The 52,176-nt window shown below is 54.5% G+C and overlaps 1 protein-coding gene and 1 pseudogene across 1 annotated transcript; both read right to left on the reverse strand.

Moving 5' to 3' along the window:
* Nucleotides 1–661: 661 nt before the first annotated feature.
* On the reverse strand, nucleotides 662–31,696 carry TTLL1 (TTL family tubulin polyglutamylase complex subunit L1). The gene is made up of 13 exons (XM_047067234.1): nucleotides 31,628–31,696; nucleotides 28,542–28,573; nucleotides 26,202–26,272; nucleotides 23,865–24,023; nucleotides 22,719–22,835; nucleotides 16,886–17,094; nucleotides 16,036–16,216; nucleotides 15,274–15,408; nucleotides 14,572–14,680; nucleotides 9,481–9,624; nucleotides 7,448–7,534; nucleotides 5,583–5,746; nucleotides 662–912 (listed from the first exon to the last, which is right to left on the reverse strand). Exons 5-13 carry the CDS (start codon nucleotides 22,829–22,831, stop codon nucleotides 783–785), a joined length of 1,272 nt encoding a protein of 423 aa, XP_046923190.1. The 5' UTR covers nucleotides 22,832–22,835; nucleotides 23,865–24,023; nucleotides 26,202–26,272; nucleotides 28,542–28,573; nucleotides 31,628–31,696; the 3' UTR covers nucleotides 662–782.
* A 13,346-nt stretch (nucleotides 31,697–45,042) lies between these two features.
* Nucleotides 45,043–45,521, reverse strand: LOC124501104 (60S ribosomal protein L23a-like; annotated as a pseudogene).
* Between the last annotated feature and the right edge of the window lie 6,655 nt (nucleotides 45,522–52,176).

Below are 52,176 nucleotides of genomic sequence, written 5' to 3' on the forward strand. Positions count from 1 at the left end.
GTTTTAAATGTTTATTCATTTTTGAGAGGGGGGGGCAGGGGAGGGGCAGGGAGAGAGGGAGACCCAGAATCGGAAGCAGGTTCCAGGCTCTGAGCTGTCAGCACAGAGCCTGACACAGGGCTCGGGCTCAAGAACCGTGAGATCATGACCTGAGCCGAGGTCGGACGCTTCACCGAATGAGCCACCCAGGCGCCCCTGGAAGTCCTTTTGGAGGCCTCCCTTTGGCCTTCCCTCACCTCCCCTAACTCTGTGGTATAGAACCAGTCACGCCTCACGACCCCAGTGCAGCTTTCTGCCCAGGGTCCTGTCCACGTGCTTTAACAGAATCACCTTTTCGCACCAAAGACGTCTCAAGAATTCTTTCTTGGCCGTGGGCCCCGGACCCCGACCGTCACTTCAAAAGCGCATCAGTGGGGGCGCGGGAGGGGCCGTCTCGCGGGACGTGGGCCCTTCACCCGTGGGATCCGACGCCATCTCCAGGCAGATGGTGTCAGAATTGAGTTAAATCGTGGGACACCCAGCACCAGCCGGAGACGCGCAGAATCGCTTGGGGTGGGAAAAACCCCCCCTGTCTGGGGCCCGCGGTACCGTGCGAGAGTGACGGAGAAGCAGGGCCCCTCTCCCTCGCGAGACACTCCTTAACCTTTCAAAGAAGTGCCTTTATTTATTTACAGGGCTTACGAAAGGAAAAAAAGCTCTAGAAAAAAGGAAATTTCAAAATAGGCCCAGGTGCGGGGAGCATTTGGGAGGGTCGGGCTGCGGTCTTCTGCGCCTCCTGGTGGTCACTTCCAGGTTGTGAGGACGGTTCTCCCCGAGTCTCTCGATCGGCCCCCTCTGGGACCCAGCGACTGGCCCTGACGACTTCTCAGCTCCCGGTCGGCCCCGTCGCCCTGCGCCAGCTCTTCATCATAGCTGCAAACAGAGGGACATCTTCAGGGTCCAGCAGCAGCAATGCCACGCACGGCCACTGCTGAGCGGCGGCGTGGCGAATCCCGCAGCAGCCAGGGAAGTGGCCCGGCCCCCACCCTGCGCTCCCCCAGCCCACCAAACCCTGCCCGAGGCCACAGAGCGCAGGCGTGCTGCCTTGTTAAACTGTTTTCGGGAACAGCTGACATCTTATAAAAGGCTACCAGATGGAACGGCGCAATGACCCCAAGGGACACATGAGTGAGACACCAGGGTGGTGAGGGAGAAAGCTGACGTCCGGAAATATTTTTACGCACAGCATCTGGGGGCAGGTTATGACTGACCCCGGTTGAGATCGGGAACGGGGTGTGAATGACCCACCCGGGAGGAGGGGGCCAGGACAGGGAGAGGTTCACAAGAAAGCAGGGCCCTCCCAAGAAAGGCTAGATCCCGCCTCCACCAGCCTCGACTTACCTGCCCCTCTCCATTAACATGCGCGCACCAGGCCTGTGTAGGAAAGCGCATGATCTGTGTAGGAAACAGAGCCTGGGCTTTCGCCTTGGAAAGAACTGAGCTGGGACCCTGGACGCTCCCGCCCGATGATGACATCTATCGGGGCAGTCCCTGGCCCCTCTCGCCACGATGAGCCCCTCTTACGGGGTCCGTGAGGGTGGAGAAACCCCACTGCACCACTTGCCGGCCCTGGCAGGTGCAGGCTCTGGCGAACGAGGTCTCCTATCCCCACCGTGACTTCACATCACCCTCCTGACTCAGAACAGCGGGCCTTATGATCCCCACTTTCTGTATGCTGTGAAACCTCATTCACGGGGGTCATTTGGTGGCCACGCCCTGACTGAGGACCCTCTGTGATAAGCAGACATTCATGCCAAATGCGACAGGGACTAAGATGCTGAGTTATGTCGCGTTGGCTGAATTTTGCTCACTTTGGGCAAAGGGTATATTTCTGTTAAATGTTTATTCCCAGAATCGGAATCTGCACGTCGAGTGTGGTGTGGGACAGAAGCTTCTCAAGCGGCAGAACACAGTCTCTGCATCGTGCTTCTGGTGGCAAACTGGGGGCTGAGAAGGAAGGGCAAGGAGGGGGAAGGCCAGTTTGTTGGGCTTCTCTCTGTCGGGATGGGGATCAGGGCAACAACGGGGGACCCCCGTCTCCCCCGTCTCCCTAAGGAGAGATGATGCCGAAGGGAGGACTCCCCAGGGACGCTGGAGGGTCCGCCTGTGGGGGGTCCTCCCAGGAAGCCTCCCGGGCCCCTCTCCACCCCAGGGACTGCTAGAGCCCCTGGACGCCCCGTTCGCATGTCAGCACCCACCCGTTGGCACCTGCTGCCGGTTCTGTGCCTGTGCTGCTGACCTAAAGGCCGGAGTGACCCCATCCATCTGGCTCGCAGTTGCCCCAGCACCTCTCTCTGGGGCGGGTGTGCAATGAGAATGTACTGAATGATGGGGGGGGGGGGAGACCCACACAGGGATTACCAGTGTCACTGTGCATTTGTGCTGGTGTGTGCAGCTTGCAAACATGACAGAAACAAGCATTTGGCAAGCAGCTGGCATCTGGGACGAGTTGTTCCCAGGGGCGGGATGGCCCCCGATGGAGCTAATGTGGAGGAGAATCAGGCAGGAGGGTTTTCAAGGGCCCCCTCCCATTCTAGCAGGCTTTCCTCCTGGCTTTTTTTTTTTTTTTTTTAGTTGACTTATTTTGAGAGAGGGAGAGAGACTGAGAGAGCTCGCACAGCACGGGGGAGGGACAGCGGGAGAAGGAAAGAGAAAATCCCAAGCGGTCTCTGTGCCGTCAGCTTGGAGCCCAATGCAGGGCTCGATCCCACGAACTGCAAAATCGTGACCTGATATGAAATCCAGAGTTGGTTGCCCAACCGACTGAGCCACCCAGGCGCCCCTCCCCCTGGCTTTTTGACAAGTGGATGGCAGTCATCGGCAGGGTTCAGGCAGTGTTTTAAAGCCTGTACGAGTATACCCAGCACCTTCAGACCTGGGCCTGGAGGCCGCAGGTACAGAGGGCGGGGCCTCATGGCTTGAAGGCCAGGACGGCAATCAGGGCGACGAGAGCGCCTATTTCTGGGGGCCGGCGGCAGCAGCAGCCCTGTGACCTTGGGCAGTTAACTGGCACCCCGGCTTCCTCCTCCTCCTGCCGGCACCCCCACCCCCGGAGGACGGCTGGGAACAACACTCCAGGAAGGCAGAGCACCTAGCTGGGCAGGAAGCCGGGGCCCGCCCTCCTGCTGCGGGAGGGAGGCCGAGGCTGTAAGCCACAAACAGGATTCCTGCCTATGAGGTCATGTGAAGCACAGGGAGCAGTCCTGAATAGAAGCGTCTGGAACTATCAGCTCGGTGCTGGAGCCTTCCTTACGTATGGGGTGGGGTGAGGGCAGCTGAGTGGGTTGGTGGGGGGAGGGGGGTCGCCTCTCTGTCTCTTCACCTAATCGCAGGGAGGCTCTGACCTCCGCATCTTCAACGGGGAGCGGAGTGCCGCCCTCCCCGCGGGCTCCCGGCAGCCCCGCCACCCGCCACCCCGGGCTGGGAGCTCGCGGATCCACCCGCCACCCCGGGCTGGGAGCTCGCGGATCTGGATCCGGATCCGGGTCCCTCACGCTGCCCTGCCGGCGAGAGGCAAGACTCCTCCCCACGCTCTGCCCCCACCTGTCTCAGAGGCTGTCGGGGCTCAGCCCCCGTCTCCTCCATGTCACCCTCCTGCACGTCCCTCGCTGCCACCCCCAGAGGCCCCGCACACGCTCCAGTCTGACCCCCCCCCCACAAACTCTTCCTTCGCGCCCTCAGATCTCCGTCGCCAGCAAACCCGAGTCCTCGGCCTCATCCTGGAAACGTCCCCTGCACCTTCCCGTGCTAAAACCTGGCTCTCCCTGAAGACGTTGCTCCCCTGCAGCCCCGCCCGTGGGGGTGCTCTCTCTCCCACCCACCATTCCCCTGGGCCTGCAGCGAGCCCACCCTCCTTGCGCGGTGACCCAGAACCCTCCACGGCGCTGCCCCTAACTGCTTAAGGCTCGGGCTCCTGGCTCACAACCCCGGCGACCGCAATGACCAAACAGAGGAGACCCCAGTTCCCTGACGCTGCGCCCCCTCCCCCCACGACCTTGTCCTCCCCCAGCTCAGACCATTCCCGCGGCACCTGACCTTGTCCCGTTCAGCAACCGCCATTCCTGCAAAACCCGGACCGCAGACGCTCACCCTGACCTCTCCTCTCCCGCTCGCTTCCCGGGCGTCCCCACCCCAGCAACTCCAACCACCGGGATCTCGGATCACCTCCCACCCCTCCCACTGTCCTCCTCTCTCGCCATCCTCCTTGCCTGACAAGCCCCCAGAGCGGCTCACTTCCCACCCTCTGCTCACCCTGCACTCGGACCAGGCAGCTGACCGGGGCTGGAGAAAACGGTCAAGGGCACCGAGCGCTCGCGCTTGAAGCTCCCCTCCGCCGCCCTTGGAGGCTCCACGCTCCTCTCTGCGGAGCTGACCTTCCACCCTCCCCTGTACCGCTCGCCCATCATCAACACCACTCAGGGCAGAGGCTCTGCGGTCCAAGCCCCCGCGCCCGCAGCGCCTCCAACTGGGGGCCTGGGACCTTGTGCTGCGAGAAGTTCACTACAAATTTCTTCCCTTGTTTTCTTGAAACATTAAACACCCGTTTTTACTTTCACAGAAATACATAACGTGAACCTGACACACGGGCCCCTTCCAGTTGGGGACACTATCTCCCTTTTCTCTCCGGCTCCCTTCCACACCTCACGGCCCGTGGCGGCAACATCCGTGTGGACAAGCTGATGCGCGGCCCTCCACGTTTCCGGGCTCGCCCACGCTCACGGAGGCAGCTCGACACACAGACGTATGTCCACCCTGGGGGGGGGGGGCTGAGGCCACTGCCCGTTTAACAAGGATTCTGGGATGCGCTTTCCTCCCTCAGCGTCCCCGGCCCCACGGCAGAGCTCCTGGGCCACGTTTCAGTGGCCACCCACCACCCCGTGGTACGAACGAGTGGTACTTCACGTATCCACTGCCCTCCTGACGCTGCTCCCACTTTTTGTCACTGCCGATGGGCCACACCACCTCTCTAAACCTTTGTTTCCGCATGCCTAAGGTGCAGCTAATGACGACACTGACCTCGGGAGGGTGCTGGGGGAACGAAGCATGGGAACACGTGAGTAAAGCCCTTGGCAGTTTCTGGCATGTGGTCAGCCCTCAACTGCCTGCTACTATTGTTACCACTTCTTGTCCTTCCCTCTGTACAACAGCCCCACTCAAAAGGCGCACAAACTGAGGCTCAAAGAGTTGCAGAGTTCCTCAATGTCATCCAGCTCCAAGTGGCGGGGCCTGGGTGCGAGCTGGGCCCGGGGGGGGGGGGCGGGGGGTGGAGGTAAGCCACAGAGATCTCCTGTTCCCACCTTACAAGGTGCCCAGCGTGTGGCAAATGCTTCATGAATAATTATCAAACAAAAGGCCTAGGCAAACACCTAGTTTAATATCCGTTTTTTCGCTACCACGTGATCTATCCCGGAACACCGTTAGTAAAAGAAATGCTCGGCCCAAACAAGGCAAGTCCACACACAACCAGAAAATCCAGGCTGGGCCTTGCCACCCCTCCATCTGACACACACGAGGACGGCTGCCCGGTCTGCACGCCAACTTACAGAATTTCATAATTGCCAAGGACTTCCTTCGGGGGTGATTTGTTCCATTTACAGTCTGGAATCTCGCCATTAGGGACTGCGATATTGAGGGTGTCATTGATCAGGTTATACTTAAGGATTCGGTCGTTGGCGGTGCTGGAGGTGAGAGACGGGGACGCGTTCACCTACGAAAGGAAAGGAATCACTCTTCACGTGGATCACTGGCCCCTTTGGCATGACAACACACACTGCAGAGGAAAACGCTGGCTACCGCGCCTTTTAGGCAAAATTGTCAAGTCGTCCCGTTAACGTATAGTATCATCTTCAGGCACCTTGTATAGGAAGCGTTTTAGGATCCTACTTTCATCAGCTGTTAGACGAAATATAAAAAGTCAGACACAGGTTGGGATTACGACCTACAAATCGCTCAGCGCACAGATAAAAATGTTAAGCGAACGCAGATCATAAACCTAACCTCCGTGTCTACCTGTGTAGACACTCTACCCCAAGTATTGGAAGCCACTCAGAGCTTTGCTAGAATCAGCAAACCCAATTACCCTAAGTAGCATCGTGGGGTTGGAGTAAAAAGTCATGTGTCCCCGGGGCGCCTGGGTGGCTCAGTTGGTTAAGCGTCCGACTTCGGCTCGGGTCATGATCTCACGGTTCGTGGATTCAAGCCCCACGTCGGGCTCTGTGCTACCAGCTGGGAGCCTGGAGCCTGCCTCTGATTCTGTCTCCCTCTCTCTCTGCCCCTCCCCTGCTCATTCTCTCTCTCTCTCTCTCTCTCTCTCTCTCTCTCTATCTCTCAAAAATAAATAATAAAGATTAAAAAAAAATTAAAAAAAAAAAAAAAAAGGAATGCGTCCTCTCCGCTCCGCCTTTTAAGCAATCTCTACACCCAACGTGGGGCTCGAACTCACAACCCCAAGATCAAGAGTCGCGTGTTCCACCGAATGGGCCAGTCGGGCGTCCCCAGTGGGCCCCTTTTTGGCGAAGAGAGTAATACCTCACCAATAAAGCAATATTCTGACAAATGGAACCCATCTGATAAACGGAAGGTTAGTCCCCTAAGGCCTCTGAGGAGCTAAGCAACGTCAGGAGTCCTCAGGTTAAAATGCACGGACTGTGTGGAGAGTCCCGCAGGCCCTCAGTCACCAGCTATTTACTCCACTTCAGGCACAGCTGTAATGACCTTGGTTAGCTGCTTCCTCAGGCCACGGCAGAGTGGAGGCAAAAACCTGCAAGTTACTCGGGTTTTTCCCAAACAGTCAGGCTGTGTCTTCGTGCTGCTGGTAGGGTATCCAACGTACACAGTCAAAGGGGCTGCATGAACCTCAGGCGCCCTTGAAATTACCACTGTAGCATATCATCATGCCCTGATTATCATAAATAGGCTACAATTAAGGTCTGTTATGTTAGAAGGAGTATTCGTCATATTCACAATTAAGGTCCTGGCTCATCAAGGAAAGCTTGACTGCCATTCAAGTGAGTCGCTTTAAAATGGAAGAAAAGGGCTCTGTAGCGCAATGGCTAGCGCACTGAACTTCTGAAATGGAAAAACAGAGCACGTAAATATTTTACACACGCGTCTGTCGATCTCTCTACATATCTGTGTATGTCTCTGCACACGCGGGTTGGGCAGCGGAAGAAGTAACCCGGGAAGAGCTATTTTGGAAGTTTGCTCTCTGATAACCTGACTTTTCCGGCAGCTTCCCGCAGGGGCGGCTCCCACTGTCCACCATCAGCAAACTTGTCCGACCTGCCCGTCTGTCCCCGTCACCTTCCAGAGCCTCACGTGCCCCGGCCCTGCCGCCTGGCCTGAGAGACGGGGCAGCGGCAGCCGGGAAGGCGACCGGCCACACGCGCTCCTGCGGGCGGTTGGTTACCTCAATCAGCCAGGGCTTCAGCTTGTCGTCGATGATGATGTCATAGCCATAGCACTCGAAGCAGTGTTTGTCGTTGTTCATCACCGGCTGTAAGACAGGAACTAGCGTCTTGTACAGCCAGCCTCGGGAGGGCCCGGCTGGGACCACCGCCCCGGGCACACGGCAGGTCACGGGGCAGGACCTCCTCGCGGTCCCGACGTGACGTGCGGGGTCTCACCACCGAGATCAGCGCTCCCCACCTCCACCCCCAGTGCCGCCTCCCATCCTTCCCCGGCTCCTCCCACAGGGCCCAGACCCGGAAACCTCCCTCGGCCTCTGAGGGCACTTCCTGAAGCGATTACCGGTGTCTCCGGGTCTCACTCATCAGAGGCTTGATCAAAGCAACCGTGTGTCTGCTGGCATGGGACTGTCCTCAGAGTGGACAGAAGCCCAGCTCCAGAGTCCAGGCCTGTGCAACTTCGTCACAGGCCCTTCTCAGGTCCTTAGGGATGCGGGGAGCCAGGCTACGAACCTCTGTTCTCTTTGACAAGCCAATCCGTTTACTAAAAATTTGGGGATTTTCTTTTTAATTTTTTTTGTTCCGTTTTTATTTTAAAAACTTTTAAATGTTTATTTATTTTTGAGAGAGAGAGAGACAGAGCATGAGCGGGGAGGGGCAGAGAGAGGGAGACACAGGATCCCAAGCAGGCTCCAGGCTCTGAGCCGTCAGCACAGAGCCCGACGAGGGGCTCGAACCTACAAACCGTGAGATCTTGATCTGAGCTGAAGTCCAACGCTTAACCCACTGAGCCACCCGGGTGCCCCTCTTTTTAACTTTCAATTCCACTTTATAAACCGTTCTCCAGGTACATAAAAAACCCTGCCAGCCGCTCGCTTACAATGCAGGTCCCCAGGCCCCACCGAGGCTGCGTGGATGAAAACCTGTGGGAAGGCCTAGCAAGCAGCCATGTCACATACACCTGGGACCCTGCTGTCCCCCACAGTGAGTAAAGCCCACAGACACAGCAGTGAGGCCTTCTCACACATTAGCGGGCGTGTGGACTCTACTTCAAACACTGGATCTAGAACCAAAAACTCCTGAGGGGGAGACAGGCCAGTCCAGCCTCACTCACTGGAGGAAAACTAGGCTGGGGGGACAGAGGCTGTTTTCCCAGGGGAGTCAGTGGGCCCGCATCTCGCCGGGGAGTGGTCCTACCCCGGCCACTGCCCACACCACCGTCCCAGCAGCCTGTGCAGGACAGGAGGTTGCTAGCTCCCCCGGCCCCCACCCCACTGTCTCCCGGTTTCCCAGAGACGGCCTCCGAGGCTCAGAGGGGCTGGAGCACCCTCCACGGGACGTGTCGCCTACTCTCCGGGCCGGGCCGAGCGCCCTCGGGTGTCACACCCACTGGGCCTGTCTGTTGGGAGCCCCCTCGGCAGGCCTGGGCCCCAACGCCTGTCCCCGCGCTTCCCCACTCCGGGGCCGGGCCTCCGTTTTGCTTCTGAGTCACGGGGTGATGAGCATCTGGGAGCCCACATGTGAAGCTCGGGGCACAGCCGCCCGCGCACCGGTGGCCTGCTGTTCGTTCCTTCCCGTTCCCTCGAAACCAGCCGCACACCTGCTTCGGGGACTGCGAGCCAGCCAACGAGGAGCACGCTTGGGGCGACAGGGAGGTGGGTTTCTAGCACCCCGACGTCCATGACCCCACAGAGCGGGAGGCCCAAACTCGAGGAGGCCACCGCGAGTCCACCTCTGACCAGCAGCTTACGCCAAAACACGCCCCCTCGATCCGATGGCACGGACGGGCTGCAGGGGACACCGGCAGGACTCGCCTGGGCCGGCGGCTGCCGCGGAAGGCCCGGCAGCCGGTACGCCCTGGGCGGCACCCGGCCAGAAGCCGGCCCCTCTCCCTCCGCCAAGCTGCCCCGGCCTCTGGCAGACGTGTGGCCATGCGAGAGGTGGGCCCGTAAAGGCGAGTCTCCGTAGCCAAAGAACCAGCAGCCCTCCCCGCCCCACTCGGTGGCTCCCAGGCCCGACCCCGCCCTTCTCTCACCGCCACGGCCTTCAGCGACTGCACGATGATCCAGTGGATCTCGTCGAACAGCTTGCCGGTCACCTCCTTGCCTCGGGTGCTCTCCAGGTACAGCCGCAGGTTGTTCACCGTCCACTTGCCCCCGTGGATGTGGTTGTAGTCCTCCTGGCGATGGGAAAGGACACGGGGCCCCAGGCAATGCACCCTGAGGACCCCAACACTTGCTCTCTCACCCTAGAACGGTGCTGGGTGCTCCTGCCCCGTGAGGACCTGGACCTCCTATGCGGCGCTTGGTTTAAAATACCCACCTATGGGCGCCTGGGGGGCTCAGTCGGCTAAGTGCCAGACTTTGGCTCAGGCCGTGATCTCACAGTTCATGAGTTCAAGCCCTGCGTCGGGCTCTGTGCTGATGGCTCGGAGCCTGGAGCCTGCTTGGGATTCTGTGTCTCCCTTGCTCTCTGCCCCTCCCCCGCTCATGCTCTCTCTCAAAAATTAAAAAAAAAAAAAAAAATTAAAAAAAATAAAATACCCATCTCTGGGCGCCTGGGGGGCTCAGTCGGTTAAGTGCCCGACTCTTGGTTTCGGCTCAGGTCACGATCTCAGGATTCACGAGTTCGAGCCCCACATCAAGTTCTGTGCCAACAGTGCAGAACCTACTTGGGATTCCCTCTCCTTTCTCTCTGCCCCATCCCACTCGTGCTCTCTCTCAAAATAAACTTTAAAAAAAAAATTAAAAAAAAAAGAAACACCACCTCTGTAGTTCACTCATAATTAGCAATTCATACCCTGCAATGAGGGTGGAGTATGTCACCCAGACCCCCCTTCAAGATCACGACACTCACTCTTCTGGCGGAGACCCTTGCTGGGAGCTGCCCTTGGCTAAGGGGAGCAGGACAGTCCAAGGTCACGCCCGCCCCAGCGGCCCATAGTCCGTGACGGGCTGATGCCAGGGAATCTCGGTCCCTGCTGCAGCTGCGCCCCAGCTCGACCCTCCCTCTGCCCTGTCCTCACCCCCCTTCCCTCCCCATGTTGCCCCAGCAAACCCCCCATGCACTCATCTCTGCCTCTGAGTCTGCTTCCGGAGAACCCAACCTGAGACAGGCCGGTGCCAGGCACCGTGGTCCAAGAGCACCCCACAACTGGTCACAACATCCCGTCTGCGCGTAAGAGGGCTCGGGCTCGGGGAGGTTACCTGACCTGCCCAGGGTTCCACGCAGGCTGTGAGGGAGCTGGGACCCGAGCCTGGCTTTCCCACCCCCCATCCAGAGCGCTCTCTATTTCTCTGACTCTAAACACGAAATCTCTACCCCACTCCTCTTTTTTTGGAGGCAAAAAGCTAAAAATCCCGAAGTACATCTGGAGGTTGTGAGGCTAGGTTTCACTCTCCTAAATAAAAAGTTGAGAACTTTTGAAAAGAAATGAAAAGAAAACCAGCCTAAGAAAGGACAAACACCACCGACTCAAAACGGACTTGGTTTTCATAGAAAAACAGAATTAACCACATTAAAAAAAAATACCTTTTGAGGTCAGAGACACATTTACACATCAGTTTCACTTAGATACCTTAAAAGACGAGCTACGCAAGCATGTTCACCTCAAATGGTCTCTCTAATAACTCAGTGTCTGTACCCCCAAAACAGGGACTCGGAGAAGTTACAGGGAAGCCAGGCTACCTGCCCACCCACACCTTTCTTTTTCCAGTTACAGATTCTCACTAGCAAGGAAAGTTTACTTAAAAGATAAAGTTTGAGGGGCGCCTGGGTGACTTAGTCGGTTAAGTGTCCGACTTCAGCTCAGGTCGTGATCTCGCGGTCCGTGAGTTCGAGTCCTGCGTCGGGCTCTGTGCTGACGGCTCAGAGCCTGGAGCCTGCTTCGGATTCTGTGTCTCCCTCTCTCTTTGCCTCCCCTCCCGCCCCCACTCGCCCTCAAAAAAAATAAATAAACAGGGGTGCCTGGGTGGCTGAGTCGGTTAAGCGGCCGACTTCAGCTCAGGTCATGATCTTGTGGTCCGTGAGTTCGAGCCCCGCGTCAGGCTCTGTGCTGACAGCTCAGAGCCTGGAGCCTGTTTCAGATTCTGTGTCTCCCTCTCTCTGACCCTCCCCTGTTCATGCTCTGTCTCTCTCTGTCTCAAAAATAAATAAAAACATTAAAAAAAATTTTTTTAATAAATAAATAAACATTAAAAAAAGAAATTAAAAAAAAAGATAAAAGTTCTAGACATACAAAGTATACACAGCAAAACACGGTCTTCCACAAGCACAGACCTAAAAAGCGAGGAAATGTGTCCTGCTGTTAGGACTGTAGCAACACTAGTTTATCAGATTTACTCCAGGACACTATATCAAATCAATCTGCAAACACTGCCCATGTCGGGATGCACCCCTGATCTTTCCATCCCCTTCTCTGCCTGCTGGATTGGTCCCGCCTCCCGGTGCCCCCCGCCCCATACTCCTGCACCCCCTCCGCAGCCCTGCAGCCTCCCTTATCATCAGCCTTCTGTGATCTGCCTCCCCTGCTGGTCTCTGAGCCTCCTGAGGGCAGGCTGTCCAAGGGCATCTCTGTCCCGGGTGTCGGGCTATGCTCTGCACCCAGGGACACTCGGGAGATGCAGCCGTAGACTGCTTGACGTGTCCGCGTCCCGTGTAACATCTGTCCTTCATGCGATTCTGAATCGGAGCCACGTGAGGCTACCAGCAAGCAGCCTCCTCAGAGGAAGGGCTTCCTCACGTTAAAAAGCTAAGCATTTACCAACAGAACCGACAGGGATGCACAGAGGCTTCTGGAACACTGCAACGATGCCAAGCTAAGGTCTTGCCTTCTGCTCTCTCCTTCCACAGGTTAAAAAAAAGTGACTTCTGTTTCTTATTGATGCAGCAGTGACTCAGCTGACTGGTGTCCTGAGAAGGCCCATCAAACGGAGCCCTCCCAATGTCAGTGTGGCCCTGCAATCCAAGGGGGGGTTGGGGCAGGCCAACATATTCTGCACTGTCCTCAGAGAAACCAAGAGGACTGGAGGCCTGTCACTGGCCACACCCACACCCACTGGCCACACCCACACCCAGGCCTCGCTAACTTGGCTACAAAGGGCCTGATGTCATTGCTCAGCTTTCTCCAAACGGCTGCGTCCCCTGAAAACTCATTTTCCCAATTCATTTTTTTTCAAGATTTTATTTTTTACATTTTTTTGATGTTTATTTATTTTTTGAGAGAGAGAGAGACTCAGAGTGTGAGCGGGAGAGGGGCAGAGAGAGAGGGAGACACAGAATCCCAAGCAGGCTCCAGGCTCCGGCTGTCAGCACAGAGCCCGACACGGGGCTCGAACCCACGAACCGTGAGATCATGACCTGAGCCGAAGTCGGACGCTTAACCGACTGAGCCACCCAGGCACTCCAAGATTTTATTAAGTAATCTCTACACCCAACGTGGGGCTCGGACTTACAACCCGGAGATCAAGAGTCTCACACTCCACTTACTGAGCCGGCCAGGCGTCTCCGTTGTTCCAATTCTTCTGAATAAAGTTCTGGCCAAGCCATCCTTTCTCCTCTAATCTTGACCATGTAACAGTGATGCTCAGAAGTTTGCTCTCAGGGAAACCCGAGGGACAGTGAACCAGGGTTGGCCTCACACAGAAGACCGTCAAGGCCCTCAGTAAATGGTGGCCATTGTCATTTCATTACCAGCAAGGTAATACCAGGGCTCTGTTTGCAGATGAGGAGGCCCAGGGAGGCCGTGTGACTTGCCCAAGTCACACAGAGAGAAGTGATAGACAGGGGACTGAGACCATGCTGCTCTGAACAAACCCTTCAGTAGGTGACTCAGAAAAGCTTGGTTTGGGGGCGTCTAGCCGGCTCAGTCGGAAGAGCATGCCACCCTTTTTTTAATATATTGTTTTTGATGTTTATTTTTGTAGGAGAGAGACAGAGCCTGAGTGGGGAGGCCCAGAGACAGAGACGGAGACACAGAATCCAAAGCAAGCTCCAGGTTCCAAGCTGTCAGCACAGAGACTGACCCGGGGCTCAAACCCACAAACTGCAAGATCGTGACCAAGCCAAAGTTGAATGCTTAACCAACTGAGCCACCCAGGTGCCCCAAGAGCCTACAACTATTAATCTTGGGGTCATGTGAGCCCCACAGTGGGCATAGAGATTACTAAAACAATAAACTTAAAAAAAAAAAAAAAAAGAAAAAGCTTGTTTTCTATCAATGCTTACCCTCTTTCCACTCAAATTATACAAAAAGGACCGGGATACTCAAGGCCTCCAATCAAGCAAGATCCAAACAGAAGAGTCTTTCATAAAATGAGACCTTCAGAACATTTTTGTTAGGACCACATTAAAGCCCCAAAGCCCACACAGAACCGACAAGGTCCTGGGGCCCGGCCTCGCTGGCCTCACCAGGTACCTCTAACTCCACCACCCTCGGTCTGGGGGCTCCAGCCACCCTGGCCGTCTCTCAGCTCGTGCAACGCTCCTCCTGCCAAGGGATCCCGGCACAGGCTGTACCCTCTGCTAGAACGTTCCCTCCCCACCTCCACCCGGGTAACCCCCGCTTATACTTCAGGTCTCTGCTTCAGCATTTCTGCACACGGAAGCCTTCTCCGGCCACCTGGACCAGGGACTTCATTCCATGCTCTTCCGGATCTGCGTCCCCTAGCTTGAGAGCACGCGGCTCAGTTTGTGATGACACATTCACCAGTGTGATTACTTGACGGCCGTCTTCCCCTACGGGCCAGGCTCCGTGAGCGGGGACCATCAACGTAGCCCTGGCACTCAGCACGAGACCAACCCAGACAGGTGCTCAGGGAGACTTTGCTGAACGAATGGCCACGCAGGAGCCCTCTCGTGAATCCTTCCGCCACCCCCATGAGGGGGTAACAGGATCTCCTTTCACAAATGGAGAAACCGAGGCTCCGAGAGTTCCAACGGACGTGCCCACGGCCACGGAACCAGAAGGGCTGATGTGCCAGATCCTTAAAGCTCCCACTCCTCACGAGTGCAAGGGCACCTGGAATCCGGCTCCCGGACCCGCTTCGCCCGCGCACGCGAAAAGAAGGAGAGAGAAACCCACAAAAGCAGCCCATTTCCGTAAGCTCCAGGGAAGGGACGCACTCACCCCGTGCTTCTGGATGGCGACGTTGGTGAGATGAACAAACATGTTGTCCAGCTCGCTGGTGCTTGGGGTGTACTTCACCGTGCAGAAGCGGCAGAATCCAAGTTTATACCTGCGTGGGAATTCAGACCGCGTCAGCACACTGAGGAGAAGCACAGATGAGACCGAACACTTTGCTCTCTTCCCAGAGCCGCTGTTTGCAGCATCTGGGGGACTCAGCCGGTCAGGCGTCCGACCTCAGCTCAGGTCACGGTCTCACGGTTCGCGGCTTCGAGCCCCGCGTCGGGCTCTGTGCTGACCGCTCGGAGTCTGGAGCCTGCTTCGGGTTCTGTGTCTCCCTGCTCTCTCTGACCCTCCCCTGCTCACACTCTCTCTTTCTCTCATAAATAAACATTAAAAAAAAAAAATAATAATAGAAAGACCTGCTTTTTGATTCAGGCCGTTAAAAGAGCTGCTTTTTCATTTTTTACGGTTCTTTTCTTCGAACGGTCACGCTAAGGTACAATTCCTAGGCCACAGGACTCCCCCACCTAAAGCGTATGACGCAGTGGTTCTCGGTATACTGAGATTTGTGGGGCCACTACCACGATCGAGAAACCCTGTGACCGCCAGCCGTCACCCCCCACGCCGCTAATCTACTTTGTCTCTGAAGGGCTGCGTCTCGTGAGCTGCCGACCAACAAGACAAAACCCCAGCGACTCTCACATGTAACAGCGCAGTGGGCGGTACGTAGACACCAGCACGTACAAGCGCAGGTCAAACTTCCTCCCGCCGATCAGCAGCGGGTTGTTAATATACAGGGAGATCACGTAGGCCTCCTTGGTGGACTGGGTCACAAACCTAAGGGCGGCGGAGACGGTCAAAATTAGATGGCAGAGTCCAAAGGCCCCCGTCGCGTTGGGGGAGAAGACAGCGGTGAGCTGGCATCCACGCGGGAGCCCCCAAGCCTGAGACCCCGCCCCAGAAGACAGTGCCAGCAGCCCCCCCGCCCTGGGAACCCACCAGGGAAGTGCTCCCTGGGCCTGACCCACCTGGGGGCCGGCAACGTGCACTCAAACTTCAATGCTCCGCACAGGAAGGTGACCCTGCCACGCCCGGGAACGGTGAGCCACCAGCCCTCCGGGAGAGAACCACCTCCAGCATCTCTGTACAGTTTAGGACCCGCAGAGGCAGGGTGGGCCCCAGACAAAACTGCCTGGCCTGGTATCTCCGTTCTGGGGAGCCCTCGAACACTGGGCAGAGACCTGACCTGACGCGGCCTCGCGCTACCCCTGCTACTGATCACAGACACTCCCGTGTTCGCCTGTCCCATCCCCGTCTTGCCCCCGTGATGGTGCTGCTACTGTCCCCAGTTTACCCAGGTGAAGCATGCAAGCGTCCACAAAACAAAAAGTCCTCAGACGGTAAGTGTAGACAGGGATTCAGACCCACACACCCTGGGCCCTGATCTTAAGCAGGTGCACTCACGAAGATGTTTTGCTGTCCCGGGACCACTTTTTGATCTGTGAGAGCTTGTTGATCAAAAAGATGCCCTTTCCCTGGGCTTTGCCACAAGGTTTCATGATCCAGGTGCTGGAGGGGCTTTTCCTGAACTCCTCCACGAACAGGTTGTAGTCTGCGGGCAGCATGTAGGTGACCGGAACAAAGTCTGCAAGGTGAAAAAGAGGACGACGGCGGGTGAGCTAGCCCAACAGTGGCCACGGACGGAAACACACTGCCACGGCCTTTCCGGAGGCTGCTTCATGCCCTCTGCCCCAAGCCAGCGTCTGAAGATCAAGGCCCTGTGCCGTTCACTTCCTGTACAATAACCTCATCGCCCGTGTGCTAAGCACTTTACAAACCTGTAATGCCCACAGCAACCTGTTGTCATTCCCATTTATCAGATGAGGAAACGCAGGCCCAGAGAGATTGGTTATATAATTCTTCCCAGGTAGGTAAAAGGATTCTGGAACTATCCGGCAGGCCAGCCCACCAGATGGAACAGGGACACGCCGTTCCGCCTGGGAACTGCCAGGTGCGGTAGTGACCGTGAATTCCAAAATGCAGCTTGCAGCTCACGCCGTTTCCCTCCATCCACACACCGGGGACACTCTCTCCCTCGCATGCACCACATTCCCTGGGCACCCATGGAAACTCAGATCCCAACGTGAGCGCCAGCCTGCCCATTCCAGGCACACGTGGAATCAGAGAGGCGCCTGTCACAGCTGGCACGAACATGTTCAGCCACCAAAGCCAGCGGCCACCGTCCCGGTAGCTCGTGGGACTAAGGCACTCTAGGATTCATTTAACACACGAGCCCAGTGAAAAAGGCACAAACCCAGGTAGAGGTATTTCCCGTTTTCATCTTTTTCTGCCAGAGGACTCCCTTCTTTCTCCAGCTCCTTCCTGTATCTTTTAATATTCTTCACCATCAGATCCTTCCGGGTCAGTTCATAGTGGTTCGGAAAATGGTTGACTATTTGATCGTCTGAGAGCCGATAGCCAGTTTCGACACTAAAAACGTTTCGGATGGTTTGCACACTCATCCTAAAAGAGAAGCACAGAAGGGACGTGCAGGGCGAAGGCTCAGAGGAGATCCCCGTGGTGGCAGTTCTCATGAAAGCTCGCGACCAGAAGGGCTGGCCTGCTCCCCGAGTCCCAGCACCCAGACCCGGAGATGCCCGGGCCACAGCGGCACAGCGTTGGGTCTGGTGACCGGCTGTGACCTGAACCTGAACTGAGGCAGGAGCAATTCTGAGTCCGTCTTACAGTGGGTGGTGTCATTGCCCAGCACAGAGGAGATACTCGATAAATGCTTACTGATGGGTCAATGACACCGTTGACTGCTGATTACAAACTAATGAAAAATGGCCTCCTTCAGACTCTGAAATCAGGAAAACCATTTACACAGTATTTGCACCCAAAGTCAAGAAGCACCCGGACCACTTTAAACCAAAATCACAGGGCAGGGGCGCCTAGGTGGTGGCTCAGTCGGTTAAGCGTCGGACTCCTGGTTTTGGCTCAGGTCATGATCTCACGGTTCGTGGGTTTGAGCCCTGCTCTGGGCTGACAGTGCAGAGTCAGCTTGGGATTCTCTGTCCCTCTCTCTCTGCCCTTATCCCGGTTGCGTTGTCTCATCTCAAAACAAATAAATAAACTTAAAAAGAAAATCACAGGGTGATTTAAGGGCTCTGGGTCATATTCTTGTAGAAACCGATGACAGGCCAGCACCCGAGTAAATGAGGACGGTTGAAAAAGAAATTGATTCCCTCTGATCCTCTAAGAAACCCAGCCTCCCGGACACACCCCTCCACCCTACCAGCCCCTCAGAGAGGCAGGGAGGGAGGGAGGGGGCAGGAAGGACTGGACTGGCACTCACAAGGGAGCCACAGGCAAGGCAGGCTGGCATGGCTTCTTGCTCTAGGCCCCCACCCCACCCCACCCCACCCCGGGCACCAACCTACAGAGGGCCCCAAGCACCCAAAGGGTCTCTTCTGAGTCTATGATCATTAGAACGATGGGGGAGTTTTCAAACTTTTCATTATGAAAGAGCTCAACCACAAGCAAAAGCAGAGAGGAAAGTGTAAGAGAATCCATTGCTCACTTTAGGGGCTGCAACCAGGCACCCGGTCTTGTCTTGATTGTACCCCACCTGTGCCCCACGGCACTGGCTTATTTGGAAGCAATTCCCAGACACGAGATTCCAACCAAAATGCTCCTGTAAGAATGTCTAACAGTTACGGACTTCTTAATACATGATATCCTACTGGGGCGCCTGGGTGGCTCAGTCGGTTGAGCATCCGACTTCAGCTCAGGTCATGACCTCGTGGTTCATGAGTTCGAGCCCCACGTTGGGCTCTGTGCTGATGGCTCAGAGCTTGGAACCTGCTTCGGATTCCGTGTCTCTTTCTCTCTGCTCCTCCCCCACTTGTGCTCTGTCTCTCAAAAATAAATAAATGTTAAAAAAAATTTTTAAAGATAGATACGATATCCTACTTCGTACTGCTGTCACAACTAAAAACAAGCAGCAGTGATTTCTGGATATCATCAAATATTAATCAGTGTTCATATTTCCCAAATCATCTGATAAGTATTTTTAGAGCTTGTACAGATAAGGGTCAGGCCTTCTGATGAGTTGTTCTCTCTCTCCCGACTCGTTTAACCTACGGTCTCCCTGCTTTTTCCCTAGGCCATCTGTTTCTGGAGGACCCTGGGCCACTTGCCTTCTACGTCCTCACACGCTTCTTCCTCAGCCCAGTGCCCTGGCTCCCATGCCACCTGTCAATCAGGAGTCAGACCGCAAGGCCTGGGGAGCTGCAGGTCCATTTGGGGCACACCTACAACTGGGCCCGCCACGTCGAAGTGCTCGTCAGCCCTGAGCTCAGCGGCTCCCATACTGGGCGGGCCTAGACCCTTAGGTCATTAGAGGAGACGAGACGGTGGACCCTCTGCTTTCATTTCTTCTTCATGTGTTAGCAGGAATATTTCTACAAGGAGAAATGTCCCTTCATCAACAATCTGGATACCCCAAAACATAGCTCATAGAGGAAAGACTAACTAAATGCTTGATTCTTGCCCTTTATTTATCGGTTTTCAAGATAATGAGCTGCTTCCCTACCACTCTCGGGTATGTGATGATGTATTCTGGGTACCTCTTACTGCAAAGCAAGGTGCCTGGTGTTAGCAACTTAAGACAACAACCATTGGATCAGATCTTGTGGTTTTGTGGACCAAAACATTTTTTTAAAATTTTTAATCTATTTATTGAAAGACAGAGAGAGAGAAAATGCGTAAGCTAGGAAAAGACAAAGAGAAAGGGAACGAGAGAGAGAATCCCAAGCAGGCTCTGAGCTGTCAGCGCAGAGCCTGACGTGGGCCTCGAGCCCACAAACCGCGAGATCATGACATGAGCCGAAGTTGGATGCTCAACCCACTGAACCACCCAGGTGTCCCTGTGGACCAAAATTTTGGGTAGGGCTCAGGCAAGCCTGCCTCTGCTCCATGTGGCACGGACCGAGGCCACTCGGTGGTATTCAGCCAGCGGATGACCCCATTTGGAGGGTCCAAGAAGGCGTCGTTCGTATGTTTGGCACCTTGGTGGGCACGGCTGGAAGGCCAGGAGTGGCTGTAACTATCACACACAACACAGCTCCCCCAGCCAGAGAGGCCCCACCTGGCAGCTTGGGGCTCCCGCAGACAGTTCCCATAAAGGAAGGGGAAGCTGCTAGTTTCTTAAGGCCTGGGCCCAGACCCGTCTCACCTTGGCTCTGCTTTGGCCAAAAAAGAGGCAGGAGCGATGGCATGTCGCTTCTGAGACTAGCGCCGAGAGGCCTTGAGAGCTTCCTCCCTCCCTCCTGGACCCCAGCCGCCCCAGGAGGGCAAGCCCAAGCCAGCTGGCTGGAGGGCCACGAGAGATCTGTGGTGAGAAGCCACTGTGGTCCTGGCCAATGGCATCCAAGACCAGACAAGCCCCAGCTGGACCCCCCAGGTGACAGCAGGGGAAGCCCAGGCAGGATCAGCTAAGTCCTGCTGGACCAAAGGAACCGACCAGCCAAACCGATAAATGCGCGTGCTGTGCAAATGGTTGTTCCAAGCCTTAAGTTCTGTGGTGTTTGTCACACGCCATCAATCTGGCAATCGGTGATTAATGCATCTCCCTAGCACAGCCCTGACTCTCATGTTTCACGTGCTCCTACTTCCTGCCCTATACTCAAGCTGTGATCAGAACACAGATACAGTTTCATAATATGTTTTTCTTCAGATTTTTTGTTATACGATTTTCCAAATTGCTTTATAATTGTCCTAATTATTTTCATGGCTGCACCGTAATCCACTCGGTTAACTTGGTTACCTTTTCCTAACCATTTGACATTTAGTTGTTTCCGGTATTTTACCCTAACCAATTTTTTTTTTAACGTTTTTTTTTTTTTTTTTTTTTTTTTTTTTTTTTTTTTTTTTTGAGACAGGGAGAGACAGAGCATGAACAGGGGAGGGTCAGAGAGAGACACACACAGAATCCAAAACAGGCTCCAGGCTCTGAGCTGTCAGCACAGAGCCTGACGCGGGGCTCAAACTCACAGACTGCAAGATTACGACCTGAGCAGAAGTCGGCCGCTTAATCGACTGAGCCACTCAGGCGCCCCTACCCTAACCAATTTTTAAGACTCGACAGTACACAGAGTGCTTAGGACAGGAGCTCTTAAGGCACCAAAGAGCCAAAGTTACACAGTTCCGCTCTTTTCTCTCTCTGTCTTGTGAAGACTGGCTCCAAGATGCTTCTTCCGTGGTAGGAAGCAGGGAGTCGCCCGACACCCTCCCCAGCGCCGATTAATTACCCAGAGAAGCCAAAAGGGCTCGCTGAGAACTGGCTAAGCCCATGGCACAGAGCCGTGGGACGCAGAGCGTAAGTACCAAACTCTCTTCTTTCAGAGCTCCCATGAAGCAGGGCTCTGGCTACATTATTTCTCTCTACCTTCGAGGACGTGAACCAAAGCCCACACAGGGGCTGCACTTCTCTACCAGCCTCTCCCCGTCTGCATTCCATGCTCCCCCCGGGGAAACTGGATCGTGGTTTAAAGCACAGGTATCCTCAGCTGCCAGGGGAGCAGAGAAAGGGTCATCCCTGCAGTGGCTGCTGGAGATGGAAGCGGGCTGCCAGTCTACACCGCACCTGGGCCAGGGCCGGGCTCTGGGAGGCTGGGACCAGCCAGACAAGGTCCTCACTGTCATCGGGTTCACAGCAGCGCAGAAAGACGGGACAGGCGGGGAAATCCCAAATCCTGGCACGCGGCACTTGCTGCACAGCACTGAGGGGAGCCGTCTGCGAGGCTGGAGGGGCACAGGTGGCTTCTAGGGCAGGAGGCTCGAGGAGTGGTGTGCGAAGGCCAGCAACCGCTGGCCGCTATCACATGCCACACGCTCTGTGCTTTACTGACTCATTCAGGCTTCCGACAGCTGCGTTTGAAGGGAAAGGTCAAGTCCTCTGCTAAGGGCCACACAGGCAGCAGCGGGGGAGCCAGGGTGTAAAGCCAGGCTCGACGTGCCTCCAGCGTCTGGACGTCTAACCGCCGGATGCGTGGCGTCCCCGAAGGATGGGCTGAGGAGGCAGAGAGCACCGCCCGTCTTAGCGGGTCGGCAGGGGAAAGCGTGCCGGCGGCTGCACTGGGGCGTGGGGGAGAAGGAAGTGGCTGGAACAGCAGGGAGTGGGTCTCAGGGAGTGGGGGACGCATAGGGTAAAAAGGCCTCCGGAGACCCACCAGCTCCCCTCCCTCAAAGGTTCGCTCAGGGCTCTGGGCCCGGGAGCTGCGGAGGATGGGGCCCGGCGAGATGACCACGGATCTGTGTTCGGGCGCACGACCCTGCCAGAGGGTGGAGGCCGGCCTGCGGCGGGGAGCACACCAGGCCCGGACAAGTGAGGACACGGGACCTCAGCCCACGAGGAGGGGGAGGCGGGGCGGGGGCAGGAGGCGAGGACAGCTCCCAGCTTTCTGGCTGGAAGGAGCACCACCGGGGAGTCAACACAATTGCTCTCCCGTTCGTGCGTCTCCCTCGCTTTTCGGTTGTCGTTACCCAGTGCAGCCAGCGCCCTCTGCCCTGCGAGAGGAAGCAAGGGAGGCACAGGCCCCTCCCCCGCGGTCCCCTTCCCCAGCGCCGGGCAATAAGGCACTGACTGGCACCACCGGGAGGGGCCTCTGGCTTCTCACCCGACCCCCCACGGGACTCGCCAGGCCGAGTTGTGCAGAACCGTCCTGGGACTTCTGACGCCAGGCTGGTAAACGGGACTGTGAGGGCACCCTGCAACGCATGCTCCCAAAGAGCTTGGGATGAAAGATGTGTCGGGGGGGGGGGACGCCCCTCTGAGAACACAGCCTGTGCCTGGGCTACCGCCATTCACAAGACTGGTAAGAAGCCTTCAGGGGCGCCTGCGCGGCTGAGTCAGTTGAGCGACTCTTGATTTCCGCTCAGGTCATGATCTCGTGGTTTGTGAGACCGAGCCCTAGGGTCGGGCTCCGTGCTGACAGCGCACAGCCGGCTTGGGATTCTCTCTCTCCCTCTGTCTCTCCCCCGCGCGCACCTGTGCACGCTCTCTCTCAAAAATAAATGAAAATAAATGTTAAAAAAGAAAAAAGCAGGCTTCGGAAAAACAACCAAATCCTGCTTTTCGTACTTACCAGTAGAAGTTCCAGTCCTCGTTTTCTGTCACTTGGACCCATCCTCTCTTTTCAAAGTTATTTATCAGCACCGACTTCTCGATATCAGTGACCCATTTCACTTTCCCTGCCATAATCCTGGAAGAAGTCAACTTGTTAGAGTTTTGAAACGGCAGTGGCTACAAGCTTCCCCTTCGCACACCCCAAGTTCGACCTGCTGGGCAGTGGTTCTCAGCCAGGGGCCACTCTGGCCCCCAGGGGACATCTGGCTGCGTCTTTTTTTTTTTTTTTTTTAAGTTTATCTATTGATTTTGAGAGAGAGAGCAGGGGAGGGGCAGAGAGAGAGTGAGAGAGAGAGAATCCCAAGCAGGCTCCACACTGTCAGTGCAGAGCCCGATGCGGGGCTCAAACCCACGAACCTCAAGATCTTGACCTGAACTGACATCAAGAGTTGGATGCTTAACCGAGTGAGCCAGCCAGGCGCCCCTGGCCTCGTCTTTTGTTGTCACAACTGGGGGCAGGGAGGCTTCTGGTATCTAGTGAGTAGAGGCCAGGATGTTGCCCAATACCCTGCAGTGGACAGGACGCCCCTCCCCCCTCCCCCCCCCCCCCCGCCCCAAAGCAAGTCCCCCAGGCCAAAATGTCAACTGGGCCAAGACTAAGAGATCCTGGCCTAAGCGGGGGAGAAAGACAGCAATCGGATAATCGCCACCCAGTGTACATCACGAGGCACGAGGCAGGGACAGCACTGGGGCTGTGAGAGCCACGGCAGGAGCTGCCCATCAGGGTGGCTGGGGAGAACCACCCTGAGCAGGAGGCCCTGGAGCTGACTTCCAAAGGGTGGGAGAGAGCGCCTAACCCAGCGTGAGCACCCCCAGCGCTCCCTGCGCCCTCCCCTGCCCCGCTCCAATTCACTCTCTGTAAGTGCCGGTGACGCTTACGTGTTTATCTGACCCCGTCACTCCCGTCTACCAGTCTCCGTGGCTCCCCAGTGAGCTTAAGATACGCAGACCCCTGCCCCTCACCCGCTTCTCCTTCCCCTGCTGTGTTCTCACCACACTGGACTGCTCTGCCCACACTCCACCCCGGGACCTTGGCACATGCTGGTTGTCTCTGCCTGCAGCACTCTCCCTCCCTCCCTGCCTGGCTAAGCTGCTGCCCACTCACCTGCCAGCATTAGTGAATGTCACCTCCTCCACAAGGCCTCCCGGACACCAGGTACACAGGCACACAGCCCCTCAGCACTCCCGCAGTTCCGTCCCAGCTAGAGGGCAAGGGGGCCGGCCTTCTTCCTCGCTGCTTCGTGCCCAGGGCCTAGCACTGTGCCTGGGATGTGGTGGATGCTCCATTCAGACTGACCGACCATGGCCCCAGGCCTGTCAGTACCACGGTGTGACTTGGACAAAGTTAAAAGGTGGGCACCCAGGTCTGTGCTTGCTTTCGGAGAGGGAAAGAGAAGGCACTCCCGTGGGGCTCTCACACGAAATCAGCCCACTGCCTCACCCGCCGGCAATGGCGGTGTCAGAGGAGGGACTGTGGTAAGAGCGCGGGCTCTAGGGCTTGAGTCTGAGGCCCAGTTCTGACACTCACTTGCTGTGTGACTCTGGACAAGTTACTTAACCTCTCTGAACTTGTTTCCTTAGGCGTAAAATAAGAGGAACGGCAGCAACCACCCATCTCACGGGGTTATAGTAAGGATTAACTGAACGAACACGTTAAGGCACTGAGAACAGGGCGCTCAAGAAATATCTGGTGTTATGACTGTCATCGTCCCCCTTATGGGTAAGGAAGCTGCAGCTCAAAGATTAAGAACCTGTATGAGAATCAGACTGAACGCTGGGGCGCCCGGGTGGCTCAGTCGGTTTAGCGTCTGACTCTGGCTCAGGTCATGATCTCACGGTTCGTGGGTTCGAGCCCCACGTCGGGCCCTGTGCTGACAGCTCAGAGCCTGGAGCCTGCTTCGGATTCTGTGTCCCCCTCTCTCTCCGCACCCCGCCCCTGCTTGCACTCTTTCTCCCTCAAAAATGAATAAACATTAAAAAAAATTGAGGGGCGCCTGAGTGGCTGAGTCGGTTAAGTGTCCAACTTTGGCTCAGGTTGTGATCTCATGGTTCATGGGTTTGAGCCCCGCGTCGGGCTCTGTGCTGACAGCTCAAAGTCTGGAGCCTGCTTCGGATTCTGTGTCTCCCTCTCTCTGCCCTTCCCCTCACTCGCACTCTGTCTCTCTCTGTCTCTCAAAAATGAATAAACATTAAAAAATTAAAAAAAAAAAAAAAGGAATCAGACTGAACGGGGCGCCTGCGTGGCTCAGTCAGTTAAGCATCTGACTCTTCATTTCGGCTCAGGCCATGATCTCATGGTTCGTGAGATCGAGCCAGCACAGAGCCAGCTTGAGGTGCTCTCTCTGCCCCTCCCCCGCTCGTGCCTGTGGGTGCCCATGCTCGCTCTCACATGCTCTTTCAAAATAAATAAATAAACATTAAAAAAAAAAACCATACTGAAGGGACCCATGGTGCCCTGATTTGAAGTGAGGGTGACCCGACTCTGAAGCACCACTTCTTTTCACACAGTCCTCTGCCTCCCTGGCCTTCATTAGGATGATGCCAGTGGCCATGGGGTCAAGGTAATCGTCCTCTGTGAGCCATAAGGTGCCATATGACAACGTAAGGCTGTTAACGTGGAGAGTCAGCAGTCACCGCACAGAAACGACGGTAGGGGCAGCACGGGAGCCAGATCCCCACGGCCGTTACCCCGCACCCCTCACCGAGCAAACTCCCCACAGTGTCAAGACCCACAGTGGAGCCCGGGAGCCCGGTTCCCCACTTGAGTGCGGCCTCTAAGAGCCTGTATCCCTGCCCGATCCGGCTCCAGCTCTGCTCTGCCCCCTCCAGTACGACTGCAGTCTCCAGGCCAGAAACGCCCACATCACCAGCACCACCAGCAGGGGCGAAGTCCTACATCTCAGCGTGCCCCTGCCCCCTGGCACAGGTGCTGACCCACCCCGGGTGACCCAGCACAGTGCCTGATACCTGCCCTGTGCTTTAACAGTCAGAAAATACTTCCGGGGGGCCGGGGCGGGGGGAAGGGGGGAGTTGTCCTGGGTGGCTTAGTCGGTTAAACATCCGACTCTTGATTTCCGCTCAGATCACGATCTCGCAGTTAGTGAGATCGAGCCCCACGTCGGGCTCGGTGCTGACAGTGCAGAGCCTGCTTGGGATTCTCTCTCCCTGTCTCCCTCTGCCCCTCCCCTGCTCATGCTCTCTCTCTCTCATACTCTCTCAAAAATAGTAAGTAAACATTTAAAGAAAATGCTTCCCAGGCACGATCCCCAAAACCAGTAAGGCAGACAGGACAGATATTCTCATCCTCACTTTACTGAGCAAGGACACGGAGCCTTCAAGGGGAGGTTTTCTTGGTGCGCCCCCGCCCCCCGCCCCCGGCTCCCCCTTTCCATCGTGTGGACAATGGGTGCTAAGGAAAACCAATTGCTCAGGCCGGACCCACCATAGGTACTTATGGAGCCAACAGGAACGTCCAATTTCTCTCCTTCAGTGACTCGTGCTGCGGGTTCTTACCTAAAACAAAACGAACACGCAGACGAAATGTACACAGCACAAGACCGAGAGACAGAGAACACCGCAAGCCCGCGCCTCGCCACGGTATCCGGGACATACGTCTTCTGCCGAACAAGGGCACGCCGCCAGATGCTTCGGGGCCTCACTGTGCTAAGTATCTCTGAATTCTATTACTTTCTGGCTCCCGCGGCCTCGTTGAGCTGCCGTGACACTCCTTCATTTCGCGCGCCCCTGCTTGGGCGAAACACCACCACCTCCCCGCTGCTGCTCCGGATCCAGCTCTGCCAATCACACAAGGCGCGGTTCAAAGGCCGCCTCCCCCAGGGAGCCGCTCTGGTCACCTTTTCCCTCCGCCGAACCTCCTGTATCCCTCTCCCGGGATAGTCGGCACACAGAACTTCCTGGCTTGTGTTTTAGTTCTCTGCGTACGTTCCTTCTAGAAGTGTGCGAGGTGAGGGCTCTCTCAGTCACCTGTTTCCTTCTCATCCCACCGATTCTTTCTAGGTTCAGGTGGGAGCATTTGCAACAGAGATCACAGTCCCTTCGGCCGGCCCCATTATCTCCAGATGGCGGGCTCAGTTGGTGAAACACGCGACTCTTAATCTCCAGCTTATGAGTTCAAGCCCCACACTGCATGTAGAGACTACTTAAAAAAAAAAAAAAAAAAAAAGGAGGAGGAGGAGGAAGAGGAGGAGGGGCGCCTGGGTGGCCCAGTCAGTCAAGGGTCTGACTCTTGGTTTCAGCTCAGGTCACGATCTCACAGTTTGCGAGTTCGAGCCCCACGTCGGGCCCGGTGCTGACAGTGCAGAGCCTGCTTGGGATTCTCTCTCTCCCCCTCTCTCTGCCACCACCCTGCTCACTCTCTCGGTCTCTCTCTCTCAAAAACAAATAAACTTAAAAAAAATTAACAGCAACAAAAAAGGAGATCTGGACACAGACACAGGCAGAGAACGCCATGTGACGACACAGGGTCGTACAGACACACGGGGAAGACGGTCACGGGAACATGAAGGCAGAGATCACAGCGATGGTGCCACAAGCCAAGAAAAGTCTGGGTCCGCCAGAGGCTGGAAGAGGCGAGGAACCCGCCCCAGATTCTTCAGAGAGACCGTGGCTCCACCGACACCTTGATTTCAGACTTCTCGCCTCCCTGAGCCACCCACTTCGTGGCCCTTTGGCAGTACGGCCCTCGGAAACTTACGCAAAATAGAACCGTCCCAGACACGAGGAGACGAAGAAGAAACTTCCACCCATAAAGGGCTTTAAATACGCATGTGGGAGCGAGAGCACAGCACAGTGATGGGCGACAGGGCAGACCAGTTATTGACGGTTAAAAAAGAAGAAAAAGAAACGAACTCAGGCCACCTCTCCTTTAAAGACACACAGGACTTCTTTTCAGAAATGCACCGAACCAGCACGGTCACCACCACGTAGAACCAACGACGAGGCAGCCTGGGAGGGGCCAGAGGACCGGATGGCAGGTTCCTCTGCACCTGAACCCTGGAGACGGTTCGTTTCCGGTGCTCGCACGCCCACGGGTGCTCACTAGTTCTCTTGGGGCCTCGGCACTACCCCCCCAAAACGGGAATGAAAGCCACAGGTCCTTCATGGTATTGTGGGGGTCACGGCACGGTCGGCAGGTGTGGGCCTGGCACACCACAGGGACTCCGGTTCACTGGGTTGGAAACGAGTGCCTCGGCTCTCCCTGATTCGGCCCTGCACACTCCTCCACTCCGCCCCACCTGCAGTGGGCCCACCGGGCCCTTGGCTGGGTACTGGCGACCCTCCCCACCCTCTCGGGGTCGGTAACTGCATTTGTATGCTATCACTAGAAACAACGGCTACCATTCACGGAACACCAGGACCCACGGGGCACAGAGCTGGGCAGTTTGCACCCGCTCTTCTCTACCACGGGTACCGTTCTGGCTCCCGGGCTGCCGGGGGGCAGGTGTTCTCCCCATTTATAAGATGGGGACAGTGGGGCTCCGAGAGTAACGGGCAGAGCACAGATAGCAGCCTGAGGACACCCACACTCGCCTCCCTCCCACAGTGTCGACTGTCAGTTCACCTACAGGGCCGGGGGTGGGCTGATTCGTCTGTCCCCCCAGCACCCAGCCGGGGCCAGGCACAGTGAAGGGGGCTCGAAATGGTCTGCGGAACAGGCGAAGGAGCCAGCTGGCCAATCCGCCCCCCGCACAGAAGCTGGGGCTGCCTCCTTCCCAACCCTAAGAAATACTAAGCCCTGTGCCTTAGAAAAATCAAGAAATACCTGACGTCAGATGGTCTTCCTGTTACTTCCTCCTAGATGAGGAAAAAAAAAAAAAAAAAAAAAAAGCTAGGTTAACGGTAGCCTGCAATGAACTTGATAGGTCACCTCTCTAGTGGTTCCCAGGAACTGCGCGTTAAAGCCATTCGGTCTGCTGCTTTTCAAACTGAACAGCAGAAAACCTAACCCAGAAAAACAGTCAGTTGTGTGCTGATCTCTACGCTGACCGTGCTCGAAATCATAGCGGACTGCTGTCACCTCCTAAGGTACGTCAGCCAGGCAAAGGCATTCGGAAACCAGGCAGTTGGCAATTTTCAGAACACGACGTGGGACCCACTCCTGGGGCCGGTGGGTGGGACCTTCGTAAGCGTGAGGACAGGCTGGCACAGGGATGGCCCTGGGGTCTGTGCTTCGACAGCCTAGTTTCTTTCTCACCCACCCCCTCAGCACCGACAGCCGCTCTGTGCCGGGTCCGTGACGGGAGCCACAGAGCTGCCTGGGACGAGGTGCCCGTGGACGGTGTTGATCCAGGGAGGCAAGAAACACACCCCATCTGCTGAGGGCCCCAGCGGCAAAGTACGTCGGCGCCCCAACAAAGCTCAACTGTGGTCCTGAGGGGGAAGTGGCTACTAATTCATCCAGCAGCAAATGGTGCCAGCTCTGCTCCAGAAGATTCCAGATCTGTCTATGTCTCTCCCCAGCGTCCCCGTAATCCCGGATGACCATGGCAGGCTCCCACTGGCTTCCCTAGTGCCGGCCGCACCCCAACGCACCCATTCTCCGCCCGGCAGCAGACTGACCCCTTTCACACGCACCAAGCAAATCGCGTCACCCTGCCCCTAAGCCCCCAGGGGCTTCCAGAACAAAGCACCCAGAATAAAGCTGTCAGTCTGCCGATGACTTGCAAGGCGGACCCCGTGAAATCTAGGCTTCCCGTCACCTCTCGGGCCTCGTCTCCAGCACCCTCCCCACGCACCAGCTCTCTTCAGCTGCTCACACCCACCAAGCCGCATCCTGTATTGAGGCTTTGCTCTTCCCCCTGCATCTGGCCCCTTCGCAAAGGTCAACCTTTCCGAGTGGCCTTCCCAATTCCCAACCACTCACCACGCTGTCGCTTTGCTTCCCGGTGGCACCCCGGCTGTGCCCAATCGTTCGGTCCAGGGCCAACTCAAAGCATGGCCCGTGAACCTGCAGCAGCCGCACCACCAGGAGCTTGTTAGAAAGACACATTCCTGAGCTTCCCCCAACCCCTACACCGAGGCACACGCTCAGACTCTCTGGGGGTGGGGCCCAGGAATCTGTATCTTAATAACCTCTCAGGTGAGATGCCTACCCCTGCCCAAGTTTGAAAAGAACTGGTCTAGGGGCGCCTGATGGCTCAGTCGGTTGAGTGTCTGACTTCGGCTCAGGTCGTGATCTCATGGTGTGTGGGTTTGAGCCCCGCGTCAGGCTCTCCGCACTGTCAGCACAGAGCCTGCTTCTGAACCTCTGTCCCTCTCTCCCTGCCCCTCCCCTGCTGGTTCTCTCTCTCCAAACTTACCCAGTAAACATTTTACAAGAATCTTCAAAAAGAACTGGTCTAGTTCATGAACTCGGTGACTCCCTATCTTTGACATACACATCTCCCACCAGGAGAGCAGACATGTTGTTCCGCATTATTGCCTCCTGAATCCCCTGCGTCCAGAATAGTGTCTAAAAACAGCAGGTGCTCAATCAATATTTGACAAATTAACTAAAATAAGGATGGGAATTCCCTCCGCACACCATCAAACAAGTGCTGTCTGCGCCAAGTAGAGAACGAGGCACGGCCCAGCCCCACAGGGGCCGTCAGCCCTGCAGGGCACAGAAAACCAGTAAAAGCACCCACAGATTCCACAGCTTTTCCAGGGGCCTGAAGCAGACCTGGAGTTGGGCGGATTTCTGCTGAGCGAGAGAACATCTCGGGGAATAGCTGGACCTACAACCCCAGGAGGACAGAACTTTGCCAAAAGGCCTTTCACATCCCGGAGTTATGACTACATCCAGTTACAGCCAGGACAGCCATTCAGGAGAAAAAGCAGACAGAGGGAAGAACTTCCATTCATAGAGTCACTGCACTTTTCTGGGTCCAGCCATAAAAAAAAAAATAACAACAAAAACCGAAGCCCTCTCTGTCTCCATCCCCACTACCCCCCCCCCCAAACACTCTGGTCAGTATCACTTTCAACAAAGTCCCAACGAGCCCAGGATTCTAAGGGCATTTCGATTCCTTTCCGGCCAGTCTTCCTTGAGAAGGAAAAAAAAAAAAAAAATGCCACCCTTAAAGAAAACAATAGCTCATAGTGAAAAACAAGGACTTTCCGCACCGCTGTATGGCCACCATCCATGTCCACACCCCACCGGGAGGCAGTGCCAGCCTCCACAGCAACTACTCAGCACTATTGGTAATCCCCCGGGGAACAGAGCAAGACCAACCTTTCAGCGCTGCCACAAGCCAGCACTGAAATGTGCTCATTAAATGTTTTCGTGAACAAAGAACCTCTCTGCAAACCGTAAACTGCTTACAATAGGATACTTTTACTTCTCGAACGAATGCCCTGTAATGCCCCAGCTACTCTACGGGGTGCATGGCTACCTACCCACTCACTCCCACTCCCTTTGAGTGATGAGGGCACGGGGAGGGGCAGTGCCTAGGTCCCATCCCTCAGAGAAGGGCGAGCAGGGCGGAGGACACGAATCTGTCTCCAGACCACAGCTGCCGCCACAGGTACACCGCGCCCTGCAAAAGATGCCGAGAGAAACAATACAGACTGCAAATGAATGGGAAAAGCCCAGGAACGATGAAATGCGGGGATAACCCATATGAAGAAGAATGCAATTACAACGAGCGGGCAGCACAAGGAAAGTCACAGGAACTCGGAGGAAAAACAGGGGCACAGTGATCGGCGCAGGCTTCCCGGGGGCCGCGGGTCCGGCAAACAGCATCTAAACCACACGGTCGCGGCCGCGTAGACCCGGGCGCCCACGCTCGCTCGCGCATGCGCACCCGCCCACCAGGAGCGGCCACACCCTCGTCCGGGGAGGCGGCGGCCTCGGCGGCGGGACCTCACCTGCGGGACCTCACCGGGCAGGGCGGCCCCGCGCCGGGCCCCGGCCCCGCCTCCAGCCCCACTCCGGCGCCGGCAGCAGGACGCCGCTCGCCGCCCCGCGGACCGGCCCGCCGCGCGCCGCGCTCTACTTCCGGGGCGGCGCTCTGGCAACCGAAGACGCGGCCGCTGGCGCCGCGACTGCTTCCGGGGTCACATTTTCCCGGCCGCTCCCTAGGCCCCCCGCCCGCCGCGCGCTCGGCGGAGATCCTAGAAGAGCCGGCCCTCCATCCCCGGGAACCTCGCAGCCTTCAGGACCCAGGAATGAGCTTGAGAAGGGTCGGGACGCGAGGTGGAGCCTGACAGTGGGAGGCAGAGCCGTGGGGTGATTAGGGCCCGGGGTCCGGTCCCCTCGGCTGCTCAGCTAACGTGTGTGTGCGCTTGGCGCTGTCGGTAGTGCCTCCCTTGGCGGGTGCGTTGTCCTTAGGTGACATGTTGTGCTCGGCACGTAATAATCAGTACGGGGCCTTCTCAAAGGTCACCTCATTTGTGAAATATCCCCTGAGCGTGGCGCAGGTCTAGTTTCTCTAACTGTATTTTGTAAACTCTATCAGGAAGAGGCAGCTTGGCCCAGTGAGAAATTTAAAACCAGAGCCAGACCTGGATTGAGCCCTCGCTCCAAAGTCCACTAGCTTATGTGGCTTTCGGCAGGTCACTTCCCTTATCTGACCTTCAGTTTTCCTGTCTATAGTCGGAAAGAAGAGAAGCAGAATTTTACATCCCTGCTCTGATACATTCTAGCTGTTTGGGCACAGGCACCTCCGATCCTCTCCGTTACAATTTCTCCCCAGAGAAATCTCCGTCTCTCGGGGGTGGAAGAGATTTTAAATTCCTGGTGCATGGCACCTAGGAAGTCGCATCACTTGGCTTCCCACATCCTCCTGCCTTATGCAGCATACGTGCCATTCCAGATGCATCACCAGCAGCCAAATAGTAGAAGGCTTGGCGACAGCCAATGGAAGGAGACCAACATCACAGGGAAGAGCAAATAGTAAAAAAATAAATAAATAAATAAATAAAAATAAAAAAGTTGTGGCCAATATGAAAAATTAACTGGGAGCTAGGTGATCCCAGAGGGAAAAGACAAACTGAGATCATGTAAACGTAGTTTAAAAAGTTTTCAAGGGCTTGGGGCTCCTGGGTGGCTCAGTCGGTTAAGCGTCCAAATCTTGGTTTCACTTCAGGTCATGATCTCACTAGTTCGTGAGTTCAAGCCCCACATTGGGCTCTACGCTGGTAGCACAGAGCCTGCTTGGGATTCTCTCTTTTCTCTCTGCACCTCCCTGGCTCTCTCTACCTCAAAATTAAATAAGCTTTTTAAAAAATGTATTTAGGAGTACGTGGTGGTTCGGTCGGTGAAGCATCCAACTTTGGCTCAGGTCATGATCGCACATGGTCAGTGGGTTGGAGCCCCACGTAGGGCTTTGTGCTGACAGCTCAGCTATCCGGAGCCTGCTTTGGATTGTGTGTCTCCCTCTCTCTCTGCCCTTCCCCCGCTTGCACTCTGTCTTTCAAAAATAAAACGTTAAGAAATAATAGTAAATAAATAAATATTTAAAATAAAAAAGCCTTCAAGGGCTTTCCATTGCCATCAAGATAACCAGGTTTTCGTTTTTAAAGTAGCTACAATCTGTTAACCCTTTTCCATTTTAGCATCTCGTTTCCTGTTGTGCTTAGAAAGACCCATTCTCACAAGTTGTAAAAGCATAACTTGTAAGAGGCTAAAAAGAAAATCAACTAAGCTAAATGATACATTGAAAATGCGTGTTAGGGCACCTGGGTGGCTCAGTTGGTTAAGCATCTGACTCTTGATCTTGGCTCAGGTCATGATCTCACCAGTTGGCGAGTTTAAGCCCCGCATCAGGCTTCCCACTCTCAGTGCAGAGCCTGCTTGGAATTCTCTCTCTCCCTCTCTCTCTCTGCCCCTTCCCTGCTCATGTGTGTGTGCTTTATCTCAATAAATAAATAAATAAATAAATAAATAAATAAAATGTGTTTTTGAGAGAAAGAGAGAGGAGGAGAGGTAGAGAGGGAGGGAGACAGAATCGCAAGCAGGCTCTGCGCAGTCAGCACAGAGCCCAACACGGGGCTCAAAGTCACAAACCATGAGATCATGACCTGAGCAGAAATCAAGTCAGATGCTTTTCCAACTGAGCCACCCAGGCAGTCCCAGCCTGTATCTTTTATTGTCTGGATTTTAGTAGCACAAAAATATTATTTTGTAATTTTTTTAAAAGCTACAATAAAATAAAGTTAAACTTTTTTCAATTTTGAAATGGCAGTCTGAACATACGTATTTCCCTTCACACCCCAAATCGCAATGAAAAAGCAGAAGAAAGACAAATACAGTAGAAGATGAATCATTCAGGATTCTAAATACCAAAGGCATCCAAACCAAAGAATCACTCTATCAGGTTTTGTCTTAAGATCATCTGTTTCTCATGGGAATGCAAGCTGGTGCAGCCACTCTGGAAAACAGTATGGAGGTTCCTCAAAAGGCTAAAAACAAACTACCCTACGACCCAGCAATCGCACGACTAGGCATTTATCCAAGGGACACGGGTGTGCTGTTTCGAAGGGACACATGCACCCCCATGTTTATAGCAGCACTATCGACAATTGCCAAAGTATGGAAAGAGCCCAAATGTCCATCGATGGATGAATGGATAAAGAAGATGTGGTATATATACACGATGGAGTATTACTCGGCGATCAAAAAGAATGAAATCTCACCATTTGCAACTACATGGATGGAACTAGAGGGTGTTATGCCAAGCGAAATTAGAGACAGACAAATATACGACTTCACTCCTATGAGGACTTTAAGAGACAAAACAGATGAACATAAGGGAAGGGAAACAAAAATAATATAAAAACAGGGAGGGGGACAAAACACCAGAGACTCTTAAATATGGAGAACAAACAGGGGGTTACTGGAGGGGGTTTGGGAGGGGGGGATGGGCTAAATGGGTAAGGGGCACTAAGGAATCTACTGAAATCGTTGCACCATATGCTAACTAATTTGGATGTAAATTTAAAAACAAAATTTAAAAAATAAAAATAAATAAGATCTTCTGTTTCTCAGTCATGCCTCTGGGTTTGCTGAGGATCAATGACCATATCCCATTGTCACTGGTGCTGGAAGATCCAGCAGGCGGGGCGAGATTCATTGCCCACGTCAGGTGGTCCCCATGGGTAGAGTGACGACAGGAGATATTACGTGGTGAGGTCACAGCACGGGTTCTGGAAAATCCCAGTTTTTGTGTTTTTGAAGGATAACAATTGTATAAAGTCCTAAGTTGAAAGTGTGCAAATGTAAGTGCATTGGTTGTTAAGTTCTTTTCAAGGACATTACTCTCTTTAGGTGCTAAGATAATGGAGTTCCAGAAATAGTCTTTACCCAGGACGGATCCGCTTCCAGAACTGGTTCTCTGCATGAATGACTACCTGCTCTAAATCTGTGACATAGTTGGGAAACTGGAAGAGATACTCCCGACAGACAAAACAGTGAGGAATTCCTGGAAGATGTGTTCAGAACCGATGAATGGGCGGCAACCCCGGTAAAATGGGGACAAATACTCCCCACCAAGCAAAAGAGAAAAGCTCCAAAAAAGGTGCATTTTCTGAACAAAACCCTGGCACACCTCTGAGATAAGAAGCAAGAGGGAAGGTGAGAAAATACGCATGTGGACAGTTGGCCAGAAAGTTAATCAATGGTGTGGCTGGGTCGTTGGTCTCCCCAGAGAGCAGTCTCCCATTTCAGCTGAAATGCCTTAGACCGTCTCAGATTGCCCAGACCACCATCACAAATCCCCAGACACCGGTTGCCTCTCACATGCCACAGATTTATTTCTCAAAGTTCTGGAGGCTGGGGAGTCCAAGATCAAGGCACCAGCAGGTTTCGTGTCTGCTGGGAACCCACTTCCTGGTTCACAGACCATCATCTCCTTACCCTGTCCCCACAGGACAGAAGAGGTGAGGGAACTCTCTAAGGTCCTTTTTTTTCTTTTTTTTTTAATGGGCACTAATCCCATTCATGAAGGCTCTACCCTGGTGCGCTAATCACTCCTCAAAGCCCCCACCTCCTGTCATCATCACGTCGGGGATTAGAATTGCAGCACATGAATTGTGTGTTGGGGGGGGGATGTAAACATTCAGTCCACTGCCCCATGAGAATAAATAGTTCATGAAAGAGAGAGTTCGGACGAAAATATTAAAGAACAACAATGGCACAAAATTCAGCCAAAGGAGAACTGAGCACCAAGGAAACAGTTAATACAGTTAATACGCTAGGTCAGGAGACAGCAAACCACTGGCCACATCCAGCCTGCCACCTGTTTTTTACAGTTCGAGAAAGCTAAGAATGGTTTATACCCATGACCATTTGCAATCGATTGGATGACTGGGAACACGCTAACTTTGAACCCCAATTTAGTGAAAGTTATCCCCCCTCCACCCCCAAGAAAGAAATTCATCCTCCTCATTAGTAGACCCATATTACAAAAACATATGTATGTTCTCAATTATGTTTTTAACTTAATTCAAAAGTTGTGAAAATTTGTGGACTTTGTAAGTGGCAGAGCCTGGATTTGAACCCTGGAAACCTGACCATTCACACCACTGCCTCCCCAGAACATAAAGAGCCGCCTTCTGGAGAAGACAGGTGCATTTTCTAGATGGTGCTCTGAGCTTCGCTTAGGAGCATTCCTGAAACCTCCCCACAAGTCTAGCTAAGATCCATCATCATTTCCATTCAGCGCCACCTAGTGGAACCAGCACTAACCGGGAGCCTGACTGGCCGAGTTTGCACCCTCTACTGCCCCTGTCCCTCCGTGCCTGGTCTCTCCGGGGTTCCAGGCCTTGGTGTTGTCACCTTAAACCAAGGAGGTGAACAAGAACAGGAAGATCATGCAGGTGAGGCTTTCCGGCCTCGAGCTGCTGGCTCATGGGTGTTCAATAAACCTTATCTCCTGGATGAAATGTACCAGCAACGGCCGGTTTCCCAGGCCGGTTCCAAGGGACACTTGAAATACTGACTTGCGCATCGTTAGGGCCCTTTTTTGGGACGATCTGGACCCAGCCCCTTCCCAACCTCTGCTCTCTGTGGCCCTCTGCCCTCTCCGCAGGTGGCCCCACTGCTTCTCAACCCCCCCACCCCGAGAGGTCATCATGTGGCCCTGATTCCCTTCTCTACCCCCACCATCCGTGTGCCCTACACTGAGCTCTTCCTGCACAGAAGTAGGGACAAAGTCTGTCCAAGCGTCCTTCTTACTAAGAACCACCAGCTCCTGTGGTTCTTAGGGGCCGAGGGCCAGAACCAGCTCCATCGTTGGAGGGGCCCAGTGCAAAATGAAAACGCAGGTACTCTTGTTCAAAAATTATGAAGCATTTTAACAGTTACAGTAGCATTAAGCCAGCTGTGGGGCTGCGGGAGCATCAGTTGCCCAGGTGACAGCCCACAAAGCCCAACCCACCGTGTGCAGGACACCGGCCAGAACGCCCCTCACCGAACCCTCACAAGAGTCTCGCCCAGCAAGCGGTGTTCTCCCACTTTTTCTTTTTTTAAATTTGTTTGTTTGTTTGCTTATTTAGAGAGACAGAGTGCGAGCAGGGGAGGAGCAGAGAGAGAGGGAGAGAGGAAGAATTCCCAAGCCGGCTCCGGAGCACAATGCGGGGCTCAAACCCGCAAACCATGAGATCGTGACCTGAGCCAAAACGGAGTCAGACGCTTAACCAACTGAGCCACCCAGGCGCCCCCTCCCACTTTTTAAAAAAAGTGATGGCAAAATACATAGAACATAGAATTTACCATCTTTACCATTTTTAAGTGTACAGCTCAGCCGTGTTAAGTATATTCACGTTGCTGTATAATCCCCAGAACCTCATCAGCTCGCAAACCCGAAACTTCATCCACGAAATGATGACCCTTCCTACCCTTTCCCCCCAGCCCCTGGCAACCACCATTCTACTTTTTGTCTCTGCAAACTGGAAGGCTCTGGAGACCTTAGATAAGTGAAATCATACAGCATTTGTCTTTTTTGTGACTGGCTTATTTCACTTAGCATAATGTCCTCACTCAAGGTTCCTCCCTCCTGTAGCCTGGTGTCAGGATTTTCTTCTTTTTTTAAGGGCGAATGATACTCGATTGTATGTACAAGCCACGTTAGGCTTATCCATTCATCAGTGGATGGACGTTTGGGTTGTTTCCACCTTTTGATTGCTGGGAATAATGCTGCCATGAACGTGGGTGTGCAAATATCTGTTCCAAAACCCTGCTCCCGATCCTTTTGGATATTTACCCAGAAGTGCGTTTGCTGGCTCACGTGATACTTCTTCAATTTTTTTTTAGGAACTGCCGCACTGTTTTCCATAGTGGCTACATCATTTTATTGTCTCACCGATAGGGTGCAAGGATTTCAATTTTTTCCACATCCTTGCTGATCTTTATTTTTTCCTTTTGTTTTTGTTTTATTTTTTTTAAGTTTATTTTTTTTAAGAGAGACAGTGCGCGTGTACAAGTGTGAGCGGGAGAGAGAGAATCCCAAGCAGGCTCCCCACCGTCAGTGCAGAACCCGATGCGGGGCTCGAGAGATCATGACCTGAGCAGAAATCGAGTCAGATGCTTAACGTACTGAGCCACCCAGGTGCCCCTTTGTTTTTGTTTTATTTTTAAAAAAAAATTTTTTTTTAACGTTTTATTTATTTTTGAGACAGAGAGAGACAGAGCATGAACGGGGCAGGGGCAGAGAGAGAGGGAGACACAGAATCGGAAGCAGGCTCCAGGCTCCGAGCCATCAGCCCAGAGCCCGATGCGGGGCTCGAACTCCCGGACCGCGAGATCGTGACCTGAGCTGAAGTCAGACGCTCAACCGACTGAGCCACCCAGGCGCCCCTTGTTTTTGTTTTAAATAGCAGTCATCCTAATGGGTATATTTCCACTATGGTCACGCTGCCACCAAGGAGGTCTGTCACCGTCGTCAAGGTGCCAGCGGAAAGCACAGTCGAGAACTTTGAAAGAGCCCCGGCGCCTTGCTCCCTGAGGCCATCGTGAGCCCCCAGTGGCTCCATATGCTACTGTGGAACCCAGCGACCCGCCCACCCAGGGCCCAGGCTCTCACAGACCCGCAGGCCCTGTCCTGCAGCAGGCACAGACCTGTGGTCTAGCCAGGCACTGCCCCACCTTCAGAGCCTCCAGCGGCCCCAGGGCCACCCTCGGGCTTTGGCTCACTGGTGTTTCTATCACCCCCACGCCAGCCCCTTGCAGCGTGGAGGCCATGGGCTTGATGGTGAGAGTACCCGGACCCAGACTGGGCACCTACCAAGGATGGGGAGGGGCTGCATACTAGGGCCCAGCTCTGGCTTTGTGGTGCCCACTTCTGGTAGGTGGTGAGGCGGGAGGGAGGGCGTTGGTGGGGGGAGGGATTGAAGCCCAGAGGGCAGGCTGCCTGGCCTGGGGCCAAAGGAGTGGAGTCCTTGGGGGCTCAGAAATGATGAGAACAGAGATGGGGAGGGGTTTGAAAGCAGGGAGCCCCTGCCTACCCCCCTCCCTGCCTCCCCCCACTCCTGCCACTGGAAAGAACGCTGTCAAGAATAGTCTCTTTCAGGGGCGCCTGGGTGGCGCAGTCGGTTAAGCGTCCGACTTCAGCCAGGTCACTCGCGGTCCGGGAGTTCGAGCCCCGCGTCGGGCTCTGGGCTGATGGCTCAGAGCCTGGAGCCTGTTTCCGATTCTGTGTCTCCCTCTCTCTCTCTGCCCCTCCCCCGTTCATGCTCTGTCTCTCTCTGTCCCAAAAATAAATAAACGTTGAAAAAAAAATTAAAAAAAAAAAAAAGAATAGTCTCTTTCTTGGTAGTTGTCCAGGACTGGGAGACAACCCCCTGGTGGGCTGTGAGCTCTGTTTAGAGGGTCATGACCAACATTAAAAAGCAAACATTAATTCATTCAATAAATAATTACCAAACGCCTCTCCCGTGCTTGGCTCCGGTGGGGACAACACACATTCCGTGGGGCAGAGGAATGATCGGCAAGTAAATGAATAAATACAAACATACCAGGTCGTGTATAAGAGAAGACACACAGGCTCTGTGGGGCTGTGACTTCTGGCCTCCCGGAGGCTGTCACTGGAGGCCTTCATTCCACCCCCCAGTTTCTTCTGTCATGTCCTCTTTCCTTCCTCTCTTTTATTTATTTAAAAAAAGTTTTTAAATTTGGGGCGCCTGGGTGGCTCAGTCAGTTAAGCGTCCGACTTCGGCTCAGGTCATGATCTCGCGGTTCGTGGGTCCGAGCCCCGCATCGGGCTCTGTGCTGACAACTCTGAGCCTGGAGCCTGCTTCGGATTCTGTGTCTCCCTCGCTCTCTGCCCCTCCCCCGCTCCTGCTCTGTCTCTCAAAAATAAATAAATGTTAAAAAAAAAAAAGGAAAAAATTTTTATTTTATTTTAGAGCAAGCTCGAGTAGAGGGGGAAGGGGGGGTAGAGAATCCCAAGCAGGCTCCACACTCAGCGCACAGCGTGGGCGCCCCCCACTCAGAACTACCTTCAAATCTCAGTCCTGCCAGCTCTCTGGCTGGGCAACCCTGGGCAGCAAACATAACCACTGGGCACCTCGGTTTCCTATCTCATGACCCTTGTCCCAGGCCTGGCACACAGCAGGGAACCTGGCCCAGGGGTAGCCAGAGGGGCCTAGAATGCCACGGGGCCCCGTCCAGGAGCCTGGGCTGTTGGGAGCTGGGCCCGGCCTCCTCCCGTCCCCAAGTCAGGGCTGGCACGGGGTAGCTGAATGGGGAATAAACACAAGAACAGGGTTTTGGCGACACCTGGGTCACACCGCCACGTCAGCCTCATCTAGCTAGGTGACCTGGGCGGCTCGTGGACACAGCAGAGGGCGGAGACAATTCAGCAGAGTTGTGGGCCCGAGAGGGCCTTTCAGACATGAAAATGCCCTCCCTGCACTTCTGTGTTCCTGGCTAGAATCTTCAGTGCCTGGAGCGGGTGGGAGGCAAGGGCCACTCCTCAAAGCCAGCTGGGTGGGCCATTTCCGTGGGGGGCCCCGCTTTCTCCCACCCCGTCCTTCCCTTCTCATCCATTTCTGTGCCTGCAGGGACCCCGCCCCTTTGCCCTCATGCTGGGATCCCCCAACTGTCCCCCAGCCCTGGGGGGGCCCCAGGTGTTCAGACCCTCCACCAGGTAAGGCTGAGTAGGTGTTTAGTCAGCAGTAGAGGAAAAACAATGACAAAAGAATCAATTTATATCCCGGAAAGCCGCCCACAAGCTGTGGTTTTGAATTCTTAGCCTCTCGGGTGCTCAGTTCCTCCTCTTTAAAATAGAACCAGCTGGGGGGTTGTGAGGTTCAATGAGGCCGCATGGAACAGTCCAGCAAGAAGCCGGGCCTGGGGGCGGGGGGGGGGGGCGGTTTCTATGATCATTCCTGTTATTACTATTATCATTCATTATTAATGAAAGAGAAGCACTCAGATGAGGACCACATTCTGTGTGTGTGTGTGTGTGTGTGTGTGTGTGTGTGTGTGTGTGTGTGTTTACCCCATGGCAGGACTAAGGTTTGATGGGTTGGGATGGGGGTTGAGAGAGAATCTAGAGTCCAAACCTTCTCTCCAGACAAATCTCCGATTCATGGGAAATGCTCCCCCCCCCCATGTTAAGGCCCCAGGACAGACACCAAGCCAGTGAGAGAGATGGGGTCCTGTCCCCCCACCCCCCAACCTCCGAGTGCCCGTGAGCCAACCGCACACATTCGTATCCCGTCCTGCTCAGTACTGCTCATATGGGGAAACCTGCACCATGGAGGGAGCCAGCTGGTGCCAGAGGGGGTCTGAGCCCAGGTCTGGGGGACTCTGAGTTTGCTGCCCTTTGTCTTGGGGCAGCTGGAGGCAGGCAGGCTGTGCACCATCGGTGGGGGAAGGCGGGGTGTGCGGGCGACTGCCGTGGGTGGTGGAGGCCGAGAAGTGCAGCTGGAGGTCAGGGAGCCCATCATAGGAGGCTGGCCGATCACCTGTCTCCCTCTCCGACCGCCTGTGACTATTCACGGCTGTGCCCCCCGGGGACCTGGCATGGGTCTGGCCATGGAAGGTGGCCAGTGAGGACTGGGAAGGACCAAGAAAAGAACAGCAACCTGTATGAGCGCGCGTCTAAAATACCCAGACTTCTCCCAGCCCTGGGGCCCCTCTCTCTCAGAAGAAAAGGTCTGAGTACGTACCTGACCATCTCTTCTGGACCTGAGCTCGGCCTTTAGGGCTCCTGGGCCTTGGTTTCTCCATCGAGAAGGGTCCACGCACCTCACCTGGCAGTGCTTTCGACGAGATGGAATTTAACAGAACCGTGTGAGCGTATGGACCCTAATGTAATAAGCCCTCGATCCTCCCTCCGGCCCCCACACACTTGACCCCTCACCCCCTCAGACTGCCAGAGGCGGTTGCACCAGACGACGGAGTGAGGAGGAAAGCATCTGCAGGTGGCAAGGAGGGACCGGGTGTTGGTGAAGAGACCCAAGAAAAGTTCCTACCAATGAATTAAGCCACCCGGCCTCGGGCAGGAAAATCTGAGCCCCGATTCACGTCATGATATCTGCGACGGCTTTCCGAGGTTCAGAGTTACCCCTGTTCAGCACTGAAGGGAACTGAGGCAGAGGTAAGGAGGCTGGCCCAGGCCCCACGGTTCATCTGGGGCCAACACAGACCTGACGCAGGACCTGTAGAAAATTCTGGGCAGATGCCCTCAAACGAGCACGTGCACCCTACTGGGCTGCGCTGGGTTCTCACTGGCCAAACGCTGAGGGGTCAGTTTCCACCCCCCTCCCCCGCCCCTCAGTGGGCTCCAGGCCCAGGCCTCCTCCAGCCAGGATCATTGGCTCACTGATCTGAGCCCAGTCCTTGATGGGGGTGATCCGTCCTGCCACCGGGCTTGGCTAGCAGCTCCCTCCTCTGGAAACAAAGAGCCAGGTCAAACGTCTGTGCTTCAACTCTCCAGCCTTCATACCTCTGCTCACGCTGTTCCTTCTACCCTGAGTGTCCTTTAGTGAAATTTCTGGGTCGTAGACGTTTTGAGATGTGTACCAGGCTGACCTCCAGGCTGCATCTCTGTGTGTTCCCAGTCCCAGTGCCCAAGGAGACGGGGCTCCCCACTCCCCTGTGGTCATCAAAGGCTTGATTGCTCGGCAGTATCTTTATTGATTCGATTTGGGGGAAATGGTGACACCTGCACTTCTTCAGAAGAGAGGACGAGACTGCAGAACTTTTAAGTAAGAAGAAAAATTATTTCTCTACGAAAGAAAAATTCCCAAAATGCTGTGGTCTCTCGGGGTCCTCCTCACTTTTCGAGGCTGGAGCAGGGGCGTTTGGGACAGCTGTGGTTAGCAGTCCTGAGACGGGGAAACCTGCAGGCCTGGGAGGAGAAACGGGGTCCTGCTCGAGTGGCCCGCATCACCTCCTGCTTTCATTTTCCTCCTCTGTAAAATGGGAACAGCACTGTTTGTCTCCTAGGTTGTTGTGAGGACAGAAAGGGATGGTGAAGGGACATTCCCTCATTTTTAAATCAGAGATCTACAGAGGGTCTGGGGTGCGGGGTGCGGGGTGCGGGGTGCAGGAGAGGGAAAGTGAACCCGCGCCCCGCCCTCTCGGAGCTTACAGACCGCAGGAAGCCAGACTGGGAGAGGTCCTTCGAAGGGTGCCTCCTCCCCCCAGAGAAGAGGTGTGGACAGCAGCTGCCCTGACACCACAGGCCAGCCCCTCCTTGTGGACTGTGGGCATGTGAGCCGTAGAAACTGCTGTTACTGTTTTCAAAAAATCTGCTATCACTGATAAACTGAGCTGTCAGAAGGGATGTTATTTCTGGGTGAAAGGAGATTCTGCAGAACCGGGGCTCCTTCCTGCCTGCAGCCACGTGGGCCAGGTCCCTCTCGCCAGACCTGACTTGAGTGATAACCTGGGGCCTTGAACCTGCTCCTGGCATCGAACAGCGGTGGCCGTCGCTGCAGGATGTCCACGGCCTGCGGCTCAAGGCCCCCACAATGCTTCAGGAGCAGATATCACCTTCTCTCTGACCCTGGATTCCTGGAATTGTCTGATGGAGCGGAGGCCTGTTCTCTGTCCCCCTGACAGGTTGCATGAGATTAGGTTATTTTGGTCACTCGGGGCCATTTGGTTTTTTTGGCCCGAACATGTGTCTATTAAATTGTTGTGGCACGAGTTGAGTGGCCTGGCTGGTTAAGCCTCCTTAATCTGCTCTGAAATGCATGGGCTCTGTTTTCATTTGTGATACGACCCTTGTCACCAGCAAAGGGGGCCCCTCGGGTTCCCATCATGGGCTCCGCCCACCAAGTAAGTACTCCTGGCAGCCGGGCATCTGGGTCTTAATTAGAATCCTTGCTCTTGGCTATTTTAAGTCTGATGCGTTGTGCTTTGTGTTGTTTAATTTTATTTTCCAGTATCGAGTTTTCATTTACATACCGGAAAGTGCGCAAATCTTAAGCGTTCAGCTGGACGCACGGTTACATGGGTACGTACCCCATGAGCACCATTTGCACCACCCCAGAAAGTTCCCTCATGCCCTTTCCCAGCCAGTACCCACCCCCACCTCGAGACCTAGCCAATAGTCTCACCTCTATTACCATAGATTAGTTTTGCCTATTCTTGAACGTCACCCAAGTGGAATTGTGCAGTATGTTCTCTCTGATGTCTGACTCCTTCCACTCATCATAATATCTACTAAAAAGTTATTGTTTTGGGGCGCCTGGGTGGCTCAGTCGGTTGAGCGTTCAACTCTTGATTTTGGCTCAGGTCATGATCTCTCGGTTGGTGGGATCGAGTCCTGCGTTGAACTCTGTGCTAACAGCTTGGAGCCTGCTTGGGATTTTCTCTCTCTCTCTCTCTCTCTCTCTCTCTCTCTCTCTTTCACCGCCCCCCACTCTCGCTCTCAAAATAAATGAACATTTGGGGCGCCTGGGTGGCTCGGTCGGTTGAGCGGCCGACTTTGGCTCAGGTCATGATCTCGCGGTCCGTGAGTTCGAGCCCCGCGTCGGGCTCTGTGCTGACAGCTCAGAGCCTGGAGCCTGTTTCAGATTCTGTGTCTCCCTCTCTCTGACACTCCCCCATTCATGCTCTGTCTCTCTCTGTCTCAAAAATAAATAAACATTAAAAAAAAATAAATGAACATTTAAAAAGTGTTATGGCCAGAAACATAATACATCTTCATTGGAAAACTTGCAAATAATGTACAGGAGAAAGAAAAAAAAAACACTTGATAATATCTGCACTTATTAACCACTCTTGACCTTCTAGAATGTTCCTTACAGACCTTTCAAGGCAAATGAAATTTTTTTTTTCTAATGGTGAAAAAATTTATATTTAGATTTGGCCAGCTGGACTCAGTTTAGATGATCCCCATTTTGTTGGCAACATCCAAAGCATCATGGTCGGGAGCCAGTCGAACATATGCCGTCTTCTCTCTATCGGGCCTGATCCGGGTGTTGACCTTGGCCACGTCAATGTCATAGAGCTTCTTCACAGCCTGTTTGACCTGGTGCTTTGTTGAACTTGACATCTATGATGAACACAAGTGTGTTGTTGTCTTCTATTTTCATATCTGACTCCGCAGTCAGGGGGAGCTTGATGGTGGCATAGTGGTCAAGCTGGTTTCTCCTAGGGGGCCTCTTTCCAGGATATTTGGGCTGCCCTAGGAGACGCAGTGTCTTGGGCCATAGAAAAGTAGGTGACGTACGGATCTTCTTTTTTTTTTATGGCTGTGGACGCCTTTCAGCGCTGCTTTCTTGGCCTTCAAAGCCTTTGCTCGGGCTTTGGTTTCGGGGGCGGGGGTGGGGCAGGGGCTTCCTTCTTCGCCTTTGGCGCCATCTTTGCGAAGGGGGAAAATATTTTCCAACTTAAGTCAACTCCTGTGATACATTTTACCCTAGAACATTCTTGTCTCACTCAGCACAGCCGAGGTGCGATGCCTTTCCACGTCAGGACGTGTAGACCCACAGCTGCACAGCACGGCATCTTTCATCCCCGGATGATGGGGACTCAGGTTGTCTCTCCCATTTGACTTCCTCTTGCTTCTCTCTCACTCCCGGGACAATATGCTCCATAAGAACAGAAAACGTATCTGTCTGTGTGTCGCCTCCCCCACACGGCGTGGGTGCGGGAGGGAGCGGACAAGTTTCAGAGAACGTGCTCGCACACACACCTGTGACAACTAGTTTAACTATGTTTGCAAGAAAATTCCTGAAATTCGGATTGTTGGCCCCCAAAGAATACACATTCTCAAGTTTTTGGGTTTTCTTATAAATATATTTTTTTAAATGTTTATTTACTTTTGAGAGAGAGAAAGTGCACAAGCGGGGGAAGGGGCAGAGAGGAAGGGGGACAGAGGATCCATCCGAAGCAGGCTCTGTGCGCACAGCAGGGAGTCCCATGTGGGGCTGGAACTCAGGAACTGCGAGATCGTGAACTGAGCTGACGTCAGCCACTCAACTGACTGAGCCACCCAAGAGCCCCCACATTCTTAAGTTTTTTTGTTCTACATTGCCAAATTACCTTCTGGAAAGATCTGTTTAATCATGTGTTCATTCTAATTTTTAGTGAACACCTACTCTGTGCCAGATACGGTCCCAGGCGCTGTGTTTATAGCGGTGAGCAACCCGCGTCTTCATGGAGCCCGTGTGTACCCCCCACGAATCGGGAAGGCCCAAGGCCACTTTCCCACCGCTCACCCTCACTCAATTACCTCGTGCTTTTGAAACATTCCCCATTGGGTGAGAAGAGAGATCTCACCACTTTTTTAAAATGTGTATTTATTTTTGAAAGGGAGAGACGGAGAGAGAACGAATGGGGGAGGGGCGGGGGGGGGACAGAGAATCCGAAGAGGGATCCGTGCTGACGGCAGAGAGCCCGATGTAGGCTTGAAGTCACAAACCGTGAGATCACGACCTGAGCCGAAGTCAGACACGTGACCGATTGAGCCACCCAGGAGACCCTCAACAATTTTTTCAAAATGTATTTATTTTGAGAGGTGGGGGGAGGGGCAGAGAGACAGGGAGAGAGAATCCCAAGCAGGCTCTGCGATGTCACCGCAGAGCCTGACACGGGGCTCAAGCCCACCGACCGTGAGGTCACGACCTGAGCGGAAACCAAGAGTTGGACGCTCAACTGACTGAGCCACCCAGGCACCCCGAATGCCGACTCCAAGTTAAGCCTTGTTCTAGGCTCTGAGGATACGGCGGTGAAGACAGGAAAAAGGATAGACAAAGATCCCTGTCCCTGTGGCACTTTTATGCCAGTTGGGGGAAACATACCATAAACAAAATTGAGAACTATGGTGCCCGTAAGAGGTCATAAATGCAAGACAGTCATAAAAAACTCTAGGAAGCCAAGGATTGCAGGGTTAGGTGGGAGTGTCAGGGATGCCTTGCTGACAAAGGTGACGTTGGAGCCAAGATTTAAGGAGATCAGAGGACCAAGCTGCAGATTTCTAATGGAAGAGCAATCCAGGCAGAGGAGTACGTGTAAAGGGCCCGAGGCAGCCGAGAACCTGTGTTTGAGGAATCGCAAGGAGGCCAGGGTGGCTGGAATGAAATGCGCAATGAGAGGAGTAGTTGAAAATGAGGCCAAGGGGTGCCTGGGTGGCTCAGTCGGTTAAGATTCTGACTTCGGCTCCGGTCATGATCTCGTGGTTCGTGGGTTCGAGCCCCGCGTCGGGCTCTCTTCCGTCAGCATGGAGCCCGCTTCGGATCCTCAGTCCCCCTCTCCCTCCGCCCCTCCCCTGCTCATGTGCGCGCGCTCTCTCAAAAATAAACATTAAAAAAAAAGAAAAAGGAAAAGAAAATGAAGCCAAAAAGGTAAAATGGGGCTAGGTTAGGTAGGGCCTTGAGGACTTTGGCTTTTACTCTGTAAGACAGAGAGCCCTGGGAAGATGTGTGACTTGGGGGAATGCAACCTGAGGGTCCACTGGAGGGCAGGGGCACTTATAAGGCACAGGCTGTTGGCAGCTGGCTTTGGAAATCCTATAGCGTCATTTCTGCCAAATTCTGTTCATTAGAAATTAGTCCCCCGAGGGGCACCTGGGTGGCTCAGTTGGTTAAGCATCTGACTTTGACTCAGGTCATGATCTTGTGATTTGTGAGTTAAAGCCCCGCGTCAGGCTCTGTGCTGACATCTCGGAGCCTGGAGCCTGCTTCGGATTCTGCGTCTCCCTCTCTGCCCCTCCCCTACTCATGTTCTGTCTCTCTTCCTCGCTCTCTCAAAAATAAATAAACATTAGAAATTATTCCCTGGAAATCAGTCCCTGGCTGGCTCAGTGAGTAGAGCAGGCGACTCGTGATCTTGGGATTGTGAGTTCAAGGCCCACATTGGGGGTAGAGTTTACAGGAAGAAAAGAAGGGAAGAAGGGAGGAGGGGAGGAGGGAGTTGAACCTGGCCCACATTCAAGGAGGTGGCAGGTGTAAGAGAAGGAACCATCGAGGACAACTCTGAGGTCTTTGGCCTGAGCACCTGGAAGGACGGGGCTGCCGTCAGCTGGGACGGGATGTCAGCTGAGACTGGCTGATGCCGGTGTGGGAGCAGGTGAGTTAGCGGGGCTGTGAGAAGGCCAGCGCCAGACCCTTGGGAGAGATCTGAGGGGGTAACTAAGCTCTCCGGGTTTCCAAGGCATTACTCAAGCAGCTAAGAACCAGCCTTGACTTTCAAAAATATTCTTACTACCGCTGACTCTTGTCCCCTAAGGCCTCTCTAGGGCCTGAAGTATCTGGCTCCAGGCTCTGGGCACCCAGGGACCCTTCCCCACCTCCACCTTCCCTCGATCTCCAGCGGCTCCCCAGCTGAAGACAGATGCTTGGTTCTGGCCATTGACCTTGATCTCGGTCATTCCTGAAGCTTCCTCGAATTCCCAGAGAAGCCAAGTGCTATTGGCTGTATACAGCCCGGACTCCAGATTCATGTGCCCCGGGGCCCCCACGGATGCATGGTCACACAGCCCTACGGTGACCTGTAGAGACTGCCTGGTCCTGCTCCCCAGAAATTCCAGGCAGGGCTAGCCTGTGGGGATGTGTCTCTTAACCCAGTGACCTGGGGAAACTCCCCCCTGCACAAAGGTTCAACCCCCCCCCCCCGCCTCCCCCCCCCACCATGTCACTGGACTCCAAGGGGGACCAACCCCCAGAGGTATCTGGAGAATGTCCCCATCTTCCCCCCCTACAGCTCCATAGACAACATGTGAATATGCACACACATACCCCACTCCCCAGGTTGTAAAGCGGCAGTTCCTCCCCCACCCTCCCTTAAAGAAGAGGGAGGAAGCTTCGAGCTGCCATAGAAACTATTGTAAAATGTGGTTCTTGGGGGAGAAATGATGTAAGGACACAGGGAGGAAACTGACTCAAAACAGACAAGCCCGGAGGTGCTCATCCTCAACGCATTTGCTGGCTCAGCAAGTACTGACTGAGCCCCCACCCTCGAGCCCTGCCCAGAACAAACCAAGCCTGGCTCAGTCTCAGCGGGGAGCGGGGAGTCCGACAATAGACAAATACATTTGTAAATAAATACGGGCGACAGCAGAAGGTGTCGTGGAAGGACAGAGCAAAACAGGTAACAAGGGACGCAGTAGCCCCACCAGCTGCTGAGTGATCTGGGACAGTCATGGCGTGATGGTCTCTTCAGGCACCCGCTGCCGTCCTCACAACTGGGTGTCACTGTCCCCCACTCCCTGCAAAGTGAGAGAAACAGGCTTGGATGCAGTAGGTGAGTTCCTGCTCACATAGCTGGGAAGGGAGCCCCCTCCCCCTCATCCCAATGCAACGGCACCTCCCTATCCTACAGCTCAGCTGGCCTCTCTGAGCCTCAGTCTCCTGGCCTGTAAAATGGGGATGTCATGAGGTTCCCAAGGGCTTCACAAGAGGTCCATCCATAGGGGGCCGCACTAGCTGTGGACTGCAGTATCGTCTGGGCCAGATGAGCAGAGCAAAGTAAAGGAGACCCTGCTGGCCAGCTGTGGCGGGGGGGGGGGGGGTAACCTGGGTCTTTCTACTAGTTGGACGGAAGCTGGGATGCCCTCCCTCCCCCCAGTTCAGGAGCCCTGCCCACTCTCAGAGACCCCAGGCTTCATCTGCCATCCAATAACATCTCATGTGGCTGCCGGGTCCAGTTCCTAAAGATCTAGTCCTGCTCAGAGCCCTTCCATCGGCCCCCCCAGTACCCACAGGACAATAGGACCAGACTCATCTTTCCCTTTTGGTCGAAATCCAGCCCTTTCTGGCTCTCAAATCTAGCCCTTCAAAGACCTCTTCCTCCAGGAAGACTTTCCTGATATGCTTGAGTCTTCTCTAAGGAGCCTGACTCAGTTTTCCCTCTCCCGAGGCCCGGAGCTTTCTGCCTGAGAGCCATTATATTCTTCTGTCCTGCTTTTATCTCACTTGGAGCTATAGATTTGCCCATTGTCTTTGGCTCAGCTCCAGTCTGAGACAAGACCAAACAGTTTTCTTTCTCTTCCTAAAAAAAAAAAAAAAAAGAAAAGAAAAAGAAATTTTTTTGATTCCCAATACACATCTGTAGAGAAAAAAAAATCTGGAAAATACAGAAAAGCACAAGGCAGAAAACCATACCAGTTATCCGTATGCCCAGAGATGACCACTATTCCCGTTTTGCAGTCCTAGATTTCTTCCCAGACTTTTCTATAAGGATATTTTCAAGATGTGGGATTGTAGTGAACGCACTGGCTTGTAAAAGTGTGTTTTCTCGTTTAATAGAAGCCGTACCTCCGAGATACAGTTTCTTTGGTGAACATGCCAAGTGGATTCCTTCAGGAATAGCCTCTGGGTTTCCTGACCTCCAGCTGTGCGCCGGGCACTGAAGTTTTCCTATGCTTCCATTTCCTCAGCAGCCCGAGGCCACACAAGTTATAGAGTCAGGATCCAACCTCAGTGCTGAGTGATCCCAGAGTCCCCGTTCTCGACTTTCTCACTCACCAGGCTGCAGCCTCCCTCTCTGGAAAAGGCAAAGACCCCAACTGAAAGTTTGCTTCGTTTGAAGGGGTTCACAGACTTCCTGAAGCCTTGCTACAGACCCCCAAGTCAGATGGGACAGGGAGACCAAGGTTCAAGCCCCAGTCTTCCGATCTCTTGGCTAGGTGACCTTGGACTCTTTAGGACCCCTCTCTGAGACTCAGTTTCCTCGTCCGTGCAGTGGGGAGACCTACCTTGCAGGAGCACATGAAGGTGACACGAAATCACCCAGGAACACGCCCAGCCCACAGAGCTCTCCACAGCCTCCTGGCAAGGAGCTCAGGCACAAGTCAGGAGAGAACAGCAAAGCCCTTTGATGGGTCCCTCCTGATATTACGAAGCCTCTCAGAGCGGGAGAATTTTCCAGATAAGGTGTCCCAAGGCGAGGCCAAAAGTCTGGGATGGCAAGTGGAAAGACAAGACCATTGAAAATCCCACCGATGCCCGGTTCCCCCACCTGAGCCCCGGTCACTGAGGCTGGCACTTGGCAGACACACTTGGCCAGCCCTCCTCGCCCCTGCCGCTCCCACCTCCCCTCCCCTCCCCTCCCCTCCCCTCCCCTCCCCTCCCCTCCCCTCTCTCGCCTTAGCCAGGGGAATGTCCTCATCTAGGGAAGGCCCTGTCCTCATTTCTTTCCATCTTTGCAGGAAGGTTGCGTCCTCCCTCCACCACCTTGGCTAGAAGGCCTGGCCCTCCCCCTCTCCCCACTCACCGCCTGGCTTTACTGTGCCCCCTCCAGCATCCACGTGCTCCAAGCTGCCCCGCTCTCTGCTCCCTCTTCCCACCGCCCCTGTCTCCCCACCAGCCCCCCCCCCCCCCCGCCTTGGGTGAATGTCCTGCTAGAACGTGTCATCTCTAGACCCCCATCAGCTACCACCCCGCCTGGCATATGGTGACAATCAATATTCGTTAAATGAGTGATCCAGAATAAAGTCGTATCAAGGACGATACTCAACCCTAAGTTGGTGTCAGAGGATCTACTGGATAGTGGACCCCTAAACTGCTGAGAGAAGGGGTCGGCTGGGGCTGGAGGATCCCAAGGCCCCTGGAGGCAGCTCCTTGGGATGGAGACCCTCCCCCCTCCCTGGGAAGGAAGGGGCTGCCCCACCAGGTCGTGGTGTTCTCTTAGAGAGCAGGATTCACGGCATGATGGCCCTGGGACAGGCCAGCAAATCCCTATGGAGAAGGCGAACCTGAGGCCCAGGAGGTTTGAGCCCAGCTGTGGAGGGGTGGAAAGGGTACTGAAAGGACCTGGGCTTGTAACTGTCTCTGCACACAAAGGCTGGCTGCGTGATCTCCAGCAACTGACCTCCTTTTTTTTTTTTTTTTTTTTAAGGTTTATTTATTTATGTAAGTAAGCTCTACACCCAACCCCGGGCTCGAACCCAGCACCCTGAGATCAAGAGTCGTACACTCCTCTGACTGAGCCAGCGGGGCGCCACTAGCCTCCTTTTTTAGATCCTCAGTTTCCTGATCTGTAAAATGGGGCCGCAAGTTCTCTCTTGCCTGCTCTG

This window comes from Lynx rufus, unplaced genomic scaffold (assembly GCF_022079265.1).
Source record: "Lynx rufus isolate CCGP_SWC_20201006 ecotype Redwood Valley unplaced genomic scaffold, mLynRuf1.p SCAF_7, whole genome shotgun sequence".
NCBI lineage: Eukaryota > Metazoa > Chordata > Mammalia > Carnivora > Felidae > Lynx > Lynx rufus.

Coding starts and splice junctions, on each gene's coding strand:
- TTLL1 (XM_047067234.1), bottom strand. CDS start 22,831: ATGGCAGGGAAAGTGAAATGGGTCACTGATATCGAGAAGTCGGTGCTG. Junction 16,217..16,885: donor CGGGAAATACCTCTACCTGG/GTTTGTGCCTTT, acceptor TTCACCTTGCAG/ACTTTGTTCCGGTCACCTAC. Junction 7,535..9,480: donor AGTCGCTGAAGGCCGTGGCG/GTGAGAGAAGGG, acceptor CCTGTCTTACAG/CCGGTGATGAACAACGACAA.